Source organism: Saccopteryx leptura, chromosome 7 (genome assembly GCF_036850995.1).
Source record: "Saccopteryx leptura isolate mSacLep1 chromosome 7, mSacLep1_pri_phased_curated, whole genome shotgun sequence".
In the NCBI taxonomy this organism is placed as follows: Eukaryota; Metazoa; Chordata; class Mammalia; order Chiroptera; family Emballonuridae; genus Saccopteryx; species Saccopteryx leptura.
The window spans coordinates 75,683,368-75,755,456 of record NC_089509.1 but is presented as its reverse complement, the minus strand read 5'-3'; the positions used below and the strand labels follow the sequence as shown (position 1 = coordinate 75,755,456).

Here is a 72,089-nt window from a genome sequence, read left to right as displayed (position 1 = left end):
AATTAATATCTCATTAAGTTGAAATAAAACAGAAAAAAGTTATGATTGCAATTGATCAAGAAGAACTTAGATATAGTTAGCTAAACTCTGCAGTTTATTAACTCTGCAGTTTATTATTAATTTATGAGTTTTTCTAGCATTTATATTGAAATCAGTTTTACTTCATAGACCATATTATTAAAGCCAGAGGAGGGGTTTAGAGAGAGAAAGAGAAGAGAGAGATGCATATGTGCATGTGTACACACATACACACATGTTTAGCACCAACTCTTGGCTGCTTCTACCTGGCCTCCCCCATACCTGTCAGCCAGGAATAGGCAGAAGACAGAAGAGCCCTGCTTTTATCATGGGGGCAGAAGACCCTCCTTGCCACTGGCTATCTTTTTAAGAGGTTTGCCAGCCTCACTCCAGAACATGAGCTACTTTAAAAAATTTACTATATTTCTTACTGTGACATTGGTTAATAAAACCACACGGGTTTCAAGTGTACAACTCTATGACACATCGTATGCCTACTGCATCTTGTGCTCATCCCAAAATCAAGTCTCTTTCTGCCACCATTTAACCCTCCTTTGTATCCTTCCACCTCCTCCCACCCCTCTTACCTTCTACGTCAGTGTTTGGGGTTTTTTTTCTTAATTCTTTCACCTTTTAAAACCAACCCCCACCCCCTTTGACCGCTGTCAGTCTGTTCTCTGTATCTATGAGTCTGTTTCTCTTTTGTTTATATATAGGCACATAGATTCCACAATTATATGGTACTTGTCTTTCTCTAGCTGGCTTATTTCACTTAGCATTAGACTCTCCAGGTCCACCCATGCTGTCGCGGAAGGTAAAATTTCCTCCTTTTTACTGCTGAGTAGTATTCCATTGTGTAAATGTACCATGGCTTCTTCTTTTTTTTTTTTAATTTTTCTGAGGTTGGAAACGGGGAGGCAGTCAGACAGACTCCCGCATGTTCCCGACCGGGATCCACCTGGCATGCTCACCAGGGGGCGATGCTCTGCCCAGCTGGGGCGTCGCTCTGCCGCAATCAGAGCCATTCTAGTGCCTGAGGCAGAGGCCACAGAGCCATCCTCAGCGCCTGGGCAAACTTTGCTCCAATGGAGCCTTGGCTGTGGGAGGGGAAGAGAGAGACAGAGAGGAAGGAGAGGGGGAGTGGTGGAGAAGCAGATGGGTGCTTCTCCTGTGTGCCCTGGCCGGGAATCAAACCTGGGACGCCTGCACGCCAGGCCGATGCTCTACCACTGAGCCAATTGGCCAGGGCCTATCATGGTTTCTTTATCCATTCATTTACTGATGGGCACTTGTCCTGCTTCCAAGTCTTGGCTATTGTAAGTAATACTGCAACAAACATAAGGATGCATATATTCTTTTGAATTAGTGTTTTGGATTTTTTTTGGATATAGTCCCAGAAGTGGAATTTCTGGGTCATATGGCATTTCTTTTTTTAATTATTTGAGGAAATTGCATAATGTTTTCCAAGTGTCTGTGCCAATCTGCATTCCCACTAATAGTACACAAAGGTTCTCTTGCCAACACTTTTTGTTTGTTGATTTATTGATTATAGCTATTCTGGCAGGCATGAGGTGATATCTCACTGTGGTTTTAATTTGCATTTCTCTAATGATTAGTGATGTTGAACATTTCTTTTATATGTCTATTGGTCACTTGTATGTCCTCTTTGAAGAGGTGTCCATTCATATCCTTTGCCCATTTTTAAATTGGATTGTTTGTTTTGGTGTTGACTTGTATAAATTCTTTATAAATTTTGGAAATGAACCCCTTATCAGATATTTCATTGGTGAATATGGTCTTTTATTCTGTGGGTTGTCTTTTTGTTTTGTTGATTATTCTCTTTGCTGTCAAACACTTTTTAGTTTGATATAGTTTCATTTGTTTATTTCTTATTTTGTTTCCCTTGCCCAAGGAAATGTATCAGAAAAATATTATTAACAGCAGTGTCTGAGATTTTGCTGCCTATGTTTTCTTCTAGAATTTTTAGGTATTGAGTCTTAATTTAAATTTAAGTATTTAACCTATTTTGAGTTTATCATTGTACATGGTATAAGAAGGTGGTCTAATGTCATTTTATTTTGCATGTATCTGTCCAATTTTCCCACCACCATTTATTGAAGAGGTTTTATTTTCTCCATTTTATGTTCTTGCTTGGTTTGTCAAATAGTAATTGACCATAAAGAAGTGGGTTTATTTTTAGGTTTTCTATTCTGTTCCATTGAATATGTGAGTTTTTATGCCAATACTGTGATGTTTTGATTACTATGGCCTTGTAGTATATAGTTTGATATCAGATAATGTGATACCTTCAACTTTGTTCTTCATTCTCAAGATTGCTGAAGCTATTCAGGGTCTTCTGTGGTTTCATATAAATTTTTGAAATATTTGTTCTAGTTCTATGAGATATGCAATTGGTATTTTAATAAGAATTGCATTGAATCTGTAGGTTGCTTTAGGTAGTATGAACATTTTAATGATGTTAATTCTTGTAAAGAAATTTTGAAAGAGCCTGACCAGGTGGTGGCGCAGTAGATAGAGCGACTAACTGGGACATGAAGAACCCAGGGTCAAAACCCCCAGGTTGCTGATTTGAGTGCAGCTCATCTGGTTTGAGCAAGCCTCACCAGCTTGAGCCCAAGGTTGCAGGCTTGAGCAAGGGGTCACTCGGTCTGCTGTAGCCTCCCAGTCAAGGCACATATGAGAAAGCAATCAATGAGAAACTAAGGTGCTGTAATGTAGAATGAATGCTTCTCATCTCTCTCCATTTTAGTCTGTATGTCCCCATCTGTTCCTCTCTCTGTCTCTCTCTCTCTCTCTCTCTCTGTCACACACACACACACACACACACACACACACACACACACACGAAATTTTAAAAGAAACAAGCTATGATTCCTTGGTTTCATTAAAGTGTATGTGGTAGTAGTTAAATTTAGGAATCAGGGAGTTTTAATTATGATGCATGTGTGAGACAGACCTTTGCTTTAAGGTTGTACAGTGTTTGCTGATTAGGATTCGATATATAACAGACTCAAGCAAATACAGATAATCTTTAGAAGCTTAAAAATATTTTAAAATTAGAATGTTAATTTTTGACCTGAGGATACTATTGAAAGTCAGAAATACGAATGAACCCCTAGACTAATGTGGGTTAGCCAAAAATAGAGCAGTTCCTTAAGCTATGAAGGAAAAATATAATCCATTCATTCATTTATATACTCTCTCTACATATTCTGTAGGTTAAGAATTTAATGAATACTAATTAAAATAACAAAATAAAATGCATAGTTATTTTATTGTTTATTTGTTTTAGATTTTTATTAGTTAACAAAATAAAATTGGCCATCTTTCCAGCAAGAATTCTTTTAGAAACATAGTTTTATTAATTAAAAATAATTTCAGATATCATTTTGTAGCTCTACTCTGCACAGGGACTTTATGGTAGCATAATTAATCTGTTATCTCTGTTTTGAACTATTTAAAATATCAAAACTGTATAACTGTATTAGAAGCCATTATGCATCAGTTTAGTTTTCTTATGTAAATTACCTTAATATATAATCCATACAAAAATAACTTATTAAGACTAATTTGCTGCCTGACCAGGCTGTGGCACAGTGGATAGATAGAGTGTTGGCCTAGGATGCAGAGGACTCAGGTTTGAAGCCCCCAGGTTGCTGGCTTGTGCGTGGGCTCATCTGGCTTGAGCACAGGGTTGCCGGCTTGAGCGTAGAAGCATAAACATGGCCCAATGGTCGCTGGCTTGAGCTTAAAGGTCACTGGCTTGAAGCCCAAGGTCGCTAGTGTGAGGAAAGAGTCACTGGCTCAGTTGGAGCCCCTGGTCAAGGCACATATGAGAAAACAACCAATGAACAACTAAGGTGCCACAACTACAAGTTGATGCTTCTCATCTCTCTCCCTTCCTGTCTGTCCCTGTTTGTCCCTCTGTGTCTCTCTCTCTCTCTAAAAAGAAAGATTAATTTGCTTGGGAAAACACACAATAGATTTTTGGTCTTGATTCCTTGGCACAAAGTATACATAATTATTACTATTGTATATAGTTAAGCATACTTTCAGAAATCTGATAGTGTACAAATTGAGGAAATTAAAAATTATCTATTTAAAGATTGTTTCAGAGAATAAAAATCAATCTTTTCTTCTAACACCAATTGTTTAGTGTTCTTACACTCTAAATAAATAATTAAATTGATCATCCTCACCCTTGAACTTTCAGGTTTACAAAAAAATCTGGCTTTTATTAGCATCTTTTAATGAATTTGCCCAGCTGAACAAAGGTATTTGTTTCTAATAAACAATTGGTTTAAATGCATTCTCCTGAACTGGATAGGATTTTTGTTATTGTTATTTAGTTTTAGTTTTTAATCATCAGCTTCATCCTGGTGTGATTAGGATCAGAGTTCTGACCTACTACTTTGACCTTAAGACTATAATCTTATAATTATTATGTCCATACCTCTGCAGAAGCAAGAAGTTTATTATTGTATTTATTTTTAGAACATATAAATATATAATAATCAGGTTTGTGAAGGGTGCAATGAATCATTGGTTACTGATAGTTTAATTTTTTAACAAATAATAATTTATCATGATTAAATGTGGTTAGGATGTTTTTGTTACCATAGTTAAAAAACACAATAAAGAAATAACAACAAAATAAACCTAAAATAAATTAAAAAATACAAGTTACAAAATAAGCCAGGCAGAGAAAGACAAATATCATATGATCTCATTTATATGTGGAACCTAATGAACAAAGTGAACTGAGGAATGGAATAGAGGCAGAGTTGGGGTCACAGGGAGCAGAGGGACAGCTGTCAGAGGGAAGGAGGATGAGATGATGAGATCAGAGAAGGTGAAGGGATTAGTGAAATTATATATACATAACACATAGATACAAATAATAGGACAACAAATCCCAGAGGGAAGGGCGGAAAGGGAGTATAATGGGGTACATATTGCACCCACATGCAAAGAAAACTAAAACAAAACAAACAAATAAATAAATACAAGTGACTCAAATAGAATTTAAAATATAATTTTGTGTGGAGTTAAAAATTGAAAAATGCTTCATTGTTTATACTTTGGGGGGGATTTTTCCCAAAATAGGAAAATAAATCAGTTATTTTTGTGATATTGTAGGTATTATTGAGAATGTTTTAATATTTGATAGCATGACCTATAGAAATAAAATACTAGCCTTAAGTAAAACTGTAAGCAAAATGTGATATCTATGCAGATTTTGATAAAGTACAGGACATTTTTGCATTTAATTTTGGTAAGTTTCATCCTCTATGTTTTCTTCCTTTAGAAAACTAGGGGAAAAAAGAAGCAACCATTAGAGAGAATAAAGCATCCATTTTTTCCCTCTGAATTTATAACAAAATAAAAATGTTTTTATTTATCATAGTACATTTTAATAAATGAATAATTGAGCAACATAAAAATATACATTTTATTTATAAATAAAAACTACAGATGGTCTGTATTTTGGGGTAATTTATACTTTGGGGAGCATTTAATTTTGATGTAAAAGACGAGGTAGAGAGAGAAGCAAAAGAGAAAGGTTGGTTTTAAATTTTGTCAACCCTGCAATTTTCTCTTCTTTTATAACTGTTGTGAAATAAAGATTTATATTTAGTCCTCAAAATTTTCAACAAGAATTCCTTCTAGTTTTTCAGTATTCTGTTAAATACAGACATGGAAAAATAATACTAATTCACTTGGGTCTTGTTAGACATACCCATTCCTTGAATATGTTATTGGCTCCTGCCTTCTTTGGGTTTCTCTTCACGTATCCCCTCTCTTCAGCAGTGAAGATGGGTTTGCAGTGATTGTGAAACTCGCCCTGTGTGCTGTAGTAACAAATGGTCCTTAGACGGATGTCTGAGAATGGCTTAAGGTACCAGTAACCCTCACTGTCTTGGGTTCAAACAGCAGAGCTGGAAGGGGTCCTTGAGTGAGTGGCCCCCAGGTTTTTCAAGGTGCTAGAAGAACTGAATGAATTTCGGTAATCCCAGAAGTTTTCAGTTTCTTTTCTTGAGTGTGGGTGTCTCCGGGTGATTCCGAGCCACCTAAATGCTAGAATTGACTTATGTACTTAGGGCTAAAGATGGTCCAGAGATTGTGAGTCTCTGGATAATGGCAAATGATTTCTTCAGGTTTATCTGAATCTGGCTACAATGAACTGAGTTAAAGCTCTATTGCCCTTGAGTTTACTAGTGAATCTAAAGACTTTCTACATTATTACATTTTACCATAGCTCTTTCAATGTAAATATTTCATCAACTCTGAAAAAGGTAAATGACCAGAGAAAGGCTTTAAAATTTTTTATTACAGTGAATCCATCTGGGACTAGGTAAAAATAATAATTATAAATAAGAGCTATAGATATATTTTTAGTTCTTAAAATATGTTTAAGGTTTTAGAAAGATATGAGGAGTTTGCTATAATTGGAAATGCTTTTAAGTATTTGGATAAAAGGCACTTTGGTAAATATAAAAAATAAATTATTTAGTTAGTAATAATAGTATATAATTTGGCACTTTAATATGAGGACTTCAATGCACATTAGGTACTTTAAACATCCCAACAAGCAGCCTCTATCCTAGATGACCAAATGAACAGGGATTTATAAAGTCCACAGAATGATTTAGCAGCATAATTTGAATTTCAATCTGTGATTTATTCTCAATCCAGGTAGCTACATATAGTTATACACCTATATAACTATATAGGTGCACGCTTATTAGTTAATTAACATTTTTTGAATAATGACTATGTACCAAGCACTTTAATAGGTCATGGGTTTCCGAAATGAATAATACCTTGTTCTGCTGACAGAGAATCATAGCCATTTTATGTTCACCTAATTATCCTTCAGCTGCCTACTTGGTTATTCTGGAAGGGTCAGTAGACTCTTGGGTTTTACCCTGGCTTCAGCCTGGGAATTTGTCATGAAATATATCGGGAGAAATATGTTTTAGAACTAGACTTACTTATGCTATTTGTTTATCATACACTGAAAATACAAGTGTGCATGGACATTTGGTGGGACCATGAATGACCTTTTTGATGTGAATGTGTAGAAATGCCTTTTCGGAAGTTTTGAAATGTTAAATTATTTTCAAGTGAAATATGCTAGTACCTCTTTTAAGTTTTTTCTTATTTTCATTGAAATAATAGATGTTTCTTTGCTCTTGAGCCAGTTGGTTCTAAGCCAGCTGATTCTTGCCACCTGGTATGCTCTGCACGTTGCCTTCCTCTCATAAATTTATTTTGTGTATGTTTTTGACTTTGAAGATCAAAGGTTCTTAAAAAACTCCTTTTAGCCTTCTCTGTGATTGCCTTTAACTTCCTTGTTTTCCAGACACAGATTCCTAAATTTTAAACTGGAAGAGACTTAGAAATGGATACTTCACAACTGTCATATTCCCTCAAACCCTAATTTATCCCTATGGATGAACTAAGTCTTTTAAGTTTCCATCTATACACTTCTTGTTAGAATGAGGCAAACGTCTACCAACAACAACCTCAAGATAGTAAAGTAATTCTTACCACTCATCAATTTTTCATATCACATATTGATACCATACCATGTCCATAGCCCAATAAAAATGTTTTTTTCAAAGATATTTGGAATAGTTGGTGATTTCCAGAGCACAAGGGGCATGGTGGGAAAAATGGGTAAAGGAAGTCAAAAGGCACAGACTTTAAAATAAAAAGTCATGCAATGTAATGTACAGCATGGTGACTATAGTTAGTACTGTGTTGCATATTTGAAAGTTGCTAGGAGAGTAAATCTTAAGTTTTTATCACAAGAACAAAAAATTCTGTAATGGTGTATAGTGATGAATGTCAACTCGACATGGTGGTAATAATTTCACAATTTATATCATACAAATATTAAATCATTTTGTTGTACAACTGGAACTAATATAATGCTATATGTTAATCATATCTCAATAAAAATCATTAAATTCAGAGAAAAGTAGTGTCCAAAACAGAAAAAAAACCCCCAAAACAAAATTATTTGGGTTATCTTTACCACTGTTCTCTTATAGCAGAGAAAATTAAGTGATGATTGCATGGTTACACATGTCCTGGAATGTGTTCTGAACTTACATTTTAATGTGGGTATGTCATCTGAAGGTTTATAATAATTCAAATAAAATACTGAAGCTGTACTATGAAGCTCAGACTCACAGAATACAGAAGTCCCCTCCCCCCTTTTTAAAAAAATCTCCTGGGCTTTTGCTTATCTCCTCCATGCTTTCTCCCTCATATTGAGGATGACCAGCATCTCCACTTGGTCTAAAGAAATAGCATAAGCAGAGATCATTTCCTCCACTCCCACTTGCTATTGGTTTCTCCCTCCCAAGCTTGTTAGAAAGGTTAATTAAAACTTTTACTCTAAATAGTAGTGATTAAAGTCTTTTTCCCTTATTTTGTGCTAAGCTATAAATAGACTTGAGTAAGTAGTTATGCAGGAAGATAGTATCATGAGGATGTGGAGAAAAATTTGTACTGCTACCAATAATAGTAGCAGTTAACATTTATTCCTATTCTTTAATCAAGCATTTCCTATATTTGAATATTCTTTATGTTTGGTAGAAAATTATGCAACTAGCTTGACCGGGCGGTGGTGCAGTGGATAGAGCATCAACCTGGGACGCGGAGGACCCAGGTTCGAAACCGTGAGATTGCCAGCTTGAGTGCGGGCTCATCTGGTTTGAGCAAGGCTCACCAGCTTGAGCCTAAGGCCGCTGGCTCAAGCAAGGGGTCACTTGGTTTGCTGTAGCCCCTGGTCAAGGCACATATAAAAAAGCAATCAATAAGAAACTAAGGTACTGCAATGAAGAATTGATGCTTCTCATCTCTCTCCCTTCCTGTCTGTCCCTCTCTCTGTCTCTGTCACAAAAAAGGAAAAAAAAATTATGCAACTATATTTTTCCCCCTCAATATTGAGTTTCTTCCAATGAAATTATTTAGCCAATTAACAAACTTTTCTCTATTCTCTGCCTGTCTGGACATGGCTTACTTATTCCAGTTAGAAGGCAAATCTAGGGAATAATTTCTTTTGTTTTCACCAAGCAAACTGAATTTTTTACTTTTGCACCTCAGAGAGTGTGTCCTTTGAGTTCAGAAAGGACAACAATCCCCATTGTTTATTTCTTTGATTGTCAACATCATTCATTTTGAAGATAAGGGTTAAGCAGCCACCCCTGGGATCTGTGCTGTGATGATATGGTGCTACTCAGGGAAAGGACCTCTCATCACTTCAAATTGTTTTGTTTGTTGATAAAGAATTTTCATAGATTGAAGAAACTGGTGTGCCTGCCTAAAATAGCCCCTCATTCTACTTTAAATTTCTAAGCATTTTCTTTATTTATGCAATATCCAAGTATGGTTTTATTTAGGAGGGAAAGATAAAAACTACACAATTTCAAATAACTTTATGTCATACAATAAATATTAAATAATGAAGCTGATTTTTAACAGTGTTAACACATTTTTTAGTTAGGCATTTATTCTAAAAAATATTTATGGAATGTCTTCCATGTGCCCAGATTTGAAGATTGTAGTTCTGTAAATGTTATTTTTATAAACCACTGATTATAGTCCATATTGTAGTTATATTTATTGAGGATCCAAAGCAGGGAGAAGATTGTGATTTTTGAGTAGCTCTCAATGTCTTTCTTGTTTGTTAGAACCACAAGTCAGTTGGGTTCAAGAAAGTCTGAGGGGAAATCTGCCTACCCACAACTTTTCTTCTCTGATAGTGTAGAGGATTTATACCCTGAACCATGAGTTTGTCATGGTGGATGAGATTTCCAGGGGTCAGAATCTTGTCTGCTCTGTTTACTTCTGTGTTTTCGCACCTTGGATAGTGCCTGCCACCTAGTAGGAACTGCATAAATGACTGTTGAGGGGCAACAAAGATGTGCCTTCTCTTAGCTTTGCTCAGAGCTTGTGGAAGGCAACCCTCTCCTCCCTCTCCACCTCAGTGTAAGCACCAGTCCTCCCTCGTCTTCAAACCTCTTTGGTTGTCTCAAGGTTTATGGGGTAAAAATCACTCTTTACACAGAAATTGGTAAGCCATGCTTCATGTTTCCTTTCAGTTTATATTTCTTGTTTCATTGCTATTTTGATTTATCTATATTTTTTAACATAAATAACAGAATACTTGAGACCAAATTCCATATTAACTCCTAAAAACTCTTATTCTGACCAGAGTAACAAAATTTAAGTAAGTCTTGTTGGTCAAAGGTGAAAGTTGATTGTAAGGACCTGTTTCATGCCTACTTTGTTGCTATTTATTTTCAGTTTCTCTATTAAAGATCTGGAGAATTATAAAAGAAAGAAGGTATCTCATAATTAACTTTTAATCATGCATTTTGAGAAATTACAGTGGTTCCAAGGAATGCATGAAGGCTCTTGGCCAGGGGTCCCCAAACTTTTTACACAGGGGGCCAGTTCACTGTCCCTCAGACCGTTGGAGGGCCGGACTATAAAAAAAAAAAACTATGAATAAATCCCTATGCACACTGCACATATCTTATTTTAAAGTAAAAAAACAAAATGGGAACAAATACAATATTTAAAATAAAGAACAAGTAAATTTAAATAAACAAACTGACCAGTATTTCAATGGGAACTATGCTCCTCTCACTGACCACCAATAAAAGAGGTTCCCCTTCCGGAAGTGCAGTGGGGGCTGGATAAATGGCCTCAGGGGGCCACATGCAGCCCACAGGCCGTAGTTTGGGGACCCCTGCTCTTGGCTCTTACTGCACTGTGGGGTAAGGTTTAATTACCTGCAATCTGATCATATAGTACTACCTTGGATATACAGTACTATAGTTGACCCTTGAGCAACATAGGGGTTAGAGGTGCTGACTCCTGGTGCAGTTGAAAATTCATGTATAACTTTTGACTCCACAAAAACTTAACTACTAATAGCCTACTATTGACCAGAAGCCTTACAAATAACATTATTAGTTGCTTAACACATATTTTGTAATTTATATGTATAATACACTGCATTCTTACAATAAGGTAGACTAGAGAAAAGAAAATACTATTAAGAAAATTATAAGGAAAAGACAGTTACAGTATTTATTGAAAAAAAATTTGCACATAAGTAGACCTGCTCAGTTCAAATCTGCATGGTTCAAGGGTCAACTGTACTTCTGAATCAATAATGAATTAGTTTGATAGTATAAGCACAAAATTCTATATAATCTGTACACACTAAACATCTAAGCTATTTCATACTATCTATACTCTTGGATGCTAGGCAGGTGATAACTTGGAGAATCACTTACCCATAATTGATCTGAGCAGATAGAATAGATCTTGCTTGCAATTCTTTACTCTGCTACCTTGATTCTCAAGAGAGAACAGAGTTGCTGAGGTAATGCAGGTTCTACGTCGTATGGTAATATGATTTGTGAGGCTATTTCAAGCCATGTATAAGAAGGTGGAGTACATTAGAAGATTATTACTGGTCAAGGGTTTAGTTTCTTAGCTCTCAGGTATAGAAAATCAGTAAAATGATCCCCTAGAGATCTAAAACTCAATTTCCTTGTTTGTAAAATGAGCATAGTAATCATGCTTACTTCACGGGGTTTACTGTGAGAATTAAATGAATTGTTATATGTAAAGTATTTAGAGCTGTCAGGCACATAGTAAGTGTTCTGTGTTATTATTTTTAAAAAATTATTATAATTAGATTATATTTGCTAAAATCAAGGAATACTGGTTTATACGATTTTTTTTTTAATTTGCAGAGAGATATTCCTTTCCAGGGAAAAGCATACTCAATAATATTCCCTCTGTCCAGTAGCATGTATTTGTGATACTAAATTAATAAATAACAGATCACTTGCTGAGAATTAAATAAAATTACAGTGAATTGGGTGGCTTTAAAAGACTTTTCAAGTAAGTGTGGCAAAGCCAAATAATTCTTATATCCACTATTGTGATCTCTCTAGGGCTACCTGTTAGGTAGTTCTCTTTTCTGACATGCCCCCACCCCCCATTCACTCTTCTCAGTGGAACAACCCTTTCTCTAATCTTAGAGAACTTTCTTATGTCCTGAGACAGCCTCAGATACTTCTTGACTTTGGCTCTAGATTTTTAAATATCATTACTTTGGAGCCATTCTAGCCCTTGACAAATGACCACACATTGTTCTATGGTATAGCCAAGTTTCTAACCCAAGGGCAGAAGAAAATAAAAACTGTGATTTTGCCCTTATTGACTTTATTAAGAGGGAAAGAAAAGAATCCTTAAAATAATTACTCTTCAACCACTTCTATCTTTTTAATTATTGAAGATAAATCATGCCACTTTTATCTTGGATATAAGGGCTTCAAAGTGTTTTTTTTTTTTTTTTTTTTTTTTTACAAATGAAAAGGTTGCATATGGAAAGGTTAAACCTCCAGTTAAAATGCTGAAATTTATTTCAATTATTATTGAATGTTATAACTTTTTCCTTAATTAGTTATGCATTATGTATGCTTTATATCAATGTCATATAATGGTATTTCTGCCATATGTGACATTAAGTATACATAACTGATAAGCAAAATTTAATCAGTTTCCAATTTAATAAGTATTGCCCATAAAGAGAGTGGTAGAAATGAGACGAGTGGTTTCCTTCAGCAATCACAATCACTAGGATTATTTGTTCCTGAAAAACATCAATTTTGGGGGGAATTCAAATGTTATTTCTTTCTCATGAAAGAAACTCAGTTAACTATTGTATTAGTTTATTAGGGCTACTATAGCAAATTACCACTAATTGGGTGTGTCAGAAAAACAGAATTTATTGTCTCAGTTCTGGAGGCTAGAAATCCAAAATCAAGTATTGGCCGTGTTGGTTTGTCCTGAGGGCTGTGAGGGAGAATCTGTTCATTCCTCTCTCTCAGCTTCTGGTGGTTTGTGAGCAATATTTGGTGTTCCTTGGCTTGCAGATCCCTGCCTTCATCTTTATGTGGTGTTCTTGTGTTTCTGTCTATGTCCAAATTGACCATTTTTATAAGGATACCAGTCATATTGGATTAAGGACCCCCTCTATTCCAATATGACCTCATACTCAAGTATGATCTTAACTAAATACATATGCAACGACTCTATTCCAAATAAGGTCACACGTTGAGGTACTAGGGTTTCAAAATATGAATTTTGGGGTCACAATTCAACCCATAACAATTATAATTTCAAATTCTACTTTTAAATGCTCATGAGCAATGGGATTTGTCCCTTTGGTTTGTGTCTTACTTAAAAAATATATAAAGAAAAAAACAGCAACCTAAAATAAACAAATGAACCCCCTGGCCAAGTAAATAATACACTTCCAGTCAGGGATTTTAATTCTCAATTAACCAATTGATCAAGATAGCTTCATTTCATAAGCAGAGATTCTGAAATGATATTCTCTTATATATTTATAAGGATCTAACACTCAATAAATTGTAGTGAGGAACGTAAGTGCTAAAAAAAAGGTAAGTAAATAGATAAAAGATAAAAAAATAAAATTTTAAAGACTTCAGATTTAATACAGTCTGCTTACTAGGAAACCGTAAGGGTGCCTCCCATCCTGCATTCTGTGGAATTGTTCCAATCTTTCCAGGAAAATCTTACATCCTGTAAACTTCACTTTTATATCTGAATGAATGCTTACTATTTACCAGAGTTTACCACTCTTTACAACAATTTATTGGTGATGATAACTCAGTATATTATTACCTCATTTTTGCCTGGTACATACTCTAAAAAGTATGGAAAACTTACCCATGAATAACTGATGGTATTTTTAGTCATTTTCTTTTATAGCATATAACTTCTCAAAGTAAATGACCTTCAATTTTAAAGTATTGTCTATTTTTTTAAAGGTAGAGATGAGATGAGTGTTTTGATTTGATAGCCAGGTTTATGCTGATATATGTCTGTCTTTAATAAAATGTAAGTACAGATATATTTGGAGGCTTAGTTAATGGGAAATGGAAAAATAATGATCTTTCTTTTTTTATCCAAATTATAGTCATTAATACTCATTTAAAAATTACTGGAACCTTGGTCAGGTAGCTCAGTTGGTTGAGCATGGTCTCAATATGCCAAGGTTGTCAGTTCAATCCCTGGTCAGGGCATATACAAGAATCAACCAATGAATGTATAGATAAGTGGAACAATAAATTGATGTCTCTATCTCTTTCTCTCTCTCTCTCCCCCTCTCTCTCTCCCTTCCTCTCTCTGTCTCTGAAATAAAAATAAAATAAAATAATTACTGGAAGCAGATGCTTTATTATTTGGAGGAGACATTTTACTCTGAGGCAATCTTTAGTATTTTTTAAAATAATTTAGTTTTTTAAAAAATTTTATTTATTGATTTCAACAAGAGAAGAAGGAGAGATAGAGAGATACAGGAACATCAAGCTGTTCTTGTAGGTGCCCTGACCGGGAATTGAACCAGCAACCTCTGTGCTTTGGGATGATGTTCTAACCAACCAAGCTATCTAACCAGAGAAATTTTTAGTATTTTTTGATTTTATCACTTAAAACAGTATATCTGAAAACTATGTGACATTATTTGTACTACTAATAACAGTATGGAAAATCTCATAGAGCTGTACAGCCCCATTAAGTAATAGATCATACACAGAGTATTAATCCCTAAAACCCTGTACTTCTTGGTTAATTAAACATAGTATTTTGAAACAAAGCTTGTATAAACAAGTTTAACTAAATTAAATTCCAAAATATTAGATTCCATTTTTTAAGGCTTCTATGATACCATATTCTAGATAGAGTATCTATGGCTTCTGTGATACTAGAAAACTATTCAAATTTTTCACCTTCTGATTCATGATTTTGTCCTTTGTTTGGTAGGTCAAACACAAACTCAAGATATTCTTTTTTTTTTTAATTTTTTTAAAATTTGTTTTAGAGAGGAGAGGGAGAGACAGAGAGAGAGAAGGGGGGAAGAGCTGGAAGCATCAACTCCCATATGTGCCTTGACCAGGCAAGCCCAGGGTTTTGAACCGGTGACCTCAGCGTTTCCAGGTCGACGCTTTATCCCACTGCGCCACCACAGGTCAGGCCAAGATATTCTTATGTTCACCACAGAAGATGAGTTTTGTTTTTTTTTCATTTTATTTTTTATTTTTTTATTTTTTTCCTTTTTATGATAATTTTATTTTTTTAATGGGGTGACATCAATAAATCAGGATACATATATTCAAATATAACAAGTCCAGGTTATCTTGTTGTTCAATTATGTTGCATACCCATCACCCAAAGTCAGATTGTCCTCTGTCACCTTCTATCTTGTTTTCTTTGTGCCCCTCCCCCTCCCACTTTCCCTCTCCCATTCCCCCCTCCCCCCCCCCCCAACCACCACACTCTTATCAATGTCTCTTAGTTTCACTTTTATGTCCCACCTACGTATGGAATAATGCAGTTCCTGGTTTTTTCTGATTTACGTATTTCGCTTCGTATCATGTTATCAAGATCCCACCATTTTGCTGTAAATGTTCCGATGTCATCATTTCTTATGGCTGAGTAGTATTCCATAGTGTATATGTGCCACATCTTCTTTATCCAGTCATCTATTGATGGGCTTTTTGGTTGTTTCCATGTCCTGGCCACTGTGAACAATGCTGCAATAAACATGGGGATGCATGTGTCTTTACATAACAATGATTCTGAGTTTTGGGGTATATACCCAGTAGAGGGATTGCTGGGTCATAAGGTAGTTCTATTTTCAGTTTTTTGAGGAACCACCATACTTTCTTCTATAATGGTTGTACTACTTTACATTCCCACCAACAGTGTATGAGGGTTCCTTTTTCTCCACAGCCTCTCCAACATTTGCTATTACTTGTCTTGCTAATAATAGCTAATCGAACAGGTGTGAGGTGGTATCTCATTGCAGTTTTGATTTGCATTTCTCTAATAGCTAAAGAAGATGAGCATCTTTTCATATATATGTTGGCCATTTGTATTTCTTCCTGGGAGAAGTGTCTGTTCATATCCTCTTCCCATTTTTTTATTGGATTGTTTGTTTGTTGTTGAGTTTTATGAGTTCTTTGTATATTTTGGATATTAGGCCCTTATCTGAGCTGTTGTTTGAAAATATCATTTCCCATTTAGTTGGCTTTCTGTTTATTTTGTTATCAGTTTCTCTTGCTGAGCAAAAACTTCTTAGTCTGATGTAGTCCCATTCATTAATTTTTGCCTTCACTTCTCTTGCCTGTGGAGTCAAATTCATAAAATGCTCTTTAAAACCCAGGTCCATGAGTTGAGTACCTATGTCTTCTTCTATGTACTGAATTGTTTCAGGTCTTACGTTCAGATCTTTGATCCATTTTGAGTTACTTTTTGTACAGGGGGACAAACTGTAGTTCAGTTTCATTCTTTTGCATGTGGCTTTCCAGTTTTCCCAGCACCATTTATTGAAGAGGCTTTCTTTTCTCAATTGTGTGTTGTTGGCCCCTTTATCAAAAATTCTTTGACTATATATATGTGGCTTTATTTCTGGACTTTCTATTCTGTTCCATTGGTCTGAGTGTCTATTTTTCTGCCAATACCATGCTGTTTTGATTGTCATGGCCCTATAATAGAGTTTGAAGTCAGGTATTGTAATGCTCCCAGCTTCATTCTTTTTCTTTAGGATTGCTTTGGCTATTCGGGGGTTTTTATAGTTCCATATAAATCTGATGATTTTTTGCTCTATTTCTTTAAAAAATGTCATTGGAAGTTTGATAGGAATTGCATTAAATTTGTATATTGCTTTGGGTAATATAGCCATCTTGATTATATTTATTCTTCCTAGCCAAGAACAAGGTATATTCTTCCATCTCATTATATCTTTTTCAATTTCCCTTAACAATGGTTTATAGTTTTCATTATATAAGTCCTTTACATTCTTTGTTATGTTTATTCCTAAGTATTTTATTTTTTTTGTTGCAATCGTGAAGGGGATTATTCTTTTGAGTTCGTTCTCAATTGTTTCATTGTTGTCATATAGAAAGGCTATTGACTTCTGTATGTTAATTTTGTATCTTGCGACCTTACTGTATTGGCTTATTGTTTCTAGTAGTCTTTTTGTGGATTCTTTGGGGTTTTCGATGTATAGGATCATATCATCTGCAAAAAGTGATACCTTTACTTCTTCTTTTCCGATATGGATGCCTTTTATTCTTTATCTTGTCTGATTGCTCTGGCTAGAACCTCTAGTACCACATTAAACGAGAGTGGAGAGAGTGGACAACCCTGTCTTGTTCCTGATTTAAGGGGGAAAGCCTTCAGTTTAGTGCCATTTAATATGATGTTAGCTGATGGTTTATCATATATGGCCTTTATCATGTTGAGATATTTTCATTCTATATCCATTTTGTTGAGAGTCTTAGACATAAAATTGTGTTGTATTTTATCAAAAGCCTTTTCTGTGTCTATTGATAAGATCATGTGGTTTTTGTTCTTTGTTTTGTTGATATGGTGTATTACGTTAACCGTTTTACGTATGTTGAACCATCCTTGAGATTCTGGGATGAATCCCACTTGATCATGATGTATTATGTTTTTAATATGTTGTTGTATTCGATTTGCTAGTATTTTGTTTAGTATTTTAGCATCTGTATTCATTAGAGATATTGGTCTGTAGTTTTCTTTTTTTGTGCCATCCTTGCCTGGTTTTGGTATGAGGGTTATGTTGGCCTCATAAAATGTGTTTGGAAGTATTGCTTCTTCTTCAATTTTTTGGAAGACTTTGAGTAGAATAGGAACCAAGTCTTCTTTGAATGTTTGATAAAATTCGCTGGTATAGCCGTCAGGGCCTGGACTTTTATTTTTGGGGAGATTTTTAATGGTTTTTTCTATTTCTTCTCTACTAATAGGTCTGTTTAGGCTTTCTGCTTCTTCTTGACTCAGTCTAGGAAGGTTGTATTGTTCTAGGAATTTATCCATTTCTTCTAGGTTGTTGAATTTAGTGGCATAAAGTTTTTCATAGTATTCTACAATAATTCTTTGTATATCTACGGTGTCCATGGTGATTTCTCCTCTTTCATTTTGGATTTTGTTTATATGAATTCTTTCTCTTTTTTCCTTGGTAAGTCTTGCCAAGGGTTTCTCAATTTTGTTGATCTTTTCAAAGAACCAGCTCCTTGTTCTATTAATTTTTTCTATAGTTTTTCTGTTCTCTAATTCATTTATTTCTGCTCTGATTTTTATTATCTCCTTTCTTCGGCTGGTTTTGGGTTTTCTTTGTTCTTCTTTTTCTAGTTCCTTAAGGTGTGAAGTTAAGTGGTTCACTTGGGCTCTCTCTTGTTTGTTCATATATGCCTGAAGTGATATGACCTTCTCTCTTATCACTGCTTTTGCTGCATCCCATAGATTCTGATATGTCTTATTGTCATTTTTATTAGTCTGTATATATCTTTTGATATCTGCACTTATTTCTTCTTTGACCCATTCATTTTTTAAAAGTATGTTGTTTAGTTTCTACATTTTTGTGGGATTTTTTCCCTCTTTTTTGCAGTTGAATTCTAGTTTCAAGGCTTTATGATCAGAAAATGTGCTTGGTACAACTTCGATTTTTCTGAATTTGCTGATGTTGTTTTTGTGGCCCAACATATGGTCAATTCTTGAGAATGATCCATGTACACTGGAGAAAAATGTATACTCAGTCACTTTGGGATGAAATGTCCTGTAGATGTCTATCATATCCAGGTGCTCTAGTGTTTTGTTTAAGGCCACTATGTCTTTGTTGATTCTCTGTTTGGATGACCGATCTAGAGCCGTCAGCGGTGTATTGAGGTCTCCAAGTATGATTGTATTTTTGTCAGTTTTTTTTTAAGATCAATAAGTAGCTGTCTTATATATTTTGGTGCTCCTTGGTTTGGTGCATATGTATTAAGAATTGTTATGTCTTCTTGATTCAGTGTCCCCTTAGCCATTATGAAATGGCCATTTTTGTCTCTGAGTACTTTTCCTGTCTTGTAGTCAGCATTATCCGATATGAGTATTGCTACACCTGCTTTGTTTTGGATGTTATTTGCTTGGAGTATTGTTTTCCAGCCTTTCACTTTGAATTTGTTTTTATCCTTGTTACTTAGATGAGTTTCTTGTAGGCAGCATACAGTTGGATTTTCTTTTTTAATCCATTCTGCTACTCTGTGCCTTTTTATTGGTGAGTTTAATCCGTTTACATTTAGTGTAATTATTGACACTTGTGAGTTCCCTATTGCCATTTTATAGATTGCTTTCTGTTAATTTTGTGTCTTGTTTGATCCTTCTCTTTCGTTTTTCTATCTTTTGTTTTTATTTGGTTGTATTCCATACATCTTTCCTCTGTTGCCATCTTTTTTATCTAATGTGCTTCTGTGGTGGTTTTTTCAATGGTGGTTACCTTTGAGTAATGAAAAGGGTCCCTACCCTGTTCATTGTAGCGAACTATTTTGTGAGTACTTTTGCACTCCATCGTCCTTTGCTACTGTTAATCTCCATATTCTCCCCCCCTTTCTTTTTGTTGTTGTCACAGTTTAAATTTGGTTTCATTGTGTTCTTCTTGGAGCTTTTACTTGTGGCTCTGTTTTTTTTTTTTCTTTGTATCTGATTGGAGAACCCCCTTTAGTAATTCCTGGAGTGGGGGTTTTCTGATGATAAATTCCCTCATCTTTTTTGTATCTGTGAATGTTTTTATTTCTCCTTCGTATTTGAAGGATAGCTTTGATGGGTATAGTATTCGTGGCTGAAAGTTCCTCTCTTTCAGGACTTTAAATATTGGGGTCTACTCTCTTCTAGCTTGTAGAGTTTCTGCTGAGAAATCTGATGATAATCTAATGGGCCTTCCTTTATATGTTGTATTCTTCTTTTTCCTGGCTGCCTTGAGAAATTTTTCTTTGCTGTTGGTTTGTGTCAATTTCATTATGGTATGCCTTGGAGTAGGTTTGTTGGGGTTAAGAAAACTCGGAGTTCTGTTTGCTTCTTGAACTAGAGGCTTTAGTTCTTTCCACAGGCTTGGGAAGTTCTCATCTATTATTTGTTTGAGTATGTTCTCCATTCCATTTTCTCTCTCTTCTCCTTCTGATATACCTATTATTCTTATGTTATTCTTTTTGATGGAGTCAGATAATTCTTGTAGGGCTATTTCATTTTTTTTAATTTTTGAGCCTCTTTCTTCTCTCTGTTGTGCCTCAAGTTGCTTGTCTTCTATTTCACTAATCCTACATTTTATCTGGCCTGTTCTATTAGCTAAGCTTGTTACCTCATTTTTCAGCTCGTGAATTGAGTTTTTCATCTCTGTTTGATTTGTTTTTATAGTTTCAATTTCCTTGGACATATATTCTTTGTGTTCATTGAGTTGTTTTCTGAGCTCCCTAAATTGCATTTCTGTGTTTTCTTGTATATCTTGGAGGATTTGTAGGATTTCTATCTTGAATTCTCTGTCATTTAGCTCCAAGGTTTCCAATATATTAAATTTTTTCTCCATAGATTTTTCCTCATCTAGTTGTGTTACCTCTCTTTCTTTTGTATCCATGATATTTGATTTTCTCTTCCTTAATGGCATCTGAGGGTGGTTTTGTTGATAGTATTAATGAGATTTTATAAAGAATAAAAAGTTAAAAAAATAAAAAATAAAAAAGAGTTGTTTTTTTTTTTTTTAAAAATTAATAATTAAATAAATAAAAATAAAATAAAATAAAAATTTTAAAAAAAGGAAATTATTCCCCCCCCTCCTTTTTTTCTCTCCTCTTCTCTCCCCTCTTTCTTGAGAAAATCTTGTGGTGAAATGTGAATTATAACAAACAATGCTTGTAATGGAGGGCCTGAATTGGGGGAAAGTAATAAAGGGGCAAAAAAAAAAAAGAAAAAAAAAAGAAAAAAAAAAAAAAGAAAAAAGAAGGGGGTATGGACCCACAAAAAGCAAATAAGGAAAAAATTTGGGTCAAGAATAAAATGATTTGCTTTTAGGTGTTGGTTGATTAAGAGTTATGATGAGAGGAATAAGAGGAAAACAGAAAAATGGGGGGACAAATTAAAAAATTACTATTGTATTTAGTGGAACAAGAACTAGATAAAATGGAGAGCCAGGGATGAGAGCACTGCTAGTGAGTTAAAAAGGTGAAGTAAAAACTCCACAAAATGCCACAAACATAAGTGCGAGTCCCAGATAAGATAATTTGTTTGTTATTGAGGTTTGAATGAGAGGAGATATAAAGGAGAAAGGAAGAAACTAATATAGAGGGAGAAAAGAAAGAGAGAGTAAAAAAGAGGGAACCACTAAAAGAAGAAAAAAGAAAAAAGAGGAGAGAGAGAGAGAGAGAGAGAGTTAAGGGTTTTGGAGTGCAACCCTCATAGAGAGAAAGGAAGAGGAGAGAAAAGATAATGGGAGATGTAACACTTCTGGGTAGTGTAGTTCAAGGAGAGGAGAGAGTAAGACCGGCAGAGAGTTAATCGGCCAAATTGGAGGAGGAAAAAGAATATCAAGAATGAAGGTAAGAGAAACAAATGAACAAATATAATAAAATGGGATAGGTTATAAAGTCTGCAGATTATTCTTGATTTTGAGAGGTTATCTTCTTGCTTTTTCTTTTCTCTCCCTCCTCCTGGTCGGTGACTCTGTACCCTGGGTTCTGCCCCTTTGGCACGCTCAGGTAGAGGTTTGCAGTTGATAAGTCTCTATGGCGATGTCATGTATTGTGCTTTAGTCTCGTTGGCAGTCGAGGCTCATTAGCATTTATAGGCTCTGATAGTGAGAGAGTCTGTGTTCCTGGAGCCTTTCTCCTAGTCTTTCCTTCCTCAATTAGTAGCCTGATAATCCAGCTATGGGGTTGCTGCTGCCTCTGCCTGGATAGTAAGAGGCTCAAAGAGCTGGCAACTCCCCACTCTATTTCCACTCAGCACAGGGCTCTGGGTAAGGCTCAGTTGTCAGAGCTGCTAGCATAATCAGGCGGGCTTTCCGCCCACTCAAAGACCTCTGGCTCTGCCACTCTGTCCGGTAACACAGGCGGGCGCCCACTTCCGGGGCGCTTGGAGGAAACTCTCGCTCACTATCTGCGCACACAGACCAGGATATCCAGCCAGCAGTCTCACGCTCTGAGTGAAACCCCCAACCGCATGGAAAAGTTGCAGCGTTGGAATTGGCTCTCGCTCCGTCCCCGTGCGCGGCTTTTGCAAGGCGCTGGGGCGGCCCGAGATTCCGCTTTGGCCCACACAAAGGCCCCTGACTCTGCCCCTCTGTGCGATAACACGGGTGCGCACTGCCGAGGCACTCGGAGGAATCTCTCACTCACTATCTGCGTGTGCAGACCAGGATATAAGGCTGGCCGCGTTTCCCTCTGAGTGGATCCCCTACAAGCATGGAAAAGTTCCACTGTTGGAATTAGTTCTCGCTCCCTCCGATGCGCGGCTTTCCCAGGGTGCTGGGGCTGCCCAGAGATTCTGCTTTCAGCCCACAGAAAGGCCTCTGACTCTGCCTCTCTGTGGGGTAACACAGACACCCACTCCCGGGGCTTAGGAAGCAATCTCTCACATGCCGACCAGGAAATCAGGTAAAATGGCTGCCCCGCTTGTCTTTCTTTGTTTGGGTTTGGCGCGAGTGTTAGCTTGTATTGCCCGGGTTGCCACAGGATCAGTTTTTCCTCGGCTTGGATCTCCATGCCACAGCCTGGTTCGGCCGTTTGTGCCGTGGCCTGGATCTATTCACCCCCTTTGCCCGCCTCAGTTTCTATATACACGGATCCCAGAGAAAGCCGCCCTGTTTAGGTTAGTGAGGAAGGCGGAGCATTTCTTACTCCCTATTTCCTTCAGGGTTTGGTTATATATTTAGCCAATTTTTCACTCGACCATACCTTCGGGTGTATTGCAAAACATCTGGAGGCTCCAAGGATAGGTTTTTCTGTTTCTGGTTGAAGATCTTGTTGAGTTTTGGGGGAGATTTATCGGTATCGCTTCCTACCCCACCATTACTCTGATGTCATCAGAAGATGAGTTTTTAAAATCAGTACAGATTTTAATTTATTTCTATTTTTTGGAATAGATTTTATTCCCTTTATGAAGGCAAAAAGTCATTCAAATACACTTCTTCAGAAATGCTGAGAAAATCACAGATACCAATGAAAATGCAGAAGGCTCTTTAGTCCTTTTCCTTGAATTACACATGGCATTTTAACTAAACAATGTTTCCTTAGTTCTGCATTCAACACTAGCACTAATAACTAAAAGCACCAATTCTATGTCTAGTTATAGCCAAGGGATATCAACAAAACAATGAATTTTAACAAGCCCTACTGGTGGTAATTCTGATATCACAATAACTGAGGATAGCAAAAGCTCTTTTCATCCTCTTCCTTCTTCCTTGATAATCGAATCCCTATTTAGATATTAGTTGAATATCCTGATATTAGTTGAATATCCTATGATCTCAGGGAAAATGGTTCTAGTTTTTGACCTAGAAATAAGCATGTGACCCATTTCTATCTAATGAAGTAAAAGGAGAAATCCCCTTGTGGTCTCCTGGGAATATTTTCCTCTCTAATAAGAGATAAGTTTCTAAAAGAAGCCCTCTTCCATATACCACTCGCTACTCTGTCTTTGACCATGATTATTGGAAAGATACGATGCTTGGAACTTCTACAACACTCTTGCAAATCAGGAAAGTCCAAGAGACTCTAAACCTGATGCTTGGGCCACTCAGCCAGTACATCTGCAACTTCAATCCTCCAAATTGTCAGGAGCAATGAACCTCATTTGTTTAAGCCACTATTGGGTTAAGTATTCTACCTTGCAACAAAAAGCACTCCTACTGATATAACCAGGCATTTGTAATGGATAGTACATTACCAAGGAGTACAAATGGGTTGATTTTTAATGGCATGTATTTGCTAATTCATTTACTTAGTCAATAAACATTTCTTAAGCAACTACTATGTGACAAGCACTATGCTAGACACCAAAACAATGTTAACCAAGACAGTTTGGGTGAATCAGCCTGAGTTATTCAACTCAGTGGCTAACTTATAACCCCCCCTCTGTACCCCTCCTTCTAGGGAAGGTGGTCTTGTAGGCATTTGCCACCCCACTTTCTGTTTGTGAAATTATCCAGGAGATTTGACCAGTCATTATAACTTACCTCCTTAAAATATCAGAAAGAATACTGGTCCATAATTTTTTAAAGATTGTTAACCTTTAAACTTTTAAACTAAAAAATGTTTAAACTTTTTTTTTTTTTTTTTCTGAAGCTGGAAACAGGGAGAGACAGTCAGACAGACTCCCGCATGCGCCCGACCGGGATCCACCCGGCACGCCCACCATGGGGCGATGCTCTGCCCACCAGGGGGGCGATGCTCTGCCCATCCTGGGCGTCGCCATGTTGCGACCAGAGCCACTCTAGCGCCTGAGGCAGAGGCCACAGAGCCATCCCCAGCGCCCGGGCCATCTTTGCTCCAGTGGAGCCTTGGCTGCGGGAGGGGAAGAGAGAGACAGAGAGGAAGGCGCGGCGGAGGGGTGGAGAAGCAAATGGGCACTTCTCCTATGTGCCCTGGCTGGGAATCGAACCCGGGTCCTCCGCACGCTAGGCCCGTTTAAACTTTTTATTTATAAATATTTATTTATAAACATGAAGATTTAAAGGATGAATGATTGAAGACAATGAAATAATAAAAGATGAAGATCAAGTGAGCATGAACTTAACTTTAAATTAGGGTTCTTTTCTGAAAGCTTGAAAATGAAAATGAATTTTTAAGGCAAATAAAATACTAAGTGTAAACAACTGGATGGTTTTTTTTTTTTTTTTTCAGATAGGAAATGATAATAGGTTCATGTTACAAAACCGAAACACAGATTCAGGAAATCTAGAGATCAGTGAAGGGATAGCTCTCTAGCTGGTTTCTAAGGTGTCTTCTCTAAGTTGTGATGATGTAAAATAACATTTGAGACTCACCAAGTACCAGATACTATATTTGTGGCCCTACATTAACTATGCAAGAAGATGTTTCTGTATCTATTTTACCAAAGAGTACGTTGAAGTTCAGAGAGTTAAATGATCTCGTCACATAGTTAATAAGGAAAGTCTTGATTGAACTCAGGTTTGTCTAGTGTCGGCTCTCACATTCCTAATACCACTTCCTTAAAAACAAAGAGGCAAACCACTATCATCTCCTACAAATTATTTTTTTGTCCTTAAGTCAGGGTCTGAATCTTGTATCCATAATAAAAGATTCGGTTCGGTTTATTCCAGCTGACATTTATACTCTTGTTCTTGGGAATAGTTTTAAAAATAGTATCTAACTTCTTAACAGCAGAATCAGCAAATCAAATTTAAGTTCAAAGAATTTAGACTAAATATCCGAGGGATCTTTCTCTCCCTTTTAATTTAAAAACAAATGGATCCCAGTAGAGAAGTTTGTTTGTTTGTTTTTCCCTTGTGGGGGTTGTAGTTATTCAAAGATAATATGAACAGTTTTCACCCAGAGGTAACCTGGAACCTTATCAGAGAGATATGTTGCTCAGTAATCTTTATAAATACCCCTGGTTTATAATGATTATTCACTCCCATGTTGGTTGAGCCAAAAGTTGATATACAGTGTGTCCGTAAAGTCATGGTGCACGTTTGACCGGTCACAGGAAAGCAACCAAAGACGATAGAAATGAGAAAGCTGCACCAAATAAAAGGAAAACTCTCCCAGTTTCATACCTATTCAGTGCAGTTTGATGTGGGCTCACACACAGATTTTTTAGGGTTCCTTAGGTAGCTATCCCGTATAGCCTCTACAGACTGACTGATGGCCTACCAGAATGGGGTTTCTCCACCAAACTGCTGGTTTCCTTCAACTGCTTATCCCACCAAATAATGCTATTCCTATGTGGTGGCGCTTTGTTATAAACGCGCTGATATTCACATTGCACTTTGGTCATGGATTCGAATTTAGTGAGCCACAGAACACAGTGTACTTTCCTCTGTACCGTCCACATCTCGACTGGCATCGCCATGGCCTGCTCCGCTGTATACACGGTGTTACGTCATCATCTGCGAATGCGCACATGCTGCCGCATCATCCTATAGAAACTGGGAGGGTTTTCCTTTTATTTGGTGCAGATTTCACATTTCTATCATCTTTTGTTGCTTTCCTGTGACCGGTCAAAAGTGCACCATGACTTTACGAACACACTGTATATGACCAGACTTTTAGGTTTAAGTGTATAAGCTGAATTGTCTTTTTACAGATATTTTGTGCAAAGAACTGAAAGTATTTTGAACTGGAACTATCAAAGCAACTGAAAGTTATTTTCAGCTTTTTCTGTATAAAGACAATAGCTAGTTATTGACCAAATGCATGGTTAGGGCACTTCTGGAATATTTATTTACTTTACCATGGAGCCTTTATATACTGTTATGGTTTGCAAAGCGGTTTAGAATAAGTGGCATTGATGAACCAATCAGTCTGTGAACTATGTGAACAGGAGAAATCAGAAGAGTTGTCATATACTTTTATTCTAAAAAATGTCAACAGTTTGAAAGAGAAAATGTGCCAGATTTCCCCAGGGCCAGGAAGTACAATCAAATAAAAATACCAATTTAATATAATTCGTGAGGTTTTAGTGAGAAATTATTTCCTAAATAGTTAATCACCAGTGCAGTTTAAGCTCTCAATAGGCAGATGAATACACTTAATTTGTTATGATTACAGACTGTTTGAGCTTGTCAACTGCTTAGCAAATGAGACCTCTTGTTTTTAGTAGACAAAACCGACGCCTATGACACAAATACGAACCTTTCCTAAACCATTTTATCCTTAGTGTTCAACTTTAGCTTAGATGGTCCGCCCTATGAAAAGCTGACACACAATTAATCATTCTACATCAGTCCACATTTACCTTAAAGGGCAATAGATTGCACACGCAAAGGAAAAACAAATTAGGCATGTGTAAAATAATTGGTACTAAGAAGAAACAAGTAAACTCATTTAATGATACCCTTTTCCCTCATAAACTGATAATTATAGTCTAGGTGTTTTTCATTTGCAGTTTTTAATTAGTCAAAACATTAATGTTTTCTAATGTGACTTCCTAGGGATGCATTATTGTTTATTTCAAAGGATGGGTCATCTTACTGCTGAGGAAAACACAAAGCAGATTATACAAAAAGTACATACCTCATGACCACAAGAAATGGGATATTGAGCTTGCCACAGCACAGTAATTGGCCATTACTATCAGAAGGAGAGGGTGGGGATGGAAAAAAGAATGAAGACTGACAGTCAAATGGATGGTCAGGTAAACCCAAGAAAACAATCCTTGAACAAGCTGAAGCCGGCCTAAGCTGGACTTTCAAAATCAAACGAAATCTAAAAGTTCAAGGACACATTTTTTGAAATTGATAGCCTTGCCAATACTATTATTGCCAATCAGTTCTGGCAGCATATTTCATATATTTTTGGCATCTTTATAAGTATATATTGAAAATCAATCTTCACATGTAAATTAGATATTCTTCGGGAAGTAAAACTTCAAATATACATTGTTACATTTCCGAATAGATTGACTAAATAATAAGTGCAGAAACACCAAAATAGTTACCAAATCAAGGATTCTTGGTGATTTTATTTTCCAGATTATGAATATTTGGATACAGTAGATAAATAAAATAGTCTTAAAATAAACAGGGATCATATGTTGCCTTATTATTTGCTCATATGTTGCGTTAATAAATACCTCAGAATTCATTCCCCAGAGGTAAAATAATGGAATCAATTCAAGTGCAAAATCAAAGAGAGAAAACTATTACCCATTTTCATCTTAAAGAAAATATAGTGGTACCTTGAGGTATGAATTTATTTCGTTCTGTAACCAAGCTCGTAAGTCAGTCAACTCGTGTATCAAACTGCCCATACTGGACCCATGCGCCAACATGCCAACTAGCGGCAGCTTCCCGAATCATGACTCGTATCTCGAAATTTCACTTGGATCTCGAACAAAAATATGGACCGAGTTGCAGTTTGTATCTAAAAAAATTAGTATGTTGGTCTGTTCATATCTCAAGGTACCTCTGTATACAGTAGAAAGATATAAGATTTCTTTAAAACCCTTATTGCAATTCAGATTTCTTAGAGTTTAATTAGTATTTTATGGATGAGTGTCCTTGAAGAGAATTTGGAGTTAGCCTTGCTCAAAGGTTGTAGTGGGCATGAACTGATTGATACAAGAAAGCCTTTTTGTGGTTGAATATATTAAAAGTACAGAAAGTTTAAATTTTTGTTTCTGGGTATATAAGAAATACATACTCATTATGTAGAAAACTATTAAGAGGAAAATAGAAAATCACTAAAGCTAACTACCATTATTTGAATCACAGAAATTTTGATGAATTGATCTCAGAGATCAACTAAACCCATCATTTATCAATGAGGGAACAGACCTCAGTGAGAGGTAGAGCAAGTTGCCTGGCAACACAAAGCTGCTTATTAGCAAGGATGGTACTTTATCCCCGATTTTGAATCCAAAGCTTGTTTCTGATGTACCTTGCTGATCAGTCTCTGTCCCTGTTCTTTCATTCACTTTTGTCTTTAGCCCCTTAAGTTCTCCTTAATCCAGTTCCTTCCCAAACCCATAATGTTATTTATCACCAACTCCCATCACTCAAAACCTTTCATACTTCTAGGGGTCACCCCCCACACACATAAACACTGTGAGAGAGAGAGAGAGAGAGAGAGAGAGAGAGAGAGAGGGAAAGACAGCACAGTGGGCAGTGAACCTCTGGGATTGATTTGATATACAATGTTTGATCGAAAGTTTTTGCTGTATGATAAAAAATTTTGCATACTGTAGTTACTAGAGTCATATGAAAACATCAAAACACACTGTAGATTAAGAACTATGTAAATATTAGTCTTCTAGGTAGAACATTTTCAAATATGAAAAAGTATTCTCAAAAATACATTTCTTCTAGCACCAAAGAGAAACCTCAATCTTCTATACCTAATAATAACTATGTATCAATGTTGCTTCATAAATAGCTTAAAAATAATCTTAATCATGTAAAATCTACATTTATTATGCCTCCTTTTAAAATTATCTTATTTCCCTTTACAGTGCCAAGAAATTTCTTTTGACTATTTTTTTAAAGTTTTTTTTCAATATTTTTATTTATTCATTTTGGAAAGGAGGGAGAGAGAGAGACAAACAGAGAGACAGACAGAGAGAAGGTGGAGAGAAAGAAACATCAACTCCCGTATGTGCCTTGACCAGGTAAGCCCAGTTTTGAACTGGCAACCTTAGCATTTCAGGTCGACGCTTTACCCACTGTGCCACCACAGGCCAGGCTAGACTATTTTTGAGATAACAAAACATTTTTTTTTTTTTTAGAGAGGAGAGAGAGTGTGAGATAGAGAGAGAGATGTGCCTTGACCAGGCAAGCCCAGGGTTTTTTGTTTTTGTTTTTGTTTTTTTTGCATTTTTCTGAAGCTGGAAACGGGGAGAGACAGTCAGACAGACTCCCGCATGCGCCCTACCGGGATCCACCTGGCACGCCCACCAGGGGGCGACGCTCTGCCCACCAGGAGGCGATGCTCTGCTCATCCTGGGCGTCGCCATGTTGCGACCAGAGCCACTCTAGCGCCTGAGGCAGAGGCCACAGAGCCATCCCCAGCGCCCGGGCCATCTTTGCTCCAATGGAGCCTTGGCTGCGAGAGGGGAAGAGAGACACAGAGAGGAAGGCGTGGCGGAGGGGTGGAGAAGCAAATGGGCGCTTCTCCTGTGTGCCCTGGCCGGGAATCGAACCCGGGTCCTCCGCACGCTAGGCCAACGCTCAACCGCTGAGCCAACCGGCCAGGGCCAAGCCCAGGGTTTTGAACTGGCGACCTCAGCATTCCAGGTCGACGCTTTACCCACTGTGTCAACACAGGCCAGGCTAGACTATTTTTGAGATAAAACATTTTTATAAAGCCCCAATTTTTAATACTGATTTAAAAATTCAGTAGTAGACAGTCTAAAAATAAAAATCCCAAATATTTTATTTCGATCTAGTTCCCCCTTTCCATAACTAAAAATTTTTAATTGAGCTTTCACCAACCTACTTAATGTTATTTTATCTGTTTTAAAGCTCTACAGTGCTGAAAGGGGTGTGCACTATTAGTTGGACTCGGGCAGCAGGCACCACGTGGAAGCCCTCCCACCGCTTCTGATAGGAGGTGGTTCCCACCACACTAAGAGGGTGGCAGTGCTGCCGTTTCCGCCCTTGCCCCAGTTTTATGTCGGCCTCCACCATCAACACTTAATTCTAAATCCCCTACTTGTGCCCAAGTCATCTATTAGGTAGCCAAGAGAAAGAAAAAGCCTTATTTATGCTTATTTGTAGCAAATGTGTTGTCCTCAGCTTATTAGGTGGTGAGAGGCAGATTAAAAAATCAAAGAGGAAGGGCTTTGATGTCAGACAAATCTAGACTTGAATCTCAGTTCGACCCTTCTCCGGGCGAGTGACCTTGGTGAGTAATTTAACCGCTCCGAGTCTCGGTTTCTTTATGTGTACAATTGGGGTAATAACAGCATTACTTCAGAGGGGAGTTGTAAAGATGAAATGGGATAATATCTGATAAGCGCCTAGCCTAGTAGCTGCCATTTGTCTGGTACTCCACATAGATGGGGTGTTTGTTATAGCTGTAGCTCAATGCAGATAACAACACAGTAAAACTTTTCTGACAGACATCCTTGGGAGGGGCCTCGTATTGTATTTTCAAATATTCTTCAGTGTTAAAATCATCACTCTCCACGGGTCCCCAAACTTTTTACACAGGGGGTCAGTTCACTGTCCCTCGGACCGTTGGAGGGCCTCCACATACAGTGCTCCTCTCACTGACCACCAATGAAAGAGGTGCCCCTTCTGGAAGTGCGGCGGGGGCGGGATAAATGGCCTTAGGGGGCCACATGCGGGGCCAGGCCATAGTTTGGGGGCGCCTGCTAGTCAATATTTATAATTGCATTAGAGAGCTGTGGCCAGTATATGTGATAAGGCTCTTCTTTATTGTTTTAGGGTCTGTGTGACCAAAAATTCAAGAACTGAAGATGAGGCGTATCATCTAATCAGGATTTTGTGGATGTGAGACACCATTATCTTTTACTATGCTGCCTTCATAATTGACATGCATTTTATGAGTCTGAAAGGAACAAATCAGCGGTATGGAAGTAATTTCTACTCATATCAAAAACAACAAACAAAATAGAAGAGCAGGTACAGTGCGCACACCACTAAGAAGCCGGGGTTGGAAGAGAGCTGGAAAACGGGGACTCCTGCAACTGCACGTACGGACTATGTGCTGAAAGCCTAAAATGTAAATTTCAGGTGCATGGCCAGCTTAGTGGGAATCAGCTTCAAGGTGCTGTTAGGTATGTAGTGTGCAGTGGCTGAGCCAGAAGACTGAGGATGTAAGAGCATATAACTCAGGACCCTTTTGCTCAGGTGAGTGAAACCCTCTCTGCTGTCTTCTCTGAGGGGCTTGCACACAAGTGGTGCAATTGAAAAGGGCTCCAAAAAGAACAATGAAAATAACCAAATGCCTGGGAAATCTATCCCTGTTTATATAGCCTGGGGAAGGCCAAGCAAGGTCTTGAAAATGTGGAGAGGATATTGCGGTGATGCTAAGCATCTATCTGTAAGTTATCGAAGACAGAATATAAGAAAATGAACTTTATGTTATAACATGAAAGAATTAGGTTAGACAGTACTACCTATGGCAAACATTAAGATACGGAAACATTTATTAAATGAAATCTGTATGTATTTACTGGCTGTACACATGGAGAAAACTAAACAGTTGATTTAGTTTCATGCCTTTTTAGTTTCCATTAAGTCCGATGGGCAAGATATCTCTTTTCCTCTTTCTAAATTCTTTCTTTTTGATTAAAATCTCCTCTGGACTACAATTATGCCGGTGCACACTATTACAAAGAATGGCAAACTTTGCATATAGGAATATATTTTTAAATTGAAGTAAACTTCACATAACATAAAATTCATCATTTAAACTATTTTACAGTATACATTTCAGTGACTTCTAGTACATTTACAAAGTTATGCAATGTCCACACTATCTAGTTCCAGAACCTATTTACTATCCCAAAAGGAAACCTTGTACCCTTAAGTAGTCACTCCAGCCCCTGACAACTATAATATACTTTCTGTCTCTATGGATTTGCCGTAAAATATATTTCTTTAGGAATCTTCTAAATTCTGCATTTAATTTCCCAACTAGAAACCAGACTCCTGGGTTTGTCTCTGTATATGTGTGTATATGAGAGAGAGACAGAGAGACAGAGACCAAGGAACCAGAGTCAGCATACATGAAAAATTTCATGTCAAGTCTATTTAAAATATTCAAACAAAATAGTAGAAACTTGGGAGAATACTTATTTTTCAATTAGATGTCTATAATTTAAATCAGGTATATGAACTTAAATTTCTCCAGGGTCCCGCCAGTCATAGCATATAAAAAAAGTCAAAGAGTTCTTGAGATATGCCTGTAACATTGAGAAAGGCTTTTGAATGTCAACATGGCTTTTGAGCTCCTAAGTCAAGCCAAAAATGTTCACATCCAACAGAAGTTCTGTCCCGGATCAGAGCTCTTCCTGTAATAGTTGATGATAACCCCATAACTTTTACTTAGAGCAGTGTAGTGGTGACCATTCTGTATTCTGTGTTTGTTCTGGTAAGCACCTCAGCTAAAGCAGAGGAAACTCAGGATACCTGACTGGTAAGTGAAAAAGCAACTTAAAAATTAAAGAATAAAATCCCTTTTATTTGCTAAGCCTAAATACTTTTCAATTTTAAGTTAGAAAGTACATTTTATTCTGGCTATGATTTTTTAATAGTTAGTTTATCTACAAACTTAAAAACTTTGAAAATAAACTCTAATTTTTTTTTTTTAGGATATCTACTTTTTTTATATAGTGAAAGAGAGACAGACAGAGACAGAGACAGACAGGAAGGGAGAGAGATAAGAAACATCAGTTCTTCATTGTGGCACCTTAGTTGTTCATCTATTGCTTTCTCATATGTGCCTTGACTGGTGGGCTCCAGCTGAGCCAGCGACCGTGGGCTCAAGCCAGTGAACTTGGGCTTCAAGCCAGTGACTGTTGTGCTCAAGCCATTGACCTTGGGATCATGTCTATGATCCCATGCTCAAGCCAGCAACCTTGGAGTTTCAAACCTGTGTCCTCTGCATCCCAGGCAGACACTCTATCCACTGAGCCACTGCCTGGTCAGGAAAGGTATCTATTTTTTGTAAACTGACTTAAAACTTGCATGACTTTCTTAGTTAAACTAGTCAAATGATTCCTAGAAGGAAGGATAGCCAGAAGGGTCATGTGATATATATATATGTAATAATATATATATATATAATTGATTGATTTTAAAGAGAGATGGAAGAGAGAGAGGGGCAGAAAGAGAAACATTGATTTGTTGTTCCACTTATTTATTCATTAATTGTTTGATTCTTGTATGTGCCCTGACCAATCCAACCAGCAACCTCGGCATACCACAACGATGCTCTCTGCCTTCCCTGGCTAGGGTCGAGTCTTGTAATTTAAATGGTGCTATGTAGTTGTGAATGTCAAGGTCAGGAGATCACTGTCATTTTGCATTTTGAGGATTTATATTACATTTTTGTTTTCAGATCCTTTCTGTTTCATGAGTCCCAACTAATATATCTTGACTTTTCCGATTCATAACTATTTAGAATTCTCTTGCTAAAGCTCAAACACCTCACTGGTCTTGATGCTATGGATCTTGCTTGTTTTCTTCCCAAAGTATCTTTTCTACATGTTTCACTGTGGTCTCCTAGCTATTATTTTCACCATTTTTTTTTTTTTTTTTTTTTTTTTTTTTAGTTTTGGCTTCTAGGGACTTCTTGATGACAGTAGAAAACAATTTCTACATCACATTTTGAGGTATACATTGACTTAGCTACTATTCCCACAAACACTTTTCAGGCAGTGTTGACCTGAAAAGAAGTAAATTTTTTTAAAAAACCAACTGAACCTCCTTTAAGGCACATTGAAATTGGTAACAGCACCACACTCCTCTGGTGGCATGGAAAAATTAATGCAAAGCACTTGGAGGTCCTTGTTGCTGAGAGACACGTGGCAAATGTGCAAATATCATTATCCTTTGTGCTTCGCTTGAGAACCTATCAACAAAACTCATCTCCAGTAAGAGATCCCCAGGGTGTGGCGGAGTCTGTCAGTTTCCTCCCAATGCAGGTCCCTCATATGAAGTACCCTGGTTAACTTCTCAAGGGTGTGTGGATACCATAACCTTATTCTCCCAGTTTCAGAAGACACACCAAAATCTCTCTAGGGAGAACAGAAAGAACTTGAAAGTGCTGTGGGAAACAGAGGGAAAGAGGGTTTGAAAAGGAATAAGCAGTTAACAACAGTAGCTAAACTGTGAATCCCCTATCTCTGTCCTCCAGACCACATCCCAACCGAATCCAGCTGCACCCCGCCCGTCGACCTGTGGGCTCCTGATTGAGAGTTCAGATACAGGGCATATATTCTATGCCTGTCTCCCTTACTACTGGGTGGCAGTCCGGCCTGTGCTCACAGGGTGGAACCTGGTTGCAGTTTCAATGTGCAGGATCCACTCCCCGGGTTTTGGCGACTTTGAGAAAGGTAAAGTAATAGAGCCTAGCAATAGGGGCTGGTAAGACCCAAGGGTTGCGACACAGCGGGGGGCTTTGGGTGGAGGATAAAAAAGTCACGGAAGGTTTAAGTTTAGGGTTCTTTGCAAACATTCAACTGCCTCTTCAGGAGGCCACTGAATGGCTTTATCTGGACGGGGACAGACCCAGGAAAACAACTGGGATAACCGGTATTCCTGGTGACTGCCTGTCAGATACTGGGGCATTTAGAGGAGAGGTGGGGAAGGGACGCGCAGGTGGGGGCGGGGGCGAGAGGGTGGAGAGGGAGAAGGAAGGATGGTGAAGGGGGAAGGCTTGGGCTGCTTCCTCCTTGCTGCATCCTCTGGAAGCGTTTGGAGACCCGAGTTCTGGGGTGGGGTGGGGTGGCCTCTCTAACTCACTGCTGGACTTGACTTTCCCAAGCCAACATTTACTCCTCTGAAAAAGGCTGGACTCTGATCTTTGCGCCCCTTCCTGCTCTTTGATTCTGTTTCTTTGAGGGAAGCCCTGCTATGCAGCCCTGGGAAGAAAATACCTTCTCCGCAGGCGTGCCGGAATCGGAAGGCCAGGAAAGCGGCCTGTGGGGCACGAATTGTATTTAGATACCTATATTAAAAATGATGGTCGTTTAAAAAAGAGAAAGACACCCCCCACCCCCGCCCAAGCCCAGGCTGAGGCTGTGCACAATGGGCGTCCGGAGGCCCTCTCTCCCGAACGGCCAGGTGGCGGGTGCGAAGCGTTTCCCTCCAGTGCCCGGCGGGGCTCTGCGCCCGCCCGCCGCCCGCCGCCCGCCGCACGGGCTGCCCCTCCGCGCTCCCCGGCCTTCCCGAGCCCCTCTCGTGGCGTCCAGAGCGCAGGAAGACCCGGCGAGCGCCGCGGTCCCCGCGGGCCCGCACGCTGTGTGTAGCCAGGGGGCCGCCGGCACGGCGGGCAGCCCAGGGCCCGGGAGCAGGGCGTGGAGCAGACCCGCTCCGGGGTCGCCGGGCGCCGGGCCTCGCGCCGCGGGAGGCCCGCGAGGGCGGGGCGGCCCCGGGCGCGCAGGGAGGGAGCTCCGCCCCCGCGGGTATAAGTGCTGGGCTGGGCCCGCGGCGGCCGCGGCGGCGGCGGTGGCGCAGGGGCAGCGGCTCGGCTCGGCTCCGCTCGGCTCCGACGGCCTGTTGAGCCTCCCACCCGCCTCCATAAGGCTTTGCCTTTCCAACTTCAGCTACAGTGTTAGCTAAGTTTGGAAAGAAGAACTACAGAAGACCCCGGGACCCTTTTCCTTTTGTTGTTTGCCGTAGTAATTGTTGGGGTCTTTATGCTCACGCCTGATGCGTTTTTAGCGGTGCTCTCTTCAGTTCCGTGCACTCCTGTGGACCAGCACCTCGGCCAGAGCGGCGACAGCAGTAGCAGAGGGACAAGCGGGGGGCGTCCGGTGTCATGACCAGGGCAAAAGAGCAGAACCGCCAGGGAGGATGCTGCGGTGAGTGCACCGAATGCAGGTGGTGGCGACGCAGGGTGGGTGCAGGAGCCCGGCGGCTTCACGCAGGTTTAGGAGAAATGTGACTGAGCTGGTGGTATCCAGAGTGCTTTGTAGCTCGTGTGACTGATATTTGGTGGGGGTTCCGGAAGAAATGAATTTCAAGGTGTGGGAAGAGGGTGCTTACACGTAAGCAAGGACGGAGTAGGCTGTGAGTTTGGATTGCCATTGTTTAGAAAATGGGAGTTAAAAGAATGTTGCCACAGAGGTTTCTTCACCCTATGTGAAGTTAGGCAGTAGTTGTTGGCCAACAGGGCATGCTAAATTTAAGCGAGTGTTGACTGGATAAATGTACACGGTTTGCCGCACATAATAGTTTTTAATAGTCGTGTTTAACAGTCGTGTTAAATTTCTACGCGTTCCAACCTCGTCTCACTCCAGTGGCAAAATATGCTTTTAATCTTCCACCCCCGTGTCTCTAGGATCCTTAACAAACTACCTGACCTCGGCCAAATTTCTTCTCTACCTTGGACATTCTTTATCTACTTGGGTAAGTGCGCGTATACAGTAAGTCTTACAACATACTTGCTTGTTTCCTTTCACAGTTATTTTAAGCCATCTTCCATTTTTGTCATGCAGTTAAAGAAATAAATTATCACAAAGACGCTTTAACAAAAAAGATTTTTTTTCACCAAGGGTATTTTCCCATAGGTGTTAATAAATACTATTTAATTATCAGACTGTAACACTTTATGTATATTGACGATTATCCAAAGACAGCATTAACCAGTACAGGAGTATTTGCATTTTTTAAAATTGTATTTTGCATTAATAGGCTTAGTAAATGGTAGTATCTGCTGCTGAGAATGGATGGGTGTCTCATATACTACCTGCTATTCTTTTACATTGTAAGATCTTTATTTTCTTCTTGTTAAATGATCAGTTCCAGCATACTGCACTATGAAAATACAGTAGAATAGTGGAGTGAGAGACTTAAGCTAAAAATAGCATTCTGAGATTAGTTTAATTAAAATTGGCCCCTAAAACAAATATTTAAGTGATGAAAATTCTGCCTTTAGAAATGTTTTATGTGGGTAGATATGCATGGGGCATCTCAGGCTATCTTGAAACCATCATCCAATGAAAATCATCAGCTGATTCATAATTCTTCCTCTGACTTCCTAAGTGGTCTTGGAAGAGCTGCAGTGTTTCTGTGGGCCTGAGTTCTTTCATCAATCCCCTCTCCACCCACAAAAAAGAATAACCCCCAAAGGATGTTGGATGTGTATTTAGTTAATGATAATTAGATTATGTAAATTAAACAAAAATAAAGAATTTTGAAAATAAATTTTGTGAATGTTGCTCTCTTTTTAAATTGGGAACTTCTGTTGGATCGCCCTTAAGACATGAATGTGCACTATTTTATGTGGAAATCTGTTCCCCATGCCATTGGGAAATTATTAAGTTAGGTTATCAGCTCCTTAAGAAATAGCAATTCACAGATGGCCTTTTTAGAAAGAGCAGGCTCCTATCTTTTCAGAGGCTTAGAGGAGGATATCTGCAAATTCATGTAAACAAAGTAGAATTTGTATGAGTTTGTTTCATTTCTAATGACTGATGATTCTAAGTAGAAATATAAACTATTCTCAGTCTAAATCGGTAGTTTGTTTTTCCAAATTAACTCAGTAAGTATTAAGTATTAAAAATAAAAAATAAAAAACCCATAGCAAGCGATGGAGATAGGATCTGAGATTCTTATCTTGTGGACTGAACCTATATGTTAGGGCAACAATGTGGCTCATGTCTCAATACTGATAAATTTAGGGTTTATACGACAATACTGATAAATTTAGGGTTTATACAACCTATTGTTAATAGGTTGGAAGGTCAGATTTGCCAGAAGAATGAAATGTGGTTATTCCTGGAAGAATTATTTTGTTGTTGTTAATGAAAAGTCCTGCAGTAAAGTGACAGACCCTTACCCCAGTCTTACAAGTAAGTTGAGCAAAAGGGGTTCTTATAGGAAAGTTGTTATTAAACAAACAAACAAAAAACCACAGCAACTACAACCATATAAGGTTTAGAGAATTTTTACTTCTTTTTAATGCAAAAGAATGAAAAAGAGGAGTGTTCTCTAACTAAATAATTCTGCCTTTCTAGTTTTGTGTCCTATTTGACACTCTGCCTGATTTTGTTACAACAAAATATGTACACACGTCTATCTATTCCTATGCCAACTCTGCCAAACTATGGTTTCCTAAAAAAAGGCATTAGAGTAGGATCTATGATGTTAGGTTTTTGTAGAGTTGAATGCTTTTTATTTCTGATGTCATTTCTATCTGCTAGTGGATTGATACATTTTATTCTATACTATCAGAATACAAAGTATTGTAATAGTGGGTTCTGTCAAGAAGCTTTTAATATAGTGCAGTATAGGCTTTAAAATATATGTATATAACATATATATCATATCTGTAACAAAAATATAACTAATAGTATAAGGCAATGAAAGGGTTGGCCAGTTGTTTATATCTTATGTCACTATCCTATGAACTATCTCTGCTATATCCCAGATGTCTGCATAGATCCAGCCCTTACTTCCTTTAGATCCCTGTGCACAGAGATCTCTGTCAATACTTCATGCAAAATGCCACCTTCCAACCCCATCCTCCTTTATTTTTTCTCATAGCATTTACATTACTTGACCTATTCTAGATTTATTTTTGGTCTTTGCCCACTGGGAGGCAAGCTGCATGAAAGCTTGGACCTTGATTTTTGTGCAATGTTGAATTTCTAGTGCCTTCATGTGGCCGCTCAGTAAGTATTAAGTAGCTTAATGATTGTAAGTATTAATTCACAGATATTCAGTTGGTCTTCAGTTCTTATTCTCATGGGTGTTGATGGACATGTAAGCAAATCATCAAAGTATGGTGAGAGCTTATGGGAGGGCAGGAAGTGGACATAAGGAAAGAATGGGTAGGCTTGCAGTTGCGCTAGGTCATTAATTTAGAGTTTACCCAGTTTGGGGGCTTTCTGAGCATGGAATCTCTTGCTTCTTAAAGCTGAAAGACTTTGGAAATTGGGTTAACTAGAACATCAAGGAAGGGCATGCCATCCAAGGATAAGCAAGAGAGAAAATTTCCATTTACTAGCACTTGTTTTGATGCTCTAGAACGGGGTCCCCAAACTTTTTACACAGGGGGCCAGTTCACTGTCCCTCAGACCGTTGGAGGGCTGCCACATACAGTGCTCCTCTCACTGACCACCAATAAAAGAGGTGCTCCTTCCAGAAGTGCGGTGGGGCAGATAAATGGCCTCGGGGGCCGCAGTTTGGGGATGCCTGCTTTAGAGGAATTTAAAACAAATTATTTTGGAAAAAAGGAGTATAAAAACAAAACAAGAAAGAAGCAGTAATGGTAGAATAGTATTTCTTACTTTTTGGTTTAGGATACAGGAAATTCATTCATGGAAGCAACCTGTCATTTGGGGCATTAATGTGTTTTAGTTTTTTCCTTGGGAGCTACTCAGAGGAATGGAGATTAGAATCAAGTACCTCCTATCTCCCCATCTCTTCTTATTCTAATCAAATTGAAATTTGCTTGTCATGTGAACAATCTTTTTTTTTTTTTTTTTTTTACAGAGACAGAGAGAGAGTCAGAGGGATAAATAGGGACAGACAGACAGGAATGGAGAAAGATGAGAAGCATTAATTATTAGTTTTTCGTGGGAGACCTCAGCTGTTCATTGATTACTCTCTCATATGTGCCTTGACCATGGGGCTACAGCAGACAGAGAAATCCCTTGCTCGAGGTAGCAACCCTGGGTCCAAGCTGGTGAGCTTTTTGTTTTTTGCTCAAACCAGATGAGCCCATGCTCAGTCTGGCGACCTCGGGGTCTTGAACCTGGGTCCTCTACATCCCAGTCTGACATTCTATCCACTGTGCCACTGCCTGGTCAGGCTGAAAGATGTTTTAAGAAGTTTAATTTGCTATCCTTGTTGACATTTTTATCTTAATATATCAACTTGTCTTTTTTATTGGTTTCAAACAAATTGTATGTATATCATACATTTTCAAACTTAGTACAATTGTATTTGAAATTCAATTCTTATTCAAGTGGAAACATTTTTTATTATCAAATCAACTTTAAAAAATAGCTCTCTCTGAAATATTCATCATGGTACAGATTCATCTCAAATTTCTTGAATGTTTGCAGAACATATCTAATGTACTAGAACAGTATAGTTGATGAATGAGTCTAGATTTTTGCCACGTAGTCTATATTTACTCATTCACAACCAGGATCTATCTGCTGCATATCCATTCCTTTATTGATTCTACAGTTATTTGTTAGGCATCTACTGAGGGCCATGCACTGTACTGAGGGTTGAGAGTACAGAAAGGTCTTGAGTTCACATTTCAGACTATTAGGTGAGAATCAGTTTTTTAAACATGGTACTTCTAGTGTAATGTTTACTTACTATGTCCAGCGTCCTCTAAATCCCTAGTCTTATGTTAATTTTGAATTGTGGTTCTAAATTATGTACATAATCCTCTGTACCAAAGTTTCTCTACCTTGGCACTGTTAACCATCTTGGGCTGAGTAACTCATTGTTGTGAGGGACTGTCCTGAACATTGTAGATACCAATAGTAACACAGTCCGCTCCCCCCACCCCAGTTGTGACAAACCAAAGCAGTGCCAGACATTGCCAAGTGATTCTTGGATGGTAAAACCAGCCCCCTAACTTGAAAAATACAGGTATGCATGAAATTCATCGTGAACCATTGCTACAATGCATGTGCATCAATTTAAGTTCTAAATGCATAAGATTGTGGTCTTGGCTTTATTAAAATTTTAAACTCATTTGACGCACCAGGAAAATACTTTGCTCATGATAACATTAAATTTAACAGAAAGGTGTTAACAGACTTTGGAAAGAACTAGGAGTGTCAGTACTTCCATGTAGGGTCAAATCCATGAGGAGTTTCGTGTACTGATTTCCAGCGATAGGTTATGAGCGAACATTGTCCTGTTTTATGTTAACCAATTCGTCTGGAAAGGAGCCTAAAATCTCATAATAAGGTCCATTATAGATTTCTTTGGCATTAACTTACCTGACTCGTGTAAAAGTTTGCCATTTCACATTTTGCAGTAGTGAATTCCTAAATTCCCTATATATTTTGGAATAAAGAAATAAGTAGTTTTTTCCCCTTTCAAAACCCATCTGTATTAAAATGTAAAAATGACTACTTATGCATTGATTTCTGATATCTTCATGGGATGCCAGAATTTGCCTGTATTAACTTCATCTTTCTGATTGCCCTGCTATTTTATGACTTTGAAATTTATTTATTTGTGAAATAAAGCATGGAATTTATAATATTAGAGGTAAAGGAAGATGTAGAGATAACAGAGTACATTCTTATTTTACAAATTAGAAACTGGCCTTTTTTTTACATTAAAGGCTTACTAATGTCTGTGAACTATACTGTAGTTTCATTCTAATTCAGTAGCAAACTACTTCAGATAAATTTTAGGTTCTCAGGTAGAAACCTGCCACACAAAGGAGTAGGTTTTGTCTAAAACAGCTTTTTTGTTCTGGAACTTTTTTTTTTCCTGAAATGAAAAGGACTACGCGTATTTCATGAATATCATGCTATTTCAGGTTTACTTTGTTCTTGGGCAAGAATATTTTCCATCTTGCCAGGATGAACGGTTTTGACACCTGACCAGTATTCGATTGTAGAGGAGTCAACCTTGAAAGTCTCATGATAGCCAGAAAGTGCCCTTTTGATAAGAAAGAAACCTACTGAGTATAATTTACTCCAAATGAAAACTATTTCAGCAAACCATTTTCTCTTCTCTTATTCAAGGGAGATCGGATGTGGCACTTTGCAGTGTCTGTGTTTCTGGTGGAGCTCTATGGAAACAGCCTCCTCTTAACGGCAGTCTACGGGCTGGTGGTGGCAGGGTCTGTTCTGGTCCTAGGCGCCATCATTGGCGACTGGGTGGATAAGAATGCCAGACTTAAAGGTGAGTGTTGTTACAGCTCCGCCTTTGTGTTCCTGGAACCAGGGCCTGTGCTAGAGAGAAACCACCGTGGCTAACCCCTTGCAGGCCTGCCTGCCGCCCTTGAGTGATGGGGAGGCTGGAGGCAGCGCCTCTGCAGGAAGGGCTCTAGGGCTCCTGCACAAGGTTAGGATCACAGTATATTGAGTTTGTGTTTTTTGGGGTTTTTTTTTTAGGTATCGTTGGCTATTCATAAATTCCAGATGTTAATGATTAACACCGTAGAACTTTTCTGAGAACCATGTTAAACATTGAAAGTTTGCTTAACTCTGGCCTTATTCTGGAGTCTTTTAAGTGTGAGGTTTCTGGGACAGATTTAACCTGTGTCCTCTGGGTTGCTGTCTTTCACATAGAGGTGTGTGTAGGGGAATTGAAAACTATTGATTCAAGAGAGAATATTGGAGTCTGAATCACAGAGAGCTGGATTATAAATTTTTGAGGGAAAAGAAGAAATGATAAAATACCAACATTTATTTTAGAGCACTAGTAATGAAATCTTCAGTTTTATATAGGAAAAAGAGAAAGTGATTGAGTAATTCAATTATTCAGACTAACAGGGCAAAAATTTTCTGAATTGTTCAGTTGATAACGCCTGGCCATGTTTGTCTTAGATATTGAGGAAAGATTGAGATACGATTTGTTTCTTTCAGTATAAGATGACTGCTTCTGGATAGAGAAGCCTTGGATTAACAAATTCTAGAACTGATGCTATTAGTAAAATGCTCAAGATAAACATTTTTTCTGTTTTGAGAATTAATAGACCAAAATGCATACAGAAAAAGTTTTGTATGCTAGGAAAAAGTTCCTAGTTATTTACAACATTATGCATGGGAACATAAAAATATTATATTTAGAGATCTATAACATTATGATTGTTGAATACTGAAATTATAGGTTAGAAAGAATGTCGAATTGGAGGAAAGTGTGGTGGGCTAACAACCTCCCACTTGGGTCCTATGTAATCAACTCATATGTCACCCTCCATGAAAAGCTCTGATGTCTCTAGGCTAAGTTAAGCATTTCTACCTTTGTGCTCCCATTGGGCTTAGCCAATACCTCTACTATTCTACTTATAGTCTGATAATTATCTATTAATGTCTGTCCTTCCTCTGGTCTGTGGGGTCTTGAAAGCTAAGAACCTCATTCAGTTGATAGTTTATCCTGTGCAGTGAGTGAATGCATCACTGAATGAGTAATACACTGACATTTTATTTCAAACTAATTTCAAAAAGCAGTTTGTTTTTACTTGAGGCTTTGATATGACCTTCCAAGCCAGAATGAGTTCTACTGTCCTTAAAAGACAAGAGCTATAATTATACCTTACATATACAACTCTTTGTTTTTCAAAGTGCTTTACTAAGTATTTTATTTGAGCAGCATAATGACTGTAAAGTAAAGAAGGCAGATATGTACTGGCATCCTCACCTTTTAGACACAGGCAGAAGAGACATTAGGTATCTTGCCCTAGTAAGTGGCAGAGGAAAGACTACAAGGTGTCCCTTACCTGTATACTTACCTGTCCTTACTCCAGAACTTTGTCTACATGGGTGCCTCACTGTAAGAAAGTTGGCATTCTCTGTGATGGACAGGTGTAGCTTAGCATATCAGAGCAGTGACAAATAGTATTAGGATGCCAAAAGAAACACAGTATTTATTCTTGACAGATCCTTTTTTTTTACAGAGACAGAGAGTCAGAGAAAGAGACAGGGACAGACAGACAGGAACAGAGAGAGATGAGAAGCATCAATCATCAGTTTTTTGTTGCAACACCTTAGTTGTTCATTGATTGCTTTCTTATATGTGCCTTGACTGTGGGCCTTCATCAGACCGAGTAACCCCTTGCTAGAGCCAGCGACCTTGGGTCCAAGCTGGTGAGCTTTGCTCAAACCAGATGAGCCCGCGCTCAAGCTGGAGACCTTGGGGTCTCGAACCTGGGTCCTTCACATCCCAGTCCAACGCTCTATCTGCTGTGCCACCACCTGGTCAGCCTTGACAGATCTTTACATGGCTTTTCTATCTACTGTACTCTGATCAGATTCAGCCTGCTGTGTAGGAGGTTATGGATTCCATGACCATTTCCTTAACCTCCTCATCACCTACACCTACATGATCCTATTTTAGCTTAACCAACAAAGAGCTGAGAAGTAGATCTTGTCTATGTAATATAGTTCTGTTTGTGATAGTAAACTTTCATGATAATAAACTAAGTGAAAATGTGGTCATTATGGATGGCTTCAACTAAAAAAAGAAAAAAGTGATGGAAACTTCCTTATTCTGTCTGTAAGTTTTAGTGGTAGGGTATGATCTGGTGGGTTGTCCTGGGAATCGTTGAGGCAGGATTTACTTCAGGAATGTATTTTTAGATTTCTTGTGATCATTTGTATGTGTGTTCATGTAATAGAACAGTGATGTATGGATAAAAACAGCCCCATTGAAACATTTCAGTCCAGTGTGTGGTCAACACTTTGTTTCTCCCTCTGTACAGTGGCCCAGACTTCACTGGTGATACAGAATGTGTCGGTCATCCTGTGTGGAATTATCCTGATGATGGTTTTCTTACACAAAAACGAGCTTCTGACCATGTACCATGGATGGGTTCTTGTAAGTTCTCAGTGAGATTCTTGATGGCAAAAAACTGAACTTCTGGTAATGGTGAAAGATGAAAACCCTTTGAGGATAGGGAGGTGGTTTTTGTTTTTGTTTTTGTTTTTTCTAATGGGACATTTTCATATTGATCTCTGTGTCTACATTCATATTTCTGAAATGTTTGTTTTGTTTTGTTTTGGGTTTTTTCCCTCATAACATGTATTCATTAAGTGTCGTTTGAATTTAAAGTTTGTCCTATTGGTTGTTTTTCCTATTTGTTTTCAATAGCATTTCTAAGAGTTTATTATATATTTTTTCTGTTAGTTTTCAGCTCATTAGTATTAACCTGTAATTTGTTCACACTGATAAAAATATTATCTAATCAGTTATGACTGTGTTCTTCGGTAAAAAATTGGCATTTGGGGGGGCAGGACTAGATAGCTTCAAAAACTATGATTTTATGCTAATTTTTGGAAAAGAGAGAGATGGGGTATGGTAGAAAGTAATGGCTTTGATGTCACTATTGAATCTTGTTCTGTATATTTGGATTGATATTGTAGAGTTACAAAGCCCAGTATGACAGCGGAACTCTTCTAGTCTATTTCCTACATTTTGTTGATAAAATAACTAAGACAAAATGATGTTAGCTGATTGTCCATTGTTATGGAACTAAGAAATGTTAGAACTCTCACTTAAATACAGGTCTTATCACTTTCCTTTAATGTTTTTTCCAAAGGAGATATTTGTGGGGGAAATATTAAAAACTACCTATGTTAATGCTTATGGTAACTGTCACATAAATATGCACATGACTATTATAATTTTTATATTATATGTACTATGGATGATATAGATTACATTAGGTTTTTAACTTGACCATTGGGATTTATGTATAAAGTAAAATGATTGGTTATAAATGAAATTAAAATCAAAGTTTAATCATTACACCACTAAAGACAATTTTAAAATACATTGCATGTTGAAGTATAGGTACATTGTGGTAAAAACTGACATTTTAACTTAACTCTTCCCTGTAATTCCTTAGACTTCCTGCTATATCTTGATTATCACTATTGCAAACATTGCGAATTTGGCCAGTACTGCTACTACAATCACAATCCAAAGGGATTGGATTGTTGTTGTTGCAGGAGAAGACAGAAGCAAATTAGCAGGTAATTTATTTGGTTTTCTCTTTCAACTAAATGGTTTATAATAGGACTCGCTTTTAATCATCAATAAATAAGACTATGAGCCTTTTTTCTGGGTATTTTTAAAAGACAATAAATTGAAAGCATAGTCTTTTTCTAACCGCTTTATTTTTCTCAATGCAAAAATTTATCTCAATGGTATGAAGTTAATTTATAAGACAGTGAACATTTTTATTCTATACAAACCTGAGTTTTTGCTTTTTAAAAATACTGTTTAACTGTTTCTAAATGTTTATGTAATACTTCTAATAGTGAAAATTTCACATGAAGTTTTTATTGGTCATACTAGAGATATTATTACTAGTACTTACCAATCATACTATAGATACTGTTTTTCTCCCAACCAAATGGAAACAACTTCTAGGAGAGATTCTATAAGTTAATTCCTTCTACTTTAAAGTTATAATCTACTGACTTTTATAACATCATGTGTGATGTAATATAATTGCTGTTATAAATACTAAAGAGATAGAGGAGAGAATGCTGTACAGTTTTTGAGAAGCTTATAATCATAGTTATTCACTGGAAAACATATGCAAGAGGCCAAAGAAAGACTGAAGAATGCTTACAAAACATCATGTCCAATTACATCAATGTTACGTGGGCTCAGAATAACCTACCTCGCTCAGTATTCCCTGCCTGCCCCGTACAGCACAGAGACGCCAGCTGGATTGATAATTACACAAGGTAAAGAAGGAAGGCTAGACTTATCTACTGATCAAATCAGCTGAAACAGTTTTGCTGGTTATTGAGATAATGGGGATCACACACACATTACCCAACCATCTTGACAGATGAGAAAAGCATTCCCGATGACTTAAATAGCTTATCCTAGAATACAGAAGGCAGGATTAGGTTACTGAGGTTAGCAAACAACTTTGTCTGAACCATGTGGTTTTAAAAAAAATGATAGAAAAGAGATGGCAAGAGAAGGAACAAAATCTGTGGAAGGTCTAAAAGAAAAAGAATTCATCTGAATTATTACTTTGTGATAGCAGAGTGATGCTTAGGTAGGAATGTCAGTGGTTCTAGAGGATGGTGTGCACATAGGATAGATTTAGCACGTGTGACTCTGTACGGCATGCGATTCTCTTTGGAGCTAAAGTGGTGATTTTTCTTCCTGTGATCATTTGCTAACAGGAAATAATTTCATATTCTTTATGTCACATTGAACTAAAAGATACGGTTTTGTCCTTTTTGTGTTTTTTTGTTTACTTTCCTTTTTTTAACATACTAGTTTAATATGTAGTACATGTCCAGGTTTTAAAATTCAAAGGGCATAAAAGAATATGTTTTGAAAATAGGTCATATGTCTGTTGGAATATATTTAAGGGAAAATGGTTTTTATAATGGTTTTGTTTCTTTTGTCTGAATTTCTAATTTTGACTCTGTGAAGTAGTCTGAATAACCTTTAAAAATTAAAAAAATTAAAAAAATAAAAGTCCCAAGTATAAAGACAAAGTTACTCAGAATATTTAATTTTTTTCTTAATAAATAAATAATACATACATAACTTTGTGGGGTCTTTTTACCTATGCAGTGATGTCCTATAGTAACGATAAATATGTGACTGACCATTTCTCAACTATCTTTCTTTATATTAGGACTTATTCCAGAGTGGAATAATCTAGGCTAGGGGTAGTCAATCTTTTTATACCTACCGCCCACTTTTGTATCTCTGTTAGTAGTAAAATTTTCTAACCACCCACTGGTTCCACAGTAATGGTGATTTATAAAGTAGGGAAGTAACTTTACTTTATAAAATTTATAAAGCAGAATTTCAGTAAGTTAAAGCATATAATAATAGTTACTTACCCAGTACTTTATGTCGGATTTTCACTGTTTGGCAGAATAAATCTTTATAAAATAACTTACTATAGTTAAATCTATCTTTTTATTTGTACTTTGGTTGCTCTGCTACCGCCCACCATGAAAGCTGGAACGCCCACTAGTGGGCGGTAGGGACCAGGTTGACTACCACTGATCTAGGCCAACTAGTCTATTTTCTAGCCTTCTGAATTTTCTCAAGTTTAAGGAAGGCAGGAAACTGCCTGTTGAACTCCTGTCCACTGTGAGTTAGCTTTCAGTGAAGTGGTGCTCACTCCTCCTGCAGTGCAGGTTTGCAGCCTAGTGGAGGACAGACCTACATGTTGTCTTTCCTCAAGTATTAACCCCAGTGCTTGTGTCAATGAGAAACTGTGCTTCAAAATGGATACAAAAAACTTCTTTAGAAGGTCAGCAAGGATCTAAGGATGGCTTTGCAGTGACATCTGCTTTAAGGCAGAGTTTGTGAGCAATAAAAAAGGAACAGGATAAAGGAAAAATAGAATGAAAGAGTAGATGTGGAGGAGATTCCAGGTCCCACTGAGGTTGTGTCTTCTCTGTACACAGAGGCCCCTGTTCCAGGCAGGAATAATCTATGAATCAGGATGATTTTTGAGGCTTCTGGCAAAGACTTAGGAACCAAGCAGGGCAGGGATGACTGAGCCTATGTGCGTTGTGGGTGCTGTGTGTGCATTGAGTGAACGTGTGTGGGGGTGAAGGGGAAGAGGTATACGCATAGAGATTCAGAAAGGTGAGTTGGATGCTAATTGCTCCCTTTTCCTTACCCCACTGTTTTATGATTTCAGGGTAGGTTTTAAAATTGGAAGCTGTATTACTGTGGGTAAAGACAAGAGAAAATACTGTGGAATGTTAAGCAGTTTTAGAATTTCAGTGGTATCGGGCTAAAATATGGCTGTTACCCTCTAGTTTAGCCAGTTCCAGAAAAAGTATTGTTTTTCACATAAATACTGTTAATTAATCTGTTAACTAATTTGTCCAGGCACTTGATTCAGTGTTTTATTGAAACAGTTTCTTGTTCATGACCCTTAGACTGTCAAACCTGTTTAAAACTCACTTCCTTTTCCCAGACATTTTGCTCCATCTTTTGTTTCATATTTCCTTTCCTGTTTCCTTTGTTAATCACTCTTTATTAATAGCTTCTGAGGTTTTTGTCTAGCATTCTAAAGAAACATCTGCTGGTTAGCTCGACCAGGCATGATAGGTAAATTTCTTGTTTGAACTCTAAAAATTGATTTCGAATTTGAGGTATACAGACCTGCTGGCTGCTATTTGCTCAGCAACTCTGCTATTTTAAGTTATTATTCTATGATATGTAATAGACCCTTTGTAATGACAAGTAGTTATTTAATGTAATGTTCTGTGCCACAGCTGCTGCTGATAATAGCTAAATTGGTTTTATATGAGCACACATTTGTCTATTTGCGTAGAATTTGTAAAAAGGATATGTTTGCTCATTCAGAGGAATGATTCTTCTGTAGCCAGTTACCCACAAAATGATTAGGTCTTTAAAAAAGTTATTATTTAATTCATTCTGCTTGAGAAAAAGAAAAGTTGTCTTCTGACAGTAAGTTACACCTAAGTTCCAGGTAATGTAAGAGATAGACATTGGTGGCATTAAGAAGCTTCATTAGCACTTGAAAATTGAGACAGTGAAAGAGTAACAAATTATTGCAACTAGATTAATTTTGTTGCCGTTCTGGGGCTTTTTGATCCAAGTGTACATTTTCATTAGTATTTGATTGTTTGGATTCAAATTATTGAGCTATTTGGATCAGTTCTACATTTTTATGTTAGTGTACAAGTTGGAAATTTGTTAGCGGGGAGCAGATGGAAGTTAGTGAAACCTCTGCAAAAATGGTCATGTATGAGATCAATGAAAACTGCCTTTGCCTCTCAAGTGAAAGGTGAAAGTGTCAAAGTTCTCCTGTTATCATATAACTATTACCCGCTCATAGGACTAATTGGAAGGTAATTTAGGACCAGGAAGAACTAGAGAAGGAATAAAGGCAATTTTCTATTAATGTATATTTAGTCACGTATTGCTTTTTCCTTAGGGTGCCCTGCATGATTGATAAGACTTGTCTCATTAATTTCCACCCGGTGCGATAGAGAATGAGACAGTAGGTCATTTTCTTGACCTCCTCTCCTTTATGCATCTTGGTTTTCCACTCTGACTCAGCTATATATTTCCATAGTCCTACCCTAGACCTTGTCATCACCACTAAATCCTACCCTTCCATAGTCTCAATCTTCGGCAGCCATGTCTCGAACTAGCGCCTCCTAGTTTTTCAGCTCACTCCTCCTGGTACCCGAGCCCCAACAACCCTCTACCCTAGTTGTTCCCTACAAGTCATTAATTCCACTATCTTTTCACTCTTTATGACCCCTCTTGTCTCCTTTCCTTACCCAGCTTAAATTCCAAGGTCTGTGGTTCTGACCACGTGATCGTCAGCTCATTTGGTCTTCTTTCCTTTTGTCACTTTCCTTTTATAAGACCCTGGCTAAATCCACCCCTCCATAGGAGAATACAGTTGGAGAAAAATACACAACCTTGCTCACTGTTCAGACTTCAAGTTCATAGCCATTGGGTTCAAGTTGGCCCTTTCATGCTGCCAGCTGATCAAACGATTCTCTTTTCTTTTCCTTCTTCCCCTTTCCTAAAGGACTATTTTCTACTTTCTCCTTTGTCCACATACATTCAATACCACTTCTCCCATTCTCACTTTCACTGACAATCTTGCTTTGTTTTTTCCTGGGAAAATGAAAGAAATGAGAAGAGAACTATGTACCCCTCAACATCACATTGCTCTTTCTACTTATGCTTGAAGTCATATATGTGGCCTGTACTCTTGTTGCTACTGATGAATTGTTTGTACTCCTAAGACTTTCCACTTGAAGAACAGCTCATCCACTTGTGCTGTGGATTTACATTCTGTACTTCTCATCTGTTGTATCATTTCTGTTAGAGCAGATATTTCTCTTCTTAAATATCCTTGTCTTTACCCCTCCTACACCCCATTGCTGTGTTCTTTTCAGTGAAACTTAACAAAAAGAGATGTCTGTGCTCACTCTTCCCAATTCCTTTCCTTGGTCAGGGCCTTGGTCTGAAATGCTAAGGGAGCAAAGTTCATGTTGTGAATCCAGGCCACGCCACTCACTTAAAACATAATATAAATGGTGTCCCCTGGAGTTGGCGTCAGTCCCTTAAATCAGCTTCAATTAAGCATTTGTTTATTCTGCTCGACCAGAACTGCTCTCACTGAAGTCCCCAATACCCTCCATGTGACCAGTCTAAAGCGTCTCAATGCTCATTTTCTTGACTTAGCATTAGCACTTTTCAGTTGATTACTTCCTTATCTTTGAAGCACTGTTACCTCTTAACTTCTAGGACACCATATTCTCCTGGTCTTTCTCTTCTTTAGCTACTTCCTCCTCGTCTCCCTGACCTCTAAACATCGGCGTGCCCAGGACTCAGTTTTCAGACCTATCTCTTCTCGATCCACTCTCACTCCCTTGATGATCGAATCTAATCTCCTTACATTAAAAATCAACCAGCTGGTCCTGACTGGTTGGCCCAGTAGATGAGCAGTGGCCCAGGGTGCAGATGTTCCAGGTTTGATCGCTGGTCAGGGCACACATGAGAAATGACCATTTGCTTCTCTTCCCCCTTCTCTTTCTCTTCCCTCCTCATAGCCAGTGGCTTGGTTTGTCCTAGCGTTGGCCTCAGGTGCTGAGGGTAGCTCAGCTGATACAAGTATCAGCCCCAGATGGGGGTTGCTGGGTGGATCCTGGTCAGGTTGCATGTGGGAGTCTGCCTCTCTATCTCCCCTCCTCTCACTTAAAAAGAAAAAAAAAGAAAGAAAAGGAAAGGGGGGGGGGATCAACCAGCTGATGACTCCCAAATCTGATGCATACATCTTTCCTATAATCCAGACTCATATACGTATTTATATTTAACTGTCTGCCTGATGTGGCCTCTTGAATATCAATGGACTTTTTAGAATCAGAATCCCTAGAATCAAAATGTTTGTTCTTTTGCCCCAAACCTGATTCTTCTAAAGTCTCCCCCTATCCCCTCAGTAAGTGGCAACTCTATCTTTCCAGATACTGCTCAGGAAAAAGATGTAGAGCCATTTCTAATTCCTCTCTTTCTGTCATACACCATGTCTAATCTGTTTACAAGTATTCCAGATTTTACCTTTAAAGTCTATCCAGTATCTGTTTCTCCATTTCCTTTGTTACATCCTGGTCCATGCTACCACCATCTGCTGTTTGTCTCCTTGCCTCCATTCTTGTCTACTGCGCCCCTCATTCTCACTCTAAAATCTTTTCTCAACATAGCAGCCAAAATGAACCTTGATAAATATGTCAGACTGTGCTATCTCTCTGATCAGAAGCTTCCAATGGTTTCCTGACTCATTCGGTGTAAAAGTTATGTCCATATTATGTCACAAGACCTTACATGACTGGGCTAGCCTGCACTTTCTCTCTGACCTCATCTCTTCCTCTCCCTTCCTTTCCTCGCTCTGCTCTAGGCCTACTGGCCTCTTTGTTGTTCCTCTAGTACCCTGGCTGTTCTCCTCCTGCCCCAGGACTTTTTTGCTTTCCCTTGGTTTGGAATTCTCTATTCATTGATATCCCCCTGACTCACTCCTTTGCTTCCTACCACTTCAGGTTTGGTGTGATGCTATCTTTTCTTCAGTGAGTCCTTCCCTGACTTGGCCATGTTTAAAACTGAAATGTCCCTTTTTCCCTGAGCACTCTCCATTCCCCCATCTGCTTTATTTTTCACCAGAATACTTAACGACCATCTGACATGCTGCCAACTTATTGTCTTCATATGCTGCCAATTTATTGTCTTTTTTTTTCCCCATGGGAATGTAAACTCCTTGAAGACAGGAAAAAGGATATTCTTCATTTTATTTATAGTGCTATATGGTGCCTAGTTCATAATGGGAATTCCATAAGAGTTTGTTGGAAAAAAAATGAATATAAGATTCACAATTGTATTTGTTTTAAAAGCTGATATTAGACTAATTTCTCAAGGAAATTATGACTTTGGAGGCCAATTTAATATGACTTGATACAAACAGCAAATAATTTTCTTAGGAAATGGTTATGGTTTGCTCATAGAGTGCTTTTAGAAATTTACATTTTAGGAATCTACACGCGTGGTCTCTGAATTGGTATTATGTAAGCGGGCAGTCTCTCCTCTCGGTTTTCACACTTCCCTGCGTCTTTCACCTACCTCCTTAGATATGAATGCCACAGTACGAAGGATCGACCAGTTAACCAACATCTTGGCCCCCATGGCTGTTGGCCAGATTATGACATTTGGCTCTGCAGTTATTGGCTGTGGTTTTATTTCTGGATGGAATTTGGTGTCCATGTGTGTGGAGTACTTTCTGCTCTGGAAAGTTTACCAGAAAACCCCTGCTTTAGCTGTGAAAGCTACTGCTAAAGTAGAAGAAGCCGAGTTGAAACAGCTGAATTTACACACAGGTAAATTCAACACAATGATCAGTTCTTTTGTTCTGATGTCCACACCTTAAATGTTGCTGAAGACCAAACTGTTTTGAATTTATATCAGATTTTATTACCACTGAAAGCCTGCATGAGGCTCAATGTATCACTTTAGTAGGCTAGTCAAAACCGAGGCTTTTGAGCAGCGGTTCTCAACCTGTGGGTCGCGAACGACCAAAACACAGGGGTTGCCTAAAGCCATCGGAAATACATATTTTATTTAAAAATGTATTGTATAATAAATATGTATTTTCCGACGGCTTTAGGCGACCCGTGTTTTGGTCATTCGACCCCTGCCGGGGTCGCGACCCACAGGTTGAGAACCGCTGCTTTTGAGGGTCTGAGGAAGAACTCTGGGCTGAGCCTTAAGGGATTGGAATGGGACCCCTGACCCTTTTCCTTAATGTAGTCAGCAGTAGACACAGAGGGACAATTAACTGAGAGGTGGCTGGGCAAAAGTGGAGCCATAGGGATGGGAAGAAAAAATGAGAACAGAATTCCTAAGAGTCTATGAGGAAGGGAGTTACATACCATGTGTAGGTGATTTGTAGGAGAGTGAGGACGTGAAGGTGGATATTTCCCAAAAAGAGGAAGATGGGCTTTTGGACAACTGGAATCTTAACACAGCTCTAGCAAATAAGATGTTTTTTCCTCCAGACAATTATTACATTTTTATCTGTTGAGATTTACTTTGGTGGGAAGATAATATCAAAGCAAATGAGCAATTGAGATCAATAATATTTTGTTTATTTAACATAATTGTTACTTGGAGATTGTTCCTTGGCTGTAATTCTTAGATTAGTAAAAGACAATACATATTATATTATAGTAGCCAAGGGTACCCATGGGAGAGGAAAAGAGGATAAGAATAAATACTGAGTAAAATCATTGGCTTTCTCCCCATGCCGTCTCCCCTAAATAACGATGTGTTTTATTAACAGAAACTGAGCCAAAATTCCTGGAGGCAGCTCATCTAATGGGTGACAAAGACCCTAACATCCATGAGCTCGAACATGAGCAAGAGCCAAACTGTGCCTCCCAGATGGCTGAACCCTTCCGCACCTTCCGAGACGGATGGGTCTCCTATTATAACCAGCAGGTGTTTTTGGCGGGCATGGGTCTTGCTTTTCTCTATATGACTGTCCTGGGCTTTGACTGCATCACCACAGGGTATGCCTATACTCAGGGGCTGAGTGGGTCCGTTCTCAGTATTTTGATGGGAGCATCAGCCATAACAGGAATAATGGGAACTGTGGCTTTTACTTGGCTGCGCCGAAAATGTGGCCTGGTTCGAACTGGTCTGATCTCTGGATTTGCACAGCTTTCCTGTTTGATCTTGTGTGTGATCTCCGTGTTCATGCCTGGAAGCCCTTTGGACTTGTCTGTTTCTCCTTTCAAAGATATCCGTTCCAGGTTCATTCAAGCAGAGCCACTGTCCACAAATATACCTACACAAATACCTGAAACCATCTTCACAACTGAAATGCGCATGTCAAACGGGTCTGTTTCTACTAATGTTGCCCCAGAGATGAGTCCTGACTCTGAGTCCATAATTTCTGTCAGTCTGCTCTTTGCAGGCGTCATTGCTGCTAGAATTGGTAAGATATCTCCTTTTGTCTATTGAACTAAATGATTAACTAAATTGTCAAGGCAATATGGGTTCAGAGAATTCAACAATGAATTATCTGAAATACTCCCTGAATGCTAATTTAAGTAAAGTCTATTATTCATCCTTATGTATAATCCAGCTTTCTATCATGAAATTTTTATTTTATAGTTTTAAAAAAATTTATATGCATTTATAAAACCTGATTAGAGATTGAAATTTTTTTCTAGGTGGATATCTTAAGTATTATTCTTTACATGTTATTTAATTACTTTTGTATAAGATATCTATCTATATAGACAGATAAATATATATATATTTTTAATTTTTATTTATTTTTTTTGAGAGAGAGAGGGGAAGGGAGAAAGATGAGAAGCATCAACTTGTAGTTGCAGCACTTTAGTTGTTAATTGAATGCTTCTCATACATGTCTTGAAGCCAAGCCAGCGACCTTTGGGCTCAAGCCAGCAATGGTGGGGTCATGTCTATCATCTCGCACTCAAGCTGGCAACCTCGTGCTCAAGCTGGTGAGCCTATGCTCAAGTCTGATAAGCCTGTGCTCAAGCCAGCAACCTCAGGGTTTCAAACCTAGGACCTCAGCATCCCAGGTAGATGTTCTGTCCACTGGAGCCACCCCTGGTCAGGCACTAAAAAGATACTATCTAAAATAATTATATTGCCATTTAATGATTTAGTCTTTATATTACTATAACTCTATCAAAAGGACTAATATTTAGAGAATATTTCTATGGTACAAAGAGAAAAAGTTTTTTTTTTTGGTGTAATATTTTTTAAAAAACATGGTAGTTAGAAAAGAAAATCAAAGATCTTCTGTAGCTGATGTGTATTTAATATACTTTGCCAAACAAATGGATTTTATAGTTCTGGAATGAAACATAATATAAAGTCTTCTTACAAAGCTAAATTTAATCATTAATAGAGTACTGATGAATTATCTCCTCCTGAATTCATTCTTGAAATGAAACCATATTTATCTTGTGATACAAAGCAGTTTATTAATTTATCAAAGACATTAATATTCAAGTAAGACAGCTTTATTGTAGGGGCTTTAGAACCCAAGCAGTAAATGTAGTAATGGTTTAATGTTTCCTTACACTTTAACCATAACAACATATAGTTCTATTCATTTTAAATTTGAAAAATACTAGTACAGTCATGTGCCACTGAATGAGGGGACTGCGTTCTGAGAAATGTATCTTTAGGTGATTTTATTGTGTGAACATGATAGAGTGCACTTAGACAAACATAGCCTGGGCTGTGTAGTGTAGCTAATTGCTCCCAGCCTACTGGCACGTTACTGTGCAAAAAACCTGAGGTTAAGTCAAGCACAGAAGAAAATGATGCAATCAAGAGATGTGGTCACATGAGATGAATAGGGCTGCGGGCAGCATAACACAGCAAACTGCTTTACAGCAACCTTTTTATTTTCATCAGTAGAAAGAGTACACACTAAAAGAAGGATAAAAAGTATAGTGTAGCAAGTATATAAACCAGTAACATAGTCACTTATTATCATTCTCAAGTATAATATGTACTGTGGATAACTGTGTATGTTATACTTATTGCAACTGTCAGTGCAGTAGGTGTGTTTACACCAGCACCACAAACATATAACACATTGCACTACCATGTTCCCATGGCTATGATGTCATTAGGCAATGGAATCTTTCATCTCTAGTATAATTATGGGACCACCATTATATATACCATTTGTCGTTGACTATAACATCATTGTTCAGCACATGACTATACCTAAAATAGAATTATGTCTCTGATTTCAAAGTTTTGCTTTCATAGTATGAATAACCAGAGAAAAACAGGATTAAAATTTTGTGGACTAGACTTATTTTTGTCTGGTGGCTGTAAATATCATTACTTAGAGCCACTAATAACCCAGTATGTATTAATGAAAAATAATTCTCTGCAAGGCTATGATAAACATATATATGGTGACTTTAAAGCAGGGGTCTCAAACTCAACTCAGCATGTGGGCCGCAGAGCAAGATCACAGCCATTCGGCGGGCCGCACTAGGTCTACAAAAGGCAACTGTTACGCAACACTTTTCTCACTGCAGTTGAAAACAAAAAAAAATCAGTACAACAAGCACAATCGTACATGCAGTTTACTCAGTGTCACAAAACGACCAGAAACTGTAGTTCGCATCACAACTGCTGTTAACTAAGCTAATATCTAGCTAGGATGCTAGAGAAATGAAAAATACAAGTAGGCCCCTAGGCTTACTTAATTTTATCCAAAATATTTTGAACTTCGTGGATTAGTCTGTGTGCCGCACAAAATTGTTCGGCGGGCCGCGAGTTTGAGACCCCTGCTTTAAAGTAATAGGATTAAAATGTATATTTTTCATATGTCACCATATTTTTAACCTATAAATCTGAAATATATAGCTATAACTTTTAGAGATTGAATATCTCTAAAAAATATCTTTTGTTATAGGTCTTTGGTCCTTTGATTTAACTGTGACACAGTTGCTGCAAGAAAATGTAATTGAATCTGAAAGAGGCATTATAAATGGTGTACAGAACTCCATGAACTATCTGCTTGATCTTCTGCATTTCATCATGGTCATCCTGGCTCCGAATCCTGAAGCTTTTGGCTTGCTCGTATTGATTTCAGTGTCCTTCGTAGCAATGGGCCATATCATGTATTTTCGATTTGCCCAGAAAACTCTGGGCAACAAGCTTTTTCTCTGTGGTCCTGAAGAAAAAGAAGTTACAAATGAAAATCAAGCTAATACATCTGTTGTGTAAGACAGTTTAACTGATCTTTATCACTGTTACTAGATTATATAGAGCATATGTGCTTATTTTGTACTTCAGAATTCCAAAAAATGTCTGGGTGTCTCTCTTTGGTTCTACCACAGTTGTATCTTGATGGCTAAAAGCTACTTAGGAAACCTAAGTCAGCTGAATGAACTGGTTAATTTCCCTTATGTTTGAGGATGGAAAAGTAAAAACAGGAAAAGAAAAATGTTTAAATATGGCGACTAAAATGGCAACTCTGGTTTTCCCTATTTCTCATGAGTAGATCAAATTTTACATAAAAGAGTGACTAGTCATGTGAAGTAAGTTATTCTTTGACAGATATTTATTATCTGTGCTAGAATTGAGATATGACAGTTTTCCCTAAAACTCACTCTTGTGCAAGTCTGACAAATTTAATTTTTCTTGGTATTTTATTCTCTTATATTATAAAAACAAATTCTGCTCCAAGTATGAAGATTAAAGTTTCATAACTAGTATTATACTTATTGATCCCATTGATCTTAAGAGATTTACGTATATGTGGAAAAACAAAGTATTTCACTAGAATTCTCTAACAGGGTTATGGTTTAACTTTAGAGAGCACCTTGGCATTTTTATTGTTAGATAAGGCAAAATATTGTATTAGCATATGTGGCTGTCATATAAGCTGCGGGTAGAAGCAAAAGCTGTAAAGTAGATTTATAACACAGTAAATGCATAATGACTTCAAATATGCCAATAGTTTGGTCACAGAAACTAGAAGCAGAAAGTTGCCCAGAAGGGCAAAGATCTCAATTCAGTTCCTGCCACTCTCATTAATAATCTCTGTTTTGGAATATGAGGGAGTCAGCTTTCTGCCTGGCAGGTTAAATGTAAGAAGCAAGTCTGCACTTGGAAAGATTTGGTTTTGTCCATCATTTGACTTACTATGAACACGCTGGGGTAGAGCATTTTTACTTTTACTGTTTTGTATACCCAGGAGTTATTTTTACCTAGTTGTAGAGCAAAACTGTTCATCAATGTATTCCTTTTAAATGTCTAAAAAGAATGGAGGGAAAAAACTTTTGTATATATATTATTAAAAACTTTTACGAGTCTATTTTGCAACATGCCAGTACCAACATGGTGCTTTGCCTTAACTGTTGATGCACTTTCATGGAGACTGCAATACTATGAGCACTTTCTTTATCCTTGAGGTTTAATCTTTTTCTTCTTTTTATGGTATGACATAATGATTTGCTACATTGTAAAATCTTTGTAAGATATTTCTATATAAAAATATTTTTTAAATCTTGATTTCTTTTTTCCTGAGTTGTGTTCTTTTATTATTTAAAATTGCTTTTGTTACAGATCATCTATTTTGGATAATTTGTGTTTCTCTGTACAAAGGGCTACAGTTTCATGATGACTCATCATTTTTAGTGTTACCTCCAGTTTCTGGTGGCTTGGGTAAAACTGTAGTAAACATGAGGTCCGTCTGGTACTCTTTCTTTGACCTTGAAGAATCACACTAAGCTCTCTGAGTTCTATTTTCTCCTCTGTAAATAGGAGAGAAATAGTATAAAACCAACCCTACCACGTCACAACTTTCTTTGTTGAGTCAAATCACGTGGAAGCACTTTGTGGACTGGAAGACAGGGTGCTATTACATTACTAGAAGTTGAACTTAATTAATGATAGTTCAAATAGATCACTGCTAATAGTAGAGAGAGAATAGAACTACATTCTATATTCAACAAATGTTTACTAATGTATACTCCAAATTTATTGGTCCTGGGATGCAGATGTGGCTCACACATGGTTGATCAGAGGCTCCTTTTCTTTCCCCTAAAATTGGAAGCTTGAGAATTTTTGGCATTGCCCTGTAGCTACTGATATGCTCATGACTTTTGAACAGACTGCAGATGCCTCTGTTAGGTTTGGCTGCTAACAGGTCCTTTGCTGTCTCCCACAAGGATTGAGCTTGTGGTTGGAGATCTGCCCTGAGTATCTGCAGCTGTTACTGAGGGCCTGTGACCTTATAAAATGAATAGAACCATATTAGCAAAGGAAGTTCTCAGCTCTTAATATGGGCCTTTTGCCAGACTGTGGGCTGAGTGCAAGAGTCCTTGTGTAGGAGGAAATCACATGAAGTTACAGAGCTAATAGTAATTTTTACAGCTGTTTCCCTTAACTTTCAGAGTACTGTTCAGAGCAGGAAGAGAAGGGAAGTGGAAGAAAATTTGCTGGGCTGGACAGCCTTTGCTGTTTACTGTCTGAAGGCATAAGAGTGGGATGGGGTAGATGATGAGGTGGGCATCTCTCTGCATCTGGGCATGTTTCTAAATGGAAGGACAAACTTGGATACCAGAAGGTCAGAGAAGTAATGCAAATGAGTGATGTAGGTTATACCTAGGAAAACAGTCTTTCATTTAACACATAATTGCATTTCACAAAAGGATCACATTGAATATGTTTCCACTTAAAAACAAATGCCTAAAAAAAAACCCAAAAACAAATTCCTCACATTTTCTTTTCATGCTTTTTGGTATTCCATGCGGGATTCTTACTTTGGTTATTAAGATTTTCAACATGGACATTTCTTGTTTGCCTATTAAACACAGGAATGCTAGCTTTATTCATTTCCATAAGAAAATATGCCTAGCCTGACCAGGCAATGGCGCAGTGGATAGAATGTTGGACTAGGATACAGAGGACCCAGGTTCGAACCCCAAGGTTGCGGCTTGAGTGCGGGCTCATCCAGCTTGAGCATGGGCTCATTCGGCTTGAGCACAGGCTCACCAGCTTGAGCAAGAGGTCACTGGCTTGAGCGTGGAATCATAGACATGACCTCATGGTCGCTGGCTTGAGCCCAAAGGTCCCTGGCTTGAGCAAGGGGTTACATGCTCCACTGTAGCCCCTTCTTCCCAGTCAAAGCACATATGAGAACGCAATCAACGAACAACTAAGGTGCCACAACAAAGAATTGATGCTTCTCATCTCTCTCCTGTTTGTCCCTCTCTCTGTCTCTCTGTCTCTGTCACAAAAAAAGAAAGAAATATGCCTAGACCCATTTATTCTCTTGAAATATCTGGTACTTTATCCTTTTGGTACTGATCCCCTTTTTAAAAAAAGAAAGATAAGTGTGTAAAAAAAATTACTTTTCTATTTACCATAAGACATCAAGAAATGCCAGAGGGGTGCTGAATGGGGCATGGCCCTGGAAGTGCTGCTGCTGGGAGGCAGCAGTGTGGTCAGAGGTACCGTGCACGGGAGAGGGCACCAGGCGACTAGGACCACTGTCAGCAGTCCCCAGTCCCCGCTGCCATGCAGGATTGTGGGCCCCGTATCCTCGTATCTTTTGATTTTTCAAAGGAAGCTGGGAATCTGGAGTTTGGTGTTAAATCTCCAAATTTTTAAATACTGGAAACTACCATATTTCCTCACGTATAAGACGCTCCCAGGTATCCGATGCACCTTAATTTTGGGGCCCCAAACTTGAAAAAATGACAACAAACGTGAAAAAAGGGAAGTGCAAGTAAAACATCTATAACAATGAGCACAAAAACAAGTGTGAAAAATTGGGAAATGCAAGTTAAAAAGAAAAGTCTACAACCACTGTATAAGATGCACCCAGTTTTTAGACCCCACATTTTTTGAGAAAGGGTACATATTATACATCGGGAAATACAGTAATTTTAAAATGCTTTACTACTCAAATAAAAGTACATCTGGGGGCTACCTATGAGTCACCCATGGGCTGCCATTTTTTTTTGTTTGTTTGTTTTGTTAGTTTTAATAGGGTGATTTGTGAACAGAGAATGGTATTTGACTAAAGTATAGGAGGAGAGGAGATCTATGTAGAAAAACTGTGGCATACAGAAAACAAGAAACCCACTGGGCAAATACATATTTGTGGTGAAAAATGCTCAACTATTAGGCATTTAAAAATCAAATAATCTATGTGTTTACTACCTGCCACATTGATGTCAGTGAGGGTTCTTCCCCATAGCACCATATTCTGTGTGTTGTTTGCACTGATGGATTAAAGGATAATGATTAATTTTTAAAAAATCTTTAAAATTCATCTGAATTATAACCATAGTGTCCTCCTCTTTTAACAAAGAAAGCAGAGAATTTTAAATTGTCGAGGTCCCCTCTTCCTCTCCCACTCACTCCCTGAATTCTTAGAAGTATTAACTGTGAACATTTAATGTATCCTTTATAAATAATTTCTTTTAAATGAAGTTTTAAAAAATAACTATATTCTTATGTGACTTGTTTACTGAGATTGCTGTATATTGACACCTATCTATAGATGTTGACTGATCAATGTACCTTTCCTCCCCAGAATTCTGAAGATGGAAGCCATGTTTGCATTGACTCTTGATATATTAATTAAAAATTTTAAAAAATATAAAAACTTTAAAAACACAGAAGTAGATATACAAATTACCTAATCTAATGTATTCATTATGATTGAGAAATACATTTAGTCTGAGATTCCTTTCGGCTGATACAAAAGATGACTGAGTTTTGCCTATTTTTCTCCCAAAATACACTTACTTGACACCCTTTATTCAGTTGAATACTGCTTCTTTTTCTTTATTTATTTTTAAATTTGAATTTATTGGGATGACCTTGATTAGGAAAACAATACAGTTTTCAAGTGTATAACTCAATATAACACCATCTGCATAATGTCTCTTTTTATCTTTTGAGCCACATTTCAGAAAAATCTTTGCTATCAGCACATTTTTTGTTTTATGAAATAGCAATTCAAGAGTAGAGTCGAAATGTTGGGAGAACCTTGTGACAACACCTGCATTTATCACAAACTAGTCTGACCTGGCTACATTTAGTCATACTTTAAAAGTTAAGTGACTTTTTTCCTTATATGGAAACTTGTTTTCATTTTTCCAAGTCCAAAAGGGAGCAAATATTTTATCTAAAGAATGAACAAAGAAGAGTTCAAAGTGCAGGTAAGTACTTTTTTTCTCTTGTTCTTCACCCTGGTCTCTAGGTGAGCTAGTATATATTTTTCTATTTGAACATTTTCCTTATTGTGTTTTACTGGGAGAAAAGTGCACTGCAAAGTTCCTGGAATAGTTATGTTCAAAACTGTCTTCAAGAGTGGTTGACCTTAACTAATGTGTGCAGTTGCAGTGATGATAGTACAAAAGTTAAACTAATTAAATATTGAATATGTAAGTAGATAAATCAGTTCTATAGTAACTAAAACACCTCAGGAGATATTTATATAATTTTTAAATATAATTAAGTGAGAAGTAGGGAGGCAGACAGACAGGCTCTTGCATGTATTCCAACCAGTATCTACATGGCCAGATCCCTACAGGGCGATGCTTTGCCAATCTGGAGCCACTGCTCCTTTGCTTGGCAACTGAGCTGTTTTTAGCACCTGAGGCAAGGCCATGGAGCCATACTCAGCACCTGGGGCCAAGTTGCTCAAACCATTCAAACCATAGCTGCAGGAGGATAAGAGAGAGAGAAGGGGGAGGGGTGGAGAAGCAGATGGTCACTTCTACTGTGTACCCTGACCTGGAATTGAACCTGGGACTTTCACATGCCTGGCTGATGTTCTACCACTGAGCCAACCAGCCAGGGCTGAGAAATATATATTTTGAAGAACTAATTTTCAAAGACCTTACAATACATAATTCCTGATAAGTAGAACATAGCCACATAGTAAATCATGCCAAAAGTAATATTTGAACTTGATGTATACATATTCTAGAAAGAATGGTGGCCTAATGTCAGATTTAATTTTTATTTAGTACAATGTATTGACCAAACAGATACATATCTTCTTATCTACTCTAAGGTCTTTAAGTAAAATATATTACAGGGAAGGAACTAACATTTAAACATCTTTTATTTCTCAGCACTTTATTCATTTAATTCTCACCATAAAGCACTGAAAAAGATGTTATATGAGCTTTATTGATGAGAAAATTGTATTTTATAATAAGTATCATGTGCTTACACAGCTGTTAAGTGGTAGACAGATTCTAAAAACCATTTCTGTCTCTCTCCAAAGACTGTCTTCTTTCTTCCATACCACACAACCCTAGTATGAGCTTTTTCTAATGTGTAGTTTCAGAAAATACTAATGTCCTTAAGTTGGTCTGTTTTGTTCATGGCAAACATTTCAATTTACACAGTAAAATTGGAATAACTCTATTAATTGATTCATTGAACATGAGGATTTCTAATTGTGTTTTCAAGAAGCTAAAGTTTTTTCCAATATTTGTAGACATCACAAATTTTAAATGTTTCAGTTGGTCCTTGTGCAGTACTTATGGGGTTTCCCTAATGCCTCTATAAAGTGGAATAGGGAAATGGTTAGAAGTGGAAGAGAAACCTAGTTCCAAGTGTTTGTCTTGTCTGTTACTAGTTTTGTGCTCCTGGGAAAATTATTTAGTTTTACTGAATATTAATACCTATCTCATAACATATTAGCAGTCATAGCCTGGTATCTAGCATGTAGTCTCCTAAAAAGTATTTCTTAAATTCATATGAGGAAAATTATTTGTTTCAACCTAATTTATTGTTACCTAAGTTATTCTTATGTAAATGTTATGTTGAATGAACTAGTCATTTAAATTTACCAATTAAATTTTTTTCAAATGTGGCATATTGACTTTGATAGTGGAAGTCAACAAAGAACTATCTAAAAGAAAAAGACACTGAATTAAGTTTAGTTTCAGTACTTTGGAAAACAAATAGCTGAGATTTCCAGTGTGGACATATAAAGAAACCTCTATGAAAAGAAAAAGAGAAAACATTTCATCATTGTTTTTAATTCTAATATTATTTCCTAGACCTCTAGGTCTTTACCAAGAAAAGGAGGAAAGAGGATGAGAGGGGTAGAAAGATGGAGAGAGAAATGGGGAAGAGGAAGGAAGGAAGGGTATTGGGGAGAATAGAGAGGAAATCCACAACACAATGTGTAGTCATGGACAATCAATGGAGCACATATATATATATATATTTATCTATTCTTCCTCTTCAAATGCCACTGAAATGACAGTAAAAGAGTACCAAAACCCTGCAGCTCATTTCTTTGAGAACAGGCTGGGATAGAATCATTAACACAGATCAAAGGTAAATTTCTGGCATACGGAAAGCAAATGGAACATATTTACATATAAGCTCTAGCACAAAGGCTAATGATGCACAGGTGTGAGCTACCTTTCCTGGAATAGCTTGGGTTGAGAACCAGTGAGAGAAGTGGGTGGAAGCTTGGCATGTAAAACAGCTGCTCCTTCTCACCCATGCAGAGCATGTATGCAGTTAGCCCTGCAAAAGGCCAATACTTCAAATGAAGGTGTAGGCTCCAGAAAAAAAAGCTCTTGTTTTTTGGTATTGGGTGAAACTCTCATTAGTTTGTCTTTTCTTCACCCATGGATCTTAAAGATGACCACCTAATGACATGACTTGCCCACTTACTCAGAAATTCTACCAAAGTGATATCTTTTGAGAAAAGAATAACCTACTCAACCATAGAGAAAACTCACATAAGCTACTTGAATTCATCAGGATACTCTTTCTTCCATAAATATGAATAGAAAACTAATGATGTCCAGATACTGGGGGAAAAACAACAGCACCAAATAATATATTTAAAGTGATGGACTAAGATAAGTAACTTAAGTGATGGATCAAAAAGAACCCAGATAATTCAAGTAAGAAACAACTTTCTTTCAATTCTAGTCTATATCCTCAGAGAGAGTCCATAAAGTATGTACAAGGTTTTGTGTAAAAAGGGAACATGAGGAATTTACTGGATTAAAAATATGGTTGCCCCACAAAATTCAATAAAAAGATGGATTTAAAAGAAGAACAAAGAGACAAAAATAAAAGCAAAAGAGAAAAATAAGTGATCTTAAAGGTTAATCAAGGATGTCAAATATCTTTCTATGGAGAAATCAATTAAGAGGTAGTAGAAAAATGGAGATGAATGGGAGGGAAGAGGGAAGAAGGAGGAGGAGCTTACATAATGATATAAAGAAGAGTTTAGAATTCAGTGGTAGTCAACCTGGTCCCTACTGCCCACTAGTGGGCGTTCCAGTTTTCATGGTGGGTGGTAGCGGAGCAACCAAAGTATAAATAAAAAGATAGATTTAACTGTAGTAAGTTGTTTTATAAAGATTTATTCTGCCAAACTTAACAAAAATCCGACATAAAGTACTTGGTAAATAATTATTATTATATGCTTTAACTTGCTGTAACTTTGCTTTATAAATTTTATAAAGTAAAGTTACTTTCCTACTTTATAAATCACCATTACTGTGGAACCAGTGGGCAGTTAGAAAATTTTACTACTAACAGAGATACAAAAGTGGGCGGTAGGTATAAAAAGATTGACTCTCCCTTGTAGATGTTTCTCATCCAATAGAAAAAAGGGCGATACAAACTTTAATTTCTAGTTGAGAAACTTGTCCCAGAAAGTCATTTCTGTATATAAAACTAAGTAAATTGTGGCATGATTCTGAGGACTTGTTGGAGTAAAAGAAAAGGATATTAATTTTACTTGATGCTTACTTCATTTTATTTGAGGGGCTAAGATTTTGTATGGAGGATTATATTTCTCAGAAGATCCAATCATAATGCTTGATTCTGCAATGAACCATATAAACTAATAATACTGTTCTATGTGCTATTTGCTTTTACTTTTTAGAATTAACTTCTAAACAAAGCTTAGAATTCTTTTTAATAAAGTTTTAAGACAAGGACGGGGTGCTATAAATGCAAATGCTATAAATTCTGATAATTGAAAAATCCTGGTGTAGTTAACAACAGCTGGGAGTTGCTGGTCAAAAGAGGTGAAGAATAGTGTAGTGTTCTTATTTCTTCTTTTTATAGAAAGAATTAAGATACCATCCAAAAATTATGAAACAATTAAGGGAATTTAAGCATATTATTTGAAATTATATGCTATATTATTTTAAAAATATGAAACTATGAAGTAGTTTATATGATATGAATTATGTAACCAATAAGAGAACCAAAAAGTATAGAGTGACCAACAAAACCTGGGAGAAGGCTGAGGAAAAAGCAGCAAGTAGTGTGAAATGTGTTACTTATTTGTCACAGTGGGTCATTGAGAGTTATTGTTAGGTTGCTAAATCAACACACAGAGAGCCATCAGTAGTATTGACAATTAGATGTAGCCAGCTTAACATCAACCACTCTAGCAGATCCTAATAATTACCTAAGTTTTTATCCATACATTTTATTAACAAGTTCACTCTTCTCAAATACAATTCCTAATGAGCCCAATGATTTGAAATAACAGCTTACACTGTTCATCTGGAAATACAAGTTTAGGATGCAGGAGCAGACTTTGTCAAAAGTCTATTAATGGGCTTTAACTTGACTAAATATGTAGCAGATTACCTTCTTTTGAAAGTAAAAAGTGTATTTGTGTGAAGTGGAAGAAAAAAGACTGAGTAATCTTGGAACTTTAAGTTAATAGCAGTATTTATAATGTAAATATATATCGTAATGTGTTCTAAATTATATTATTTTCATCACATGCAATTGTGTTGCCTGTAGTTTGTAGGTTATAGGTATCTGATTCTTCTTTTTTACTCTTCCAATTTTTAATCATTCTTTCTTTAATTTTCACTCTTGTTTTCCTGGCAGTATTTTATTTATATTCCCAATGTTTTATATTTCTTAAAACTGTTGGACTGTTGATTTTAAGTAAATACATACAGGTCTTAAAAACTGTTCTATGTTAAGTTCAAAATGATGACACGTGCTTAATGTGACACGTTGTAGAAATTCTAAGCTTACTTTCCAGAAGATTAGGTAAATAAACACTCTGGAAGATATTGACTGACCTTTCAGAATCAATATTTAGAAAACAAGAGTCCCAGGGACCTTTCAGTATCAATATTTAGAAAACAAGAGTCCCAGGTTTCACGTGATTATGAAAAGCTCGTGTTTTCATTGGCTGGAGGAGAGTGTAAAAATCACATCCGCTCAAACAGAGGGAAAGAGCCCAAGGATTAGGTTAGTGCCTAAAGAACCAAGAATAATGTGAAGTGATTAGCTCTAGTTGGTGTAACAATGGGTATAAGTGTAACTTTTTATTTGCTAGCATTTTGTTCTGTTTGAAATCCTATAAGCAACATCTACACCACAAAACCAACACTGTCTTCTATAATAGGTTTATGAGTACATTAATAGTTTGGGTATGGAGTTTAGGTCTTTCAGTTTTTAACTAATTTCAGTTAGAGGACTCCTTTTTACTTTTGTGGTATCTGATATGTTATCTACTCCCATTTTTCTGTATTTTATATTTCATGTGAATATTTAATAATAGTATCTAATTAGAGACCACTTTCTACCTGAAATTCACATCTATTACTATAGTTCAAAAGTATTAACCCTAGAATATGATATGTAATCTGGCTAAAGGAAAAACTCACATAATGAAGTCAACAAACTAATAAGAGGAGTGTTGTAAGGCCAGGAGCCGCCATCGTGGCCATTCACATGCAGGTTCCCATTGGATTCGGGCAGACGATAAAGAAATGGCGGAGTCAGAGGACGGGGGGCCATCCTATTTATTGGTGTCTCACCAAGACAGGCAAACCACAAAAGAAGACAAGGGAAAAACAGAAAACCAGCTCTTCCCATGAAGGGCAAGGGATCAGGGAAGCCCCTGCAATTGTGATAGCAGGAACTGTGTGTCCAAGCTCCTGGTCTGTCCCACTTTATAGTGTAGAAAACCAAAATCCCTTAATCCAATATACAAACAAGGAAGTCTCCGATACAAAGTCACCCATCCAAGGCATAATTGGATTCCTCATGAGAGTGCACCACCCAGATAATACAATCATTCAAGGGTGTGGGGAAAAGCTTAGTCCCAAAACCAAACCCCAGGCTACAACGACCTGGCCTGCTTATAGCCTGTCCCCCACACCCAATATAAGTCACAAGCGAGCAAACATATATATCACATTTACAAACTTATTTGACCAACATTCCACCCCTTTTGCTCGCTTTACAATCTAAACCACAGGCATCTTCCATGATGGTCACTGTGCAAGGAGTAGGATACATTGCATAAACAGAAATAGTACCAACTACAGCAATAGGATTAACAGATCAAAAACTATGGGTGAAATGAGAGAGCTGTCAGTGGCACCAAGAGAGGCAAATCTTTTCCCTCTGGCAGAATACAGGCCAGAGTTTTGTCTGCAGACAGCACCGTAGCTGGCACCAGAGGCCGCCCTGAGCGGGCATACCAAACCTTATTGGCCAATACACCAGCATCTGCTGGTTCTATGTGTAGTAAAATAGGGGAACTCATTATTGGCCATAAAGAAATTACAAAGGTGCCCTTCAAAATGCTGTCCCCTTGAGCACTCAAGGGATAATACACTTCTACCTTAGGTGGCCAGGTGCTGGTTGCCCAAGGAGTTAACTGGAGGTCCACCTCTAATCCCTTTCCCCATGGTGCCAACAAGGCCACCCATCTCAGATGGGGGGCCTGTACAGTCCAGGGCCAAGTCCATTGAAGCCGTTGTCCTTTAAGAAGGGCTGTTGGAGCAGGTAAGAGCACGTTGCCCTGCTGTCCGAAACCTGGCTTGAGTAAAATGTCCTTGGTGCGTATCTGCAACTGAATAGGGGCAGCTGTTCGATGCAGGAGGGCCTCTACTGGAGCTGGGCTTCCCCGTCGAGGTCGCTCATTCAAAATCCGAAGTATTGTCCATAAGCGGCGTGTCCATCCAGTAAGAGAGCCGGTGCCCCCCTCCTGTCGCAGTCCCTGCTTTAAGAGTCCATTATAACGCTCAATGATACCAGCAGCCTGGGAGTGGTAGGGAACATGGTACTTCCAGTCCACCCCCAGCTTTTGAGCCCATTGCCTCACCGTTGAACCAGTGAAGTGGGTACCATTGTCACTTTCAAGGACCAGCGGTCGCCCGTATGCAGCACTCAGGCGGTCCAGAGCCTGTATGACTGCCCTCTGGTCAGGGTTACAAGCGGGGTAAGCAGCAAGCAGCCCGGTGGCAGTATCTACACAAGTGACTGCATACTGGTACCCTTCTGACTTTGGTAAGGGTCCAATGATGTCTATCTGCCATCGTGTCAGTGGGACATGACCCCTCTGGATCTGTCCAGGTGACACCAGTGGTCTCCGAGGGTGTTCCTTGGAACATACTGCACATTGCTCACAGGCTGCAAGTACCTCTGCATAGGACACAGGCAAGTTCCAAGCCTTAACCGTAGCCCACATAGTTTTCTGTCCTGCATGGAGCAGGCGCCGGTGGAGCCACTGTGCCACATCACCTGCAGGTGCAGTCTCCAACCATCGCACCCTTGCCAACGTATCTGCCTCATCATTCCCAGGATGGGCTAGAGGGGCATGCCCTGTGACACGATATACTGTCACCTGCTTCTGGTGTCCTATTTCCCATAAGTCCTGCCACATGGCCTGACTCCATAATGGATGGTGCATTACCATCCACTGGTTAATGTGCCAAGTAGCAATCCAAAGGGGCAGTCCACGATAGACAGCCCAACTGTCAGTACAGATCACCAGAGGTGAAGGTTCATTATGGGCAACTAGCCAAACAGCTCTTAATTCTGCCCATTGACTGCTTTGGCCTGTACCCGTGTCCATCCAAATAGTCTCAGTGGCCGGATGGAAGGCGATAGCCGTCCATTTGGCAGGTTGGCCCCTGCTGGAACCATCAGTATACCAGGCATCTTCGGGGATGGGCACCCACCCCTCCTGGTAGGGACTGACCTCAGGTTCTGCCTCCTGAGCTCCAGTTGCACCTGACTCTAAAGTCGCATAGGTGACTGGACCCAAGACTTCCTGCAGTTCTGCCCTCAATGGGCTGGTGCTAAGAGCACAGCGTTGTTGCAGATAGGCACCCCACTTGGCCAGGGTAGACATTTGGGCCATACCACTACGTGGTTTAGTTGCCCAATCTCTCACCCATCCAGCTATAGGGTATGTTGTTTTGACTGTAACTGGTGTTGTGGTTGTAATACTCTCAGTTGCCAGGAGGGCAGCATACACAGCTGCCAGCTGCTTCTCTACTAATGAGTAACGAACTTCAGCACCTTTCCACAATTGGGACCAAAATCCAATAGGTTGCCGTAGGCGCTCTGTCCGCTGCCACAAGCCCCATCCAAACCCCTCCGAGGTTACATGAACATCCAGCTCACAGGGCCTGGCAGGATCAAACACATTCAAGGCCTGTGCCACCTTGACAGCTCTCTTAGCAGCTGCAAATGAACCTTGCGCCTGCTCAGTCCAATCCCAGCGAACCCCCTTTCGAATAAGGTTGTACAAGGGGCGTAGTAACTGAGCCAAATGCGGTATAAATGCTCGCCAATACCCCAACAAACCTAAGAATTCCTGTAACTGTTTTACCGTAGTGGGCACGGGGTAGGCTTGAATCTTATCTATAACTGCATCAGGGATAACTTTTGTCTTACCCGACCAGACAACTCCCAAGAATTTAACAGATAACCCAGGTCCTTGTAATTTGTTCTCGTTAACTGCCCAGCCACATGCTTTCAAATGGGATAGCAGGGTAGGGACTGCTTGCTCCAATTCTGAAAGAGAATCACTAGTTAGCATAATATCATCAATATAATGGTACATGCGGACTACCTCTGGCTGTTTCCATTTAGCCAGGTCAGCAGCCACCAGCCCATGGCACAAGGTGGGGCTATGCAAATAGCCCTGGGGTAACACTGTAAAGGTCCATTGTCTCCCTTCCCAACTGAAGGCAAATTGGTCTTGACTCTCTGCAGCTATATCAATAGAGAAAAAAGCATTGGCCAAGTCTGCCACAAAGTGGTATGTCCCCAACTCATGGCTTAGCCGATCCATCATGTTAGCTATCGAAGGAACAGCAGCGTGCAAAGGGGGAACAACTTTATTAAGTTCCCTGTAATCTACTGTCATTCTCCAGGTTCCATCTGCTTTGCGCACAGGCCATACCGGGGAGTTGTAAGGACTGTGTGCTGGCCGGATGATCCCCACCTTTTCTAGTTCAAGGATTGTCCCTGTGACTTCTTCATAACCACCTGGCAGGCGGTACTGCTTGGTGTTAGTCACACGCCGAGGGACGGGTAATTGCAAAGGGGAATGTGATGCATGTCCCCGCAATACTGCCTTCACAACCCTGATCCGCAGCCGGAACTCCCCAGCTGTAGTTTCCAACCACAGTCCTTGCAAGACATCTACCCCCAAAATATATTCAGGAATAGGAGATACATACACCTTATATGGCTTAGGAGGCAGTCTCCCTATCCC

The 72,089-nt window shown here is 38.2% G+C and overlaps 1 protein-coding gene across 1 annotated transcript; it reads left to right on the top strand.

Annotated features, from left to right (window-relative positions):
* The first annotated feature begins 35,800 nt into the window (after window positions 1–35,800).
* SLC40A1 (solute carrier family 40 member 1) lies at window positions 35,801–59,092 on the top strand. The gene is made up of 8 exons (XM_066345215.1): window positions 35,801–36,177; window positions 36,657–36,724; window positions 42,049–42,208; window positions 44,730–44,845; window positions 45,876–46,002; window positions 53,140–53,385; window positions 54,348–55,004; window positions 57,489–59,092. The coding sequence occupies exons 1-8, from the start codon at window positions 36,135–36,137 to the stop codon at window positions 57,800–57,802; spliced, it is 1,731 nt and encodes a 576-aa protein (XP_066201312.1). The 5' UTR covers window positions 35,801–36,134; the 3' UTR covers window positions 57,803–59,092.
* Window positions 59,093–72,089: the final 12,997 nt, after the last annotated feature.

Bases quoted from the DNA above. Each gene is read 5' to 3' on its own strand.
- SLC40A1 (XM_066345215.1), top strand. From the start codon at position 36,135: ATGACCAGGGCAAAAGAGCAGAACCGCCAGGGAGGATGCTGCG. The intron at 36,178-36,656 runs GTGAGTGCACCG...CCGTGTCTCTAG, and splicing joins CCGCCAGGGAGGATGCTGCG to GATCCTTAACAAACTACCTG. The intron at 42,209-44,729 runs GTGAGTGTTGTT...CCCTCTGTACAG, and splicing joins TAAGAATGCCAGACTTAAAG to TGGCCCAGACTTCACTGGTG.